This window comes from Mytilus trossulus, chromosome 1 (assembly GCF_036588685.1).
Source record: "Mytilus trossulus isolate FHL-02 chromosome 1, PNRI_Mtr1.1.1.hap1, whole genome shotgun sequence".
NCBI lineage: Eukaryota > Metazoa > Mollusca > Bivalvia > Mytilida > Mytilidae > Mytilus > Mytilus trossulus.
In genome coordinates, this window is record NC_086373.1 from 52,474,359 (window position 1) to 52,546,447 (window position 72,089).

The 72,089-nt window shown below is 32.6% G+C and overlaps 1 protein-coding gene across 1 annotated transcript; it reads right to left on the minus strand.

Annotated features, from left to right (window-relative positions):
• Window positions 1–1,972: 1,972 nt before the first annotated feature.
• LOC134726010 (multiple epidermal growth factor-like domains protein 10) lies at window positions 1,973–54,178 on the minus strand. The gene is made up of 14 exons (XM_063590405.1): window positions 54,077–54,178; window positions 52,715–52,781; window positions 51,285–51,488; window positions 48,880–49,095; window positions 44,819–45,019; window positions 38,396–38,593; window positions 15,675–15,809; window positions 13,432–13,569; window positions 10,350–10,493; window positions 8,434–8,568; window positions 7,284–7,421; window positions 5,663–5,788; window positions 4,602–4,638; window positions 1,973–2,376 (listed from the first exon to the last, which is right to left on the minus strand). The coding sequence occupies exons 2-14, from the start codon at window positions 52,779–52,781 to the stop codon at window positions 2,250–2,252; spliced, it is 1,866 nt and encodes a 621-aa protein (XP_063446475.1). The 5' UTR covers window positions 54,077–54,178; the 3' UTR covers window positions 1,973–2,249.
• Window positions 54,179–72,089: the final 17,911 nt, after the last annotated feature.

Genomic DNA, 72,089 nt, shown 5'->3' on the forward strand with positions numbered 1-72,089 from the left:
TTGGTAGCAGTGATCGTTTTATAAAAAAAAAAATTCAAAAGAAAAAATCGAGACAAAATTACGTTTCGATAACATTTAAAAAAAACACACAAGGGACTCAATACACAAATAAACGAAAAATGAACGACACGACCTGCCAAAAAAAAAACAGAAAAAGGGGGATAGGGGTATTTAGGTGGTACCGTGTTGGTAAACAATAACAGTCTTGAAAATTCCAACAAAAGAATATAACATTTTGCATGTTGTTATTTCTTCGTTTGTTCATATTAGTTATGTATTTGAAATAATATCGACTGCAGTGAACGTGATATGGTTCAACAAGAACCTGTCTTCATATGCTATTCTTTTTATTCTCATTACCCCTGTTAAAAAATAAAACACGAAAAGAAACAAGAAACTAATAGGAGAGGACTACATTTTGAATATAATATATATAAAACTTGCCCTTATTAGCTGGATAGATTCTGAATACACATTTGATTTTAATCCGAAGTTTGAAACAACACAATCCCTTATAACGACATCTCTTTCTTCTTTTTTGCATAAAGAATTTACTTTAATCACTTTATCCATTTTGAAATACAAAACACATGTAAAGGTATTCACGGAAACTATGAGCGAAAACTATGAATAGTCCTTGCGCATGCAAAAATCATGCATGATTCGCATACCAGTGTCTTATTCTTCATGTAGCAATACATGTTATTTACCTTTAGCTGTACTTTCTTTTTGTCTATTTTTTTAAGTTGAGCTACTGTTAATAGGGGCCAACATGTAGGATATAGTTTAATGTAAAGAAGCTCATTCACAAAACAATTTTCATACTAGATGAAATTAAATCTTTGCTTGCGTATTTCTTTTTATTTACTTTTTTCGACTTGTTAAACAATGTTTTAAGTAAGATATAAGCCTCTTACAGTCCATTCTGTAAAATATTGAACAAGTCTTCGGCCTGCGGCCTCAGACCTGTCCAATATTTTACAGAATGGACTGTTATCGGCTTATATCCCTTACATAGTAATAAGTAGTGCGATCCTATCCTGATTAATTATGAGAAACCTTTTGACAAATGCCTGTTTATAATTTTTTTAATTATTCAGGAACTAAAGTTCGAACTCCCTCAGACAAAGTTGATCTTACATTTATTTGACTACTATTTTATAAATTAGGTCCTCTCTTGTCATGTAGCTATTAAACAAACTTGCTTCTCGGTTGATTCAGAAAATTGTTTCAAGTGCACACACAATTTTTTTAAATTGTTGTTTTCAATTGCTTTACCATCTCATAACGTGGTTACAATCTTAAAAGATATAAAAAAAAATGTTGCGAGAACGATTTTGCTCATTCAACAAACTGACTCACTGCGAAGAATGCAATGTAGATTAAATGTATATATATCGCATATTGAAAAGTAAATTTGCAATACACAATCGGTTGAATTCTTTGCTGAAATCGTTAAATTTTGAGACGGCTGACAATGAAGTGAATAAGAATATTTTTTATGTAAAAGAGAAAAATAGTAATTTTTTGCGTTATTTAGAGTGTTCGGTTCATCCCCCCTCCAAACATATAAGAAGAGATAAACCTTATATGATTTGTCTTTATAGGGGAACTTTAAGGAAAAAATCATTTTTTTAATTGTAACAAAAAAAGCAAATTCGGTTCAATATACATGTAGAACATTTGTAAAAAGTTAAATTACAAAAATACTGAACTTAGCGGAATATACAATCGGAAAGTCCCGAATCACATTACAAAATCAAATGACAAAACACATAAAAAAAGAATGGACAACAACTGTCATAAACCTGACTTGTTACAGACATTTTTAAATTTAGAAAATGGTGGATTAAACATGGTTTTATAGCGCTAAACCTCGCACTTTGTACGACAGTCTCATAGAATTTCGTTATATTTACAATGATGCGTTAACTTAAACAGACCTTATAAATAAATGCATGGAATACTCGTTTTTCAGAATTATTTATTAAAACATGATTAACTGTGAATGCATTGCTCACAGTTTAACATATTAAGTTTGGACAATTTTTCAAATGCTGCTGAACAAATTAAGAATCACATTACTCTGACGATTTTTATACAGTCGCTCAAACTATATACCCCTTATTTGCTTATAATCATGCCTCAAAAACTAGAAGAAAATCAAAGCGATTTTAAGCTCATACAAATAAAATCTCATAATTGTCGTACATAATTTTTTCTTTAAAAAATAAGCACATTTTTTTTATCTATTGATTGGTATAAGCATTATTAATTTGATCATAATCGCTTGACATAATAACTGTTTGTTTCGCCAAATCCTGATATGTGGCTATACTTTCCATTCTCATGATGTCATCATAATGCTGTTCGTTACTACAAAATATAGAAGACACATTGATTGTACATTGTTAAAGTAGGGGAATGAAAGAGACCACAGGGAGAGTCAAACTCATAAATCCAAAATAAACTGACAACGCCAAAGCTAAAAATGAAAAAGACAAACAGACAAACAATAGTACACATGACACAACATAGAAAATAGAGAATAAGCAATTCGAACCCCAACAAAAACTAGGGGTGATCTCAGGTGTTCTGGAAGGGTAAACAGATACTGCTCCACATGTGGCACCCGTCGTGTTACTCATTATATAAAAAATCTGGTAAATAGTCTAATTTGGTAGGCCACATTCATGAAAGGGAAGGGGATTGCACTTACGAATTAAGGAACATATACGAGGTCATCTGTGGAATAGTTATTCCATAACGGTCAACCATCTCGTGATGGCGTCCGTAAAATTTACAAAGGGATGATTTCAAATTTACCATTTCGAACTTGTGGTTTAATAGCTTCCTTGCAACCCTTTATCAAGAAAATCATGATAGGAAATACAAGCACTGGAATATCGTATCAATTGGGAGATATATAAACCATATGCAGGTGCTGTTGGAATGTTGCTTCCTGGAAATGAAATGTTCACAATAGGAAAATTGAAATCATCTCTTTTACCGACCCTCATTGTCAATTTCTTGATATAAGTCAAGATATGAGGTCGACGTAACTGTATCTGTTGTATTCTTTATGTCTAGTTCGATGGGATAAATGCGTTCAACACAGTCAACAAATTTTGAATTACTAAGTGAAAGAACATCATCTTTGTTGAAAAAACACGTCCTCCGAACGTAACAAATATGTTATTAATCAAGAAATCAAGCATCTTGGTAATGTCAGTTTCAGATGGTTTTTTATTTGAATCAGAGTCATTCTTTACAATGTAGGTTTTATCTCTCCCTAAGACAAGATACTTGTATCTACGGTGGCCCATTTCTTTTTTATGAAACAAAGCAAAAAGTAAAATCACAAAAAATACTGAACTGAGAGTAAAATCAATTTGGAAAGTTCATAATCACATGGCAAAATCAAATAACAAAACGCATCAAACACGAATGGACAAGAACTGTCATATTCCTTACTTGGTGCAGACATTTTCAAATGTAAAAAATGGTTGATTAAACCTGGTTCCTTAGCGCTAACCCTCTCACTTTAATGACAGTCTCATCAAATTCCGTTATATTTAAATTGATGCGTTAAATATATAGACACAATAAATAAAAAAAGTCAAAATATGGGTACATCAGTCATCATCGTATAACAATTTTAAAAGGAACATTTTAACAGAACACAAAAACATCTACTATCTACGAACACATTCAATGATTTGAGTGTCTGACGTCAGATTTTTTTTTATACGTCACATAAATTTGGCGTTCAATGTGCATACAAATAATTTTAAAATTTACATTGGCAATGTTAGCATACTGGGTTTAATATCAAAAGTATGTAAGAATAAAATTCAGAAATAGACCGAGATTTAAACTAGTCAAAAAGTGTTATATAAAATTTATAAGAGTCCAAAAATAGTTAATTCCACTACGCGATTGAATGATTTTGACGTTTGTGGTTCAACGTATATAGTAATTCATAATAGAAAAATATCATACAGACGGGATCTTTTAAAGTACAGGGTCACGTTATAAGAACAAAAGAAATACAAAAAGTCGCATATACAAAACACACCACCAAAAAATTAAAGCCAATACAAACACATTGAGGAGATGTATAAGTACCGAGCCACGTCAAACGGATATCACATAAAACCATTCAACAGTAAAAGTAATATTAATAATAGAACAAAGACAAATGAAAGAACAATAAAATACGTTGTTAAGATGATAAGCAACATCAGTACGCAGAATCTATACATCAAGACCATCGTGTATTTTTTTAGAAGTTGATACGGAATATTTATCAACAAGGTCTTGGTAACTTCCGATGAACTTTTTTTTAGAAAAAGGACGATCAAGACGTTCATTGACATACCCCTGGTTCATCAACTTTGTACTCAGACACTGATGACGTTTTACAAAGTCTGAGTAGGAGCTGCAAGCCAACAATACCAACTCTTTCAATTTGTCTTTTAGCTTGGAATGTGGAATACTTGTGAAAAGCTTTGTGTAGATGTTTTTTTTTTCTTTTTTGATGGGAATGCGTACATGGGTTTACGATGCTGACAATTCCAAAGTTGATTGGATTTACTTACCTATTTGAGTGTGAATTGTCTAAACCTTTCCTACTTTCTGTAAAATAATTTGTTTTATAGAATTATTGTCACAAAAGAGGAAATTTGAAAAGACATTTAAAAGTGCAAAACATAAACATAATACTAGAAATTTCTACTTATGAGAGCAGTTAGTCTTGTTTTTAATGTTTTTATCTTTACTCTACGTATAACATGTATGACAGCACTTTATAGAATTAAATTGATTGATGAACACTTTTTATGAGGGTGTTTGAACATATGATTTTAAATAATTGTTCATGCATCGACGGACAGTTTATTAAAAAAAAAGATATAAATACTCAACCGCTAGCTGTTATATCTCCCCTATGTTACTGTAACGTAAAAAAACAAGTTGCAAAGGCACTGTATTTAACATATTTAAGGAAATGCTTGGTTATCATCTGTACATGATGAAAAACACGTTTACTCCTGTGACAGTGTTGTTGTACACACATTTGGAAAACTGTATGACGCACAACATATATACTTTAAAAAGTAATCAAAACCTTGTGAAGTCGACTTTGCCTCAGGGAGTTGGAATCGAAGTTTCTTTATAATTTAAAAAAATAGTTAATCAGCAGAGGTATCGATCCAGTGTAAAACAGTTAGCCAACTTGACAGTTGGCAGAGAATGACAGAGAAATTAACAACAATAGCATTTGAACAGCACAACATAAGAACACTATAAAAGAACAATTGAAAAGGACGTAACTCATTAATCGATACAAAACACATAACAGCCATGATATGTAAACAGAAGACACAAAGTACAGATCTGAGAGTATTTACAAATATTGAAAGCTAGTTCAAAGCCACTATCAACTTATTCAAAATTATGTGTCTCAGACAAAAATATCAATCTGTAATACATTTATATTTCTATAAATATGTTGAAAATTCATTGTCATAGTAACCTTTATTTTATAATGTAGATGTCGGATATACCACATCCCTTGCCTATAACAAACATTTTACAAGAATGTTTAATTCTTTATTAAAATATATACTGTATGATGTTATTTTTTATAAAGTTTAGTTACCTTTCTTTTTCAATATTTGTCTTCTTGCAAGAACGACCGTCACGATGATTAGTAGGATACCTAGCATGCTTGCAAATCCGCCAATGAAAAAGCTAGATTTGATCAAAGTTGATGATTCTGCTGAAACTTGTGAAATGTAAATACGAATCAATATATATCGCAATTTATTAATTCAAATAAATAAGTACATTGTGTATGTAGTTATTGTTTAGAAAGACAGAGATGGCATTTCTGCCATTGACAATCAGTTGTTAACTATTTACAATGATTTGTTAAATATTGTAATCACGTGTGCCTGTCGATTAAAGGTGCATTAGCTACCAGATATAAACACATAAAAGATGCTTGCTTTTGTTCAATCATTTATGAAAGTGAAATAGAAAAATAGGAATTCGCTTTTAGAAGCCAAAATTATCTATGAAACATCGTTGATAAATTATTCAGGTACCAGTGAAAAATTAGTCCTTTATGAATTCGTATGCATTGAACGTTGAATTCAACCTCTTATCTAATGATGAGGTGCGCAAGAATTAGGCGTGTTCAGAAAAGAGTATCAACATTAAAATCGATACAAGGGTAAACCATTTAATTGAATGATTCGATCAACATTTTTTTATCACCCAGGTAAAACGATGATTAACAAATTTTCAACCAATGCATGCAAAGATATCAAATTGACCTTGAAAAATTTAATTGCACGAGTTCGCTATCTATGTAGATCTTTACATTTGTATGTATGCTTATAAGGTTAAGTTGCCGTAGGCAGTCATCGGAGGTCACCTGGATGGTTAACTAGATGGCGTTTTTATTTATTTATATTTTCCCCAAAATTAAAAAATCGAGATAAGAATTTTTAAACTTTAAACGGAAACATTTTTAATGCATTTGCAGATATTTGACTATTTAATTCTCATCTTTAAAATTGAATGCCGATTTTTGATCAGATTCTTTTGATTAGATGCATTTACTCTGCAAATAAATTTTGTAATATTGGATCGATTTTATTTCTATTTATTATGATTTGTCGATGTTATGATAAATTATAATTGAAACTTGTGTATCGTTACTTTTGTTGACTAGTATAATGTTGAATGTTTCTAATCTGAAAAAAATAAGCCTCTCAATAGAATGCGACAAAACTACTGAATAAACAAATAAACTGTTCGTCTGAGAACATTTTATTTGCATTTTTTTGCACACACACACACTCTCACATGAGTGTAAAATAACCTATAATTATATACGATAATAGGCATCGTTCAAAGGGATAGTAATTGTACTTGAAGCTAATTTAAGGTAGAACATGCAATACAGGACCCTTTTTGCAATATATCATATAAATGCAAATGATACAATGAATATAAAAACAGATAACTTATATTTCACTATTCAACGAAAATTGGAAATTGAATAAACTCAGATTGCTGCTGTGTGTCTCATTTACATTTCAGTTTGCATACAAATAACATTGGTACATATTGGTATTCTTTTCAATAATAGTTTTTTTTTAAAAATGATTTCAAATTACTCCCAGTAAAAGACAAAGTTTGTTTTCATAATGATCAACAAATTTAGCCGACTACACAAAATACACCTACATTAAACTATTTTTGTGAGTTACCTTGTGTCTCGCACTTCCGACCTCGATAACCGTCATTACAACCGACTCTGCAATTCCCTTCAAATATGTCACATGACTGATTAAAACACGTTTCACAAACGTAGGCACAGTTAAAACCAAAATAGCCATACGCACATTCTGAAAAAGAAGATAAACTAAACACATGCTGTGCAATGAATCAATGATCACATCCATCATCCACAGTTTTTGTTATGCTCGGTATTGTCAAGTCTTTAGGATGGAAATGGAGAATGTATCAAAGAGACAACAACCCGAACAAAGAGCATATAATAGCCTCAGGTCACCAATGGGTCTATAATGGAGCGAGAAAATCCCGCACCAGGAGTCGTGCTTCAGTTGGCTCTTTGTATACTAAATGTATACTAGTTAAGTAATAATGGACGGACTCCGAAATATATAAAAGAAACTGAAATTAAAATTCATACAAGATAAAAAAAAAAAAAAGGCAAGAGGCTCCTGACTTGGGACAGGCGGCAAAATACGGCGGGTTTAAACATGATTTTTGAAATCCCAACCCTCTCCCTATATCTCTAGCAAATATAGAAAACACAAACACACAACAATACTCACAGTGAAAATCAGTTTAAAAGAAGTCCGAGTCCGATTGTCAGAATAGGTAACAAAAGAAACTAAAGCAAATGACAATGATATATAAGTAAACAAAGGACTACTAGCAGTTCATGACATACAAGCTCCATACCTCAATCAAACCGATAACAAGATTATGTATTCATCATATGAATATCAAGCACAATCCCTACCGTTTGGTGTATAGTAATATACGATTGTAAACTATATGAGAAAAACATAATGAGTTTCATGCCACCACATGGTTTTAGAATAAATGTGTCCATTTCCGATGCAAATAACTGAATCTGTCGTATCAATTTTACATGTCTGAAGGGATTTATATGCGTTCAACGTAGCAAATATAAGGTGAATGGACATAATCTACTAACCAGAACGTGACGTTAGAGCTGTTTCACAATATAACCGTTAATTATAAGGATTTAATGAGTTTAACATGTCTATTGCAGGCGAAAACACACATACGGTATACCAGATGATACATTGTTATAAGCCAGGTATCTTTAAAGAAAATTTTAAACTTCAAATGTTTTTTTTTTACCTTGATTACATGAGTCACCTTCCCATCCCTTTTTGCAGCCATCATCTGAACATTCACCAGTGAATATGCTGCATGGTATTTTAAGACAGTTACACATCTTATTACAATTAGTTCCAAAATGCCAATCATTACACACTACAAAAAAGTCCTTACAAAATAAAACAACCTATATATGAAACAAACTGTTGTTTTGTATATTACATGCACAATATAATTTATAATTGTCTGTTCAAAGATATTTGAATATGTAATACTTAATATAAAGAAAGCCCACTCTTACTACCACATTTTGATTAAGAAATAATTGATGCCAGCTATACTTTATTGTAGTTTTAACATGGGTAGGCATTATATTCGTGATTATTTTTGCCAGAGCGATAGCGAGGGCTAAAATAACACGAATATAATGCCTACCCATGTTAAAACTACAATAAAGTATAGCTGGCATCAATTATTTCGATTCTGATTAGGACAATTACGGTAATATCTATGTTCGCTGTGTATACAGTTTACGGTATTTGTGTAGGCTCTTCCATCAACCTTCCTGTCGATTTTTATCCAACTAGTTCATACCAGTTTAATTTGGCAAAGTTGTATACATTTCTAAAATTCAAAATTGAAACAGATATCAATAAATTAATTTATTAACTAAAACAATATTTGTGTCACAATATAACAGAAAAGTTATATTTCAACAGTCTTTTCCTTTGAGGTCAATTTCTGACACGCACATTTTGAAGTCAGTCGTCAATGGCGGTGGACGCACAAGGAGAATCGGGTAGGTCTTTATTTACTAAATTAATCGTAAATATTCCGCCGGTTAATATTGTAGCATTGGTAAATATGTTCATATCTGATAGAGGATTTCTTGATAAAGTTGTGCTGACATTCGAGACTTGGCAGGAGGGGCCCTTTGACAGAAATCCATTTATACTTGCGGTGGCTACACCTTTTAAAGTTGATCAAAGGGCACGCCTTTGTGCATCTGACGATTTCAAATGCTGTATTTATACATGAGATTAAAATTAATACTGGGTGACAATCTTGTTGCATTTGTAAAATGGATTGGAAACCTTGGTGGTATATTGGTAATTACGCCTATTTGTTTTTATAGGAGAATAGGGTTCGATTCCCTGCTAGGGTCAATCCATTTTATCAGAAATATGAAACAATTTTGTCATTTCAGTACAACAGTAACCTATTCTTTATTTTATATTTTATCGTCGGAACATATGTTTCAATGAAATTAATATACAATGACATGCCTTTTTAACAGGAGAGATGAAACGTGTTTTTAGGGGGAGGGGTTTTGAAGTTAGAACAGCCAACATGGACGTTGCTGTATCTAGGTCAACTATTTTCAATTACGAATTGTAACACATTGTTGTCATTGTTAAAGTATTAGTAACAAAATGTGTATCATGATTTTAGTGTTTGAAAGTGTTTTAATTTAAGGAAATACATTAAATGCATACCATTTTGACGATATTCATTTTCTGCCGTAGTCAATATACGCATGTGCAAACTAATTTTATTGGATAATAAAGTATGGTTTCTTTACAAAGCTTAAGAAGCACGTCATATTAGAATACAACATTAAGGAGTGTGTTATGGTTGCCAAAGTAACAATTATCCATCAGAGTTCAAATGACGTGAATAAAATAAATATAAATTACTGTTAATGTTTCAACATGAGGACATTATACCGTATAGGTAAAGCGATGAACGCACCGACAAGACAAATGTGAAACAGTTCAAACGCAAAAACTACGGGTGGACATATGTACAATTAATATGTGAAATGATAAACATGATCATTATGACTAGCACAACTGCATTTTTCTATTTTGAACACTCACATTGTTCAGTTGTTATGTACTTATAATTTATAAACAGAAAAAACTAGTCAAACTTACGTTTATTACAATATTTTCCATACAGGTAGCCAGGTTTACAAACACTGTCAATTTTGCAGACTCCGTTGATATGATTACATTCATCAACTATACAGCCATCACATGTCTCTGTACAATTAATACCAAATTTTCCTTTACTACACTCTGAAATTTCAAGTAAAAATGTAAATGTACAAAGTGACAATTTTTTTTCAGGCAAATACAATACATATGTCTTGTAATCAGTACTAAAGTAAGAGCGTATTTATATATATAATCCTATTTACATGTATCTGAAGCAGCAGAGGTTTTACCAAGTTCTGCTCTATTTGATCAAAAGTCAACATTATTCTACAAAAATTCAATCATCAGACAACTATACAATGTAATAGTGTAGCCGGAAATTATAACTGCATTAGTTGGGGTTACCAAACATAAAGAATTACGCAGATAATTGCATAATATCATACAAAACATGTCGGAAAACATTTACAGATACTTTGAACTAATTGAGTTTTCGCGAGTAAAAACTAACTGTAATATAAACCGTGGGGAATAAGAAAACTATCTGCTAAAATAATTTGTCAAAAGGGAAAAGTCTTATCCAGATAAAGTATGGCCACAGTGGGGGCTTACTCTTATCTTAGCAACAGATGCATAAATATGCACGGCAGGTGGATGCCTGACTCTACAAAGTAGATGCCACTGATGAACATGTGAAGGTTTAAAAGGCATAAGGTCTGTTTACTTCCCCTTTCTGTGATTTGTTACCATATACGGCAGGTTGTTAGCAAATTTGAAATTGCCTTTGCGTTATTTGTGTTTCTGTCACTTTTACGATGAAGGTGTATGCAGAAAAGGGTATCAATTTGTGTGTTTGTCGTCTACAAAAAATACCTAAAATCGATCTTTTTACCAGAGCTGAAACTCGCTTATTAAAACTAAAACGATCAATAAACTTCTTTATTCAAACTAACTCACTGCAGTAAATTCAGTACTGTTCAGAAAATTTGCTTGCTGTTATTTCAGAATTTTGCTAAGACAATACAGAACTTAGTGGATATATATATTTATCGCTATTTTGCGCATTTTTCTTTTGATCTTTTTTTGTGATAATTTTCATATCATGATTCTCGCCTGAGATGGAAAAATTATCGCTAGAAACTAAGCAGGCACGTGCATTGCTAACGAAATTGACATTGAAATTAACAACGTTGTCATAGGTAAAATAGCGATAAACAGATTATCATTGGTCATCTCAACTCGATTGCTCTTCTCACTTTCGCTGCACCAGCTCAAGCGAGAAAATCAATCTCGTTGAGATGATCAACGATAATCTATAAATACAGGCAAATAAACTCTTCATAGATATTTAAATATTACTTGATTATTTTCACTTGACTGGGCTGAGTTTAACCAGTTCGCTCATAATAGACCAGTTCATCTATAGACTGGTAGTTGGGATAAATCCATCAATAATGTGGCCAGTTGTTCCGGTTACAAGTATGTGTAAACACTATATATGTATTCACAGAATAAATAAAAAGACACAGTCGTTGAATTGCGTGTTAAGCAAAGATTTCAAAAAATGTAACGCTTTTAACGTTTTCGAATTTGTGAATATGAAAGTGCATTTGTCGTTATTCTACATGTTATTTAACGCTTTTAAATAAAAAAAAATCTTCTTTATATTCCGAATGTGTTTTTTAAAGGGGAAGGGCTGTATGAGATAAGTTGCAAATATAATTGATCATAGTGCCCAACATTATTTTTTATGAATCACGTTAAAATAAATCTCACAATCATAAAAGGATTTAATTCTGTATTTTCGACAGACTCGCGTTTCGTCTTCAAATGACTCATCAGTGACACTCGAATCCTAAACAGTTGAAAAAGCCAAATAAAGTACGAAGTTGAGGAGCATTGATGACCGAGATTCCCAACATAGCATCTACTGAGCAGTCTGAACATTGATAAAACTGATCATTATCGACTAAAAATTGCCTAAACAGTACTAAATAATGAATAAATTTGAAAATTGACTAAAAACCACAATATTTTTTTTTTATTATTTTAGGTCACCATGGCTAGGAATGCTCAAACCCTGAACATGCTAAAATATGAATGCCAGCCAATAAATAGTTCGTTTTTGATCAATTTTACCTAAAGGGGATGTAACATTAATTTCTGAATATTCTATCAATTTATAATGTCGAGGAAACGCACTGAATACTGTGTTGATAATATCAAGGGGAGAACAAACAAAGATATTAAATAAGTGCCAAAGAATTAAACAAGCAGGCAAATAATTCCGTGCGTCCGTTTCGCTTTTCTGAGTTAACATTCACGAAATCTTAATACCCATACAAATAATATGTCATCTTAAGGGCAAACGATACAGTTAAAGGGGAGGTAATGACGTTGCTAACGTAAAATGTTATTTTCGCGACGTCAAACTGTGAAATATCGGGAAAAGATGCAGTTTTCGACTGATTTTGATCGTTCAAACTGATTTAATTTGAAAACGAGTTCATGGACCCCTATTTTTCAAAACGGCAATATGTTTGGTTTTGCAGGAAGATTATGTCACCTAAATTTTATAAAACTGTAAATAGAGGATTTTTTATAATTTTGATAAACATGCAGCAAAAAATGACGTTTTACCCTCAATTCATAAACATTCGATAAATATGAGTTATTTCTAAGTAAAAACATGCATATTTTTAACATACAGAAATTAACGATTATTTAACAAAAAACAATTTGTGTTTATCTTTTATAACAAAAAAGTTGTGTCATTCATTCGAAAAAGAAATTACGGCCACAAATCTGAATTTTGAGAAAATATACAAAATTCCGACCTCATGTTTCTCAAAAAGTAGCACATGAAGGTATATTTTTTATTACTTATTTAATTTAATCAGGTAAAAAATAGCCGATATCAAAATTTTCATGAACTTGTAAATATAGGATCAAAACTGTATCGTATGTCCTTAACATCAAGGACTATGAACTAAACTGCTTGACACGGCGGTGCATGATCGTATTTAGAAATGCTCCTGCCCATTGAAAGCATTTTCGAAAAGTAAAACAAATATTCAACCTTCTGTGCAATTCAATCCTTCCCATCCTGTCAGGCATCCTGATTTACAATGTCCCGTCACATGATCACATGGTGGTGAGATACAGTTTACTGAGCAGTCACGCTGACACTGATCACCGAATTTGCCTACTTCACATGCTGTTAGATAAGATAAAAAGTTTAAACAAAAATTATTTCCTTGATATTGTCACTGTGTAAATGCCACATTGTAAATAAATTATTTGTTTTGTAAATATCGATTCTTTACAAATTCAAATCCAAGAAAAAACTACGTACACTAATGCATAATTGACGTTGTAGATCTGTGATTCATATGAAACAAGAATGTGTCCATAGTACACGGATGCCCTACTCACGATCTAATTTGCCATGTTCAGTGGACCGTGACATTAGGGTAAAAACTTTGATTTGGAATTTAAATTAGAAAGATCATATCATAGGGAACGTGCATATGTGTACTAAGTTTCAAGTAGATGTGACTTTACCTGTATCAAAAACTACCTTGACCAAATCTTTAACCTGAACTTCGCACTTTAATTTTCTATGTTCAGGGGACCGTGAAATTGGGGTCAAAACTATATTTTGGATCATTATAGATATACATTGAAATTAGAAAGATCATGTCATGGGGAACATGTGTACGAAGTTTCAAGTTGATTGAACTTCAACTTCATCAAAAACTACCTTGACCAAAAAACTGATGTGGGACTAATGAACGGACGATCTAACGAATGGACGAACGGAGACACAGACTATCGTAGGTGGGGCATAATACTACGTTTTGAAACTTATTCCTTTATCATATCAATCTTGAATTAACACAATTAAAAACATTCTCACACTATTGTAAATTTAAAAACTGGGAAACATTAAAAACATTGGAAATGTATAAATTATACTTACAATATGCTACAGCGTACCTTAATTTTGCTTTAATGTTCGAGTGTCTATTGTCAAACTTATACAAAAAAGATATTCTTACAAAAGATTTGAAATTCAAATTCATCGATTAAGGTAAAACAAATGAGTATTTAAAACGCGAGGCAGAGTTACACTAAATCATTAACTAAAATATAACAGCCAGCGGGCAGTGACGACAAAACAGTGAGTATTCTGATTGTGTCGAGATATTTTGTTCCAATACGACTTTCCATCGTTTGCCTGATCTACATTTGTACATGTGGTTAAGGGAAAACGGTACTTTTACATTTCCCAACTTAAGGTTGACATTTTGTGTACCCAAGGCATGGGAAGAAAGTCAACTTATAAGCGCTGTGATTGGATTTGAGGGTACAACATAGTTGTTTTATTTATCTATGAATAACTGCAGTGTGTATATTTTCAACAACAAAAATTAAACCTATTGAAATTTTTCTAAAGAATTATTCGAAAAGAAATATTCATAAATTTGGTTTAAAATAACATAAACAGGCTCCGTTAAAAATTTGTCATGATACTGTTTGGCTTCAATTTTTAAAAAAAATAATAAAGTACTGACACCACATATAACTGTTTAAACCAGTTTTTTTTTATTATAAATAGGGGTAAAGTTGGGAAATGTTAGTACTGTCGCTATGGCAGAATCAATAGAACCGTTTTCAGTTAAGATATCGCTGAATACCACATTTTTATCACTCCTGGACGTCGACAGAAGCGAATCTCGTTGATTCGTGTTTACTGAGGTTTCCGAATAACTTCACGCATGTAAAACCTTTAAAAGTGATTCTTTTCTTTTGAGTAAAGCCAAACAATTTGAAACAGTTAACAATGATTAAGCATTTATCATACGTCTTGAAATTGACCGAAAAAAGAAAATTATTTGAGATTTTAAACAAAGGCACCAATTAATGATCAATATTATTTTACGAATCACTTTCTTTAAGAATGATCATTTGATCAATTGTGTGGTTGTGAACGAGGCATATGCAAGTACAGACCTACTGGTGATCATTGGATGATGAAATGTTAATTCTCAGTAATTTATTATTTCTTTTTTGTTCACGCATCGTTATAAATATAACGGAATTTTGTGAGATTGTCGTACAAGTGAGAGGTTTAGCGCTATAAAACCAGGTTCAATCAACCATTTTGTACATTTGAAAATGCATGTATCAACATTTTCTCATCATGGATTGCCAATAAATATATACTTCATTGGCATGCCTTGTATAAAAAGGTACTTAAATATCTAGTTTATTCACTTTTCATTATTTAGAAATTAGTTGAAATAGAGAAACTGTTACCTGTATCACATTTTGCACCAAGCCAACCACTTGAGCAACCAAACACACAGTTTCCGGTTATTAAATCACAAGGTCCCATACAGTTTTCGGAACATGTCAAACGACAGCTGTCTCCATATTTCCGATAAGGACATCCTGCAAGTAATTATAATAGATTATATCCTGAAATTTTCTATATTTGCCCTTGTATCATCCCGAGACTCCCATACCTGCCCAATGCTTTAGACGAGAGCCGATATGGGTCGAGGAATGATACCAAGGCAATATGGAACTGAATGACATGTTATAATATATTTATCACATGTTTAAGTTCAACGGAATAGAGAAAAAAGTTAAATGAAACATAATATGTAAAATCTCTTAAGATTTTTTTACCAAAAAAGTATTATCTTCATCCACCGCGATGAAACAATCAACGTCATTGTTCGCCATTGTCGTGAAGGACGCAATGACGTTACATCAGTTGATGAATTTGGATGACGTCATGTCAACAGGCGTCGGCTGACTTTATACACGAACGTTTTGGAAAGGAGGAAACTAAGATGGCAATTTCTTTGAATTCACATGTACATTCTGGTAAAAAGAAACGTACAAAACCTTTGAATAGACTTATTAAGAAGGGATATAATTACGATACTGTTGTCAAGTCATTAAAGATTGCATATTTTGGCGTTAATATTGAGTCACTGATAAGGTCTTTGCGTCGGAACTAAACACATTTATTCTAAAAACAGTTGTTGGCATGACACGGGTTATGTTCTTCTCATATATGTTATGATGGTATGATACTAAACCCCTAACGGGAAGGATTGTGCCTGATGTTCATATGATGAAATCATAATCTTTCAGTCAGTTTAATTGAAGTCTGGAGCTGGCATGTCAGTTAACTGCTAGTAGTCTGTTGTTATTTATGTATTATTGTCATTTTGTTTATTTTCTTTGGTTACATCTTCTGACATCAGACTCGGACTTCTCTTGAACTGAATTTTAATGTGCGTATTGTTATGCGTTTACTTTTCTACATTGGTTAGAGGTATAGGGGGAGGGTTGAGATCTCACAAACATGTTTAACCCGCCGCATTTTTGCGCCTGTCCCAAGTCAGGAGCCTCTGGCCTTTGTTAGTCTTGTATTATTTTAATTTTAGTTTCTTGTGTACAATTTGGAAATTAGTATGGCGTTCATTATCACTGAACTAGTATATATTTGTGTAGGGGCCAGCTGAAGGACGCCTCCGGTTGCGGGAATTTCTCGCTACATTGAAGACCTGTTGGTGACCTTCTGCTGTTGTTTTTTATTTGGTCGGGTTGTTGTCTCTTTGACGCATTCCCCATTTCCATTCTCAATTTTATTTTTTACAGAGTTTGTCTTTAGTGCCGTGTGGAGGCAGTAGGGTGCCTCCCCGTGCTTCAGGTTTATGCTCTTATAATATACTAGATTATGGAGTGTGTGTCCGAGCGAGAACTGCTCTAGTTCATTACTTTAGGAATATTTATCAAAAAGTAGTATTTCAATATTCAGCCCCATTCTACTATTTAGTCAGTCATCAGTCCTACCCTGATATACATTATCTTTTTCGGGTAATTTATACTGATGGCGTTTGACATTTTCAGCCGAACACATTTATCAATTTTATATAACTTAAATTATTATATGCTGGTTCATATTCTGGACGCCAATCTTTGCTCCTTTATTATGTAATTCACTAACAAAACAATTATGAAACTTAAAAATGGAAAAATACTAAACTTGTTCAAAGGGTATCTACACGTCTCAATCTTCAAAATCGGTTATCTAAAAATACTACCATCGCTAACATTTTTAACAATAAAAATCGTGGTTACCCTTCTATCGATAAGTGTCATGCCAAAAAATGACTTACATGTCCCCGTCTTTCCACCAACAATACGGTAAGGTCCACTTTTAATGGTCGCACATTTTCTTTAAATTTTGAAACTGATATAACTTGAAAAACAAACAGTATTATTTATTGACTCACATGAAACAAACCGGGGTGTGGTATTCAGTACGTAGGAGAAACTGGACGATATTTATCTAAACGCACTCAAGAACATCTGTATCGTTTTAAAAGACCAAATAAATTAAAAAGTATCATTTACCAACACCTTAAGAAGCACAACCATCCTTTTAAATATTTAGCAGTTCAACCTTTAGAAGTAGTAAATAAGCAGCCTGGTGAATCGCATTCAAAGTTTGTACGCTCACGGAAAATAATTGAATTAAATTGGATTAAAAAAATACAGACAGTTTACCCTCTCGGTCTAAATGATAATATCATGGGAATTGGTAATATATCTATAACCAATTCCGTTAACATTTTGGATATAGTTTCTAAAACTGTTCGTAAAAACCGTTCTCACGGTCGTAGAACAAATCGCAATCAAAGAAAATTTCGGACCAATCATACCAATATTTCGGACCTAATTTCTATTTCAAAAAACAACGGCAGACATTATCTGTTAACAAAACTCTTTCCGTTACCGGTTAATAAGTTAAATAAAATTTTGGAGGATTGCAACACAATTTCATATAGCAGTCCTAAGTATGAAATTGTTCAAATTATTATGGCATATTGTTATTCCAAATTATTTCCAAAAATTGATCGCCCTGAAGATCATATAAACATTTTATTAAAATTAAGTATGTCAATAAAGGCTTTGATTTTGTGAATATTGCCGGTATATGTAACGACTATTCTGTTAAAGAACAAATTCCTGGATATTTTTACAATACTGAGCTACCTCTTATTTGTTATATTTACAAGAAATCTACCCGGAAATTTGTGTTTAATTATAGTCAATTGTGTAAAGATGTTAATATCAGTGAAATTATACCTACTTCATGTAATTGCAGTAATTCCGAATATATTAATGGACCCATTTCCCATGTTATAACAGGAGATCTGAACATCGTTCAAGACCGATAGTTAAAATCATTCCTCAGTAAAGGACCTAAATATCGTCCCCCGTCTATTCACCCCGTATAACCCCGATACAAATGAATCCGGACGTTGACGCGTTCGAAGCGATAATCAGGACAACATTTGGGATGACAATAACTTTGAATGCCTCTCTAGAACTTATTTGAGTATATATAAATATGTCAATGAGCATGTTAGTATCTTTATTCAATTATACAGTTGTTGTAAGTTTTAGATATTGTATAAAACGTTTGATTAAACTGCTAGATGCAAAACGCACAGACATGGTGCAATTTCATACGGTTTACGATGTAAACAATGCTGAATATCTTTTCGTGCATACACCTTTGAGTATTAATACCTTAAGCAATACTAAATAACTATACATTGAATTACTTCATGCCTTCAAATGTGCCCTAGAACTTAGAATAAACGCAATATCATTCAAAATAAATTTTCTCTGACTGTATTGTTCGTTCCACCAAATGTGTCGCGTTCGTTGTGCGTTTTGAAATAATCACTGTACAGTTCGTTGACAAAAACCGTGACAAACACTTTCTTAATTGTCAAGGTTTTCGAGATGGTGTCGGCGACCCTTTTTCTGTATTTTTTTGTAAATGTTTATCTGTTAACTTAGTCAAAGTAGTTGAACTTAAAATATCTGTCATACAAAGCCAAAATTGAAATATGTAACCCGCGTACATCTGCTTTGAATGTTTCTATTGAAAATTGAGACTTTCAATGTTTTTCCAGATGAAATGAACAGTTAATAAATATATTCCAGAGGAAAGAAAGTTTCAAAAAGTATAGCACAGTCATTAAAACTTTAATGACTTCCTTTTCACAATTTGAGGCTCTTCCAAATGCCGATGTTGGTCCAAATTCGCCTAAACGAAAGCAGACATACATGAAGGAGCTCGTTGAACTTAATTTGCCGAATGCCATAGATGGCATTCCAACTGCTTTAATTTTTTTATTACTTTTTTTTACATGTGGAGCTTTGTAGATGTGGTGTGATGGCCAGTGATACAACTGTCCATCAAAGTTTAAATGAAGTTGGAGTATAAACTATTATAGTCCAATGTACAACATTTAACAATGAGGAAAACCTATACACTACAGTCGCCTAAAATAGGCCGCGATATGAAAAAAAAATATGAAAAAAAACGATAAAACTAACGGTTAATAATTTATATCTTATGAATTATGGAAAGAAGAAAATAAAATGACAGATCTATATAACCAATGTACTACAGGATTCTGACGTTGGACCGACAAAACAAAGTGAGGCAGGTTAAAACATGTGAGCCCCCCAACCTTCTCCTTAACCTAGAACACTGGTGTAACAGCACAACATGATTAAAAAGTTCAGTTGCAATTGGCTAAACTCAAAATGTCGGTACAAGGCACAAAAACCATATACTAGTACATAAAATATCGACAAAGAAGTAATTGTAGTAACTGATAGTTATTTCAAAGCGAATTACAACTAAGAAGTAAATCGTGTATCCAAAGTGTTTTAATCAGTATATCCTACGCTTTTAGGTAAAGACGTAATAAAACGCACGAACTTTTGCAATGCCAAATATGAACAGTATTGAGAGGATGTACGGTATTATGAGTTCTCATAAGTGTGCATAAATTGTAATAATAATGAGTGATGTTTTGATTTATCAGGTAGAGCAAAACTTTCTATATTGTGGCCAATTGTTTTTTTTTATTTATGAAAGAATTTGGTGATGGGTGACTGGGAGATATACTATAAGTTATGATCACTTTGGTCTTTTTCCGATCGTCAGTAAAAACTGACTAAAGTTGGCCACCCATTTAGTTGTGTGGGATGTAACAGTACACAGTCACGTCCTGTCCGAATGGGAATATAAAATCCAATGTCTCGTGTAAAGAGAGTACCACGCTAACTACACAGTACGAACCCCTGCAAAAACTTCAAGAAAGGTCTTTAAATAGCCTGTTGAAAGGCACCATTTGTGTCCTTATAAAATATACATCATTTTATCCAGTGGCAATCCAAACGTCCCTGACGTAATTCCGGAGGGTCTCCTCACAGGACTTACATGTATGTGTTGCTACTTTGTGCTTATCATGAACATGCATGGCATATTTGCAAGTGATCGTTAAGCAACCAACAATCAGCCATTACGTACTCGTGTCATAAACAAATAAAATAGTCCATATATTGTTAAGTACCAACAGTGAAGAAGAAACACAGCAAATGTCTAAGGTTAGGTTTAGTCCATCAGCTGGTAGGGCAAAAATTCAGTTCTGTGTTACACCCCAGGGTACCGCAATTTTTTTGTATAAATATAAAGAGTAATATCTGAAGAATATTTTAAGAGGTGTTAGACTTTTGAAAAAGTGTCCAAAAGGGGTTAAAAGGGGACTTATTTCAGGGTAGATGAAAAATTTTGTTTTGCACACTATTACAGAAAAATGTAAAAATAACCAAGTATTCAGTACTTTTACTTTTTATTAAATGGAACACATCATATCTTATTAAAATGCAGGCTAGTTTTTAATTATTTTTTAAATCGTACAGGACCAAGAAAAAAAGGGGGAGGGTCAATTTCCATAAGTCATGATTTTGAATGAAAAGAAGCATACGTACTAATTTTCTTGATAAAATGTATATTGTTTCACATTGAAACATACAGCATAAAGCATATAAAGGCTGTTGAAGAAAAAAAATGAAAGATAAGAAACAAAAAACACGAGAATCAACGACAAACACAAACGTAAGCAACGTAAGTATTCTGTCACAAATTCATACATCACATTCATGAATCAACTCACATATTAAAACAAACAAAACTGTCAGAGTTTCTAAGTTTCTTTTTTTTTATTTTTTAATTTAACAACCGCATCCCCACATGTTAAGGTCACACAGAAGATCAATCGATAGAATCATCATCAGTTTGGTCACCTGCATATACCGAATTATCATCTTTTCCATCATCTTCGTCGTCATCGTTAGCGATATCAACGATTTGATAATGCTTATATCTACAAGCTTTCGAGCATTAACATGCAGCTATCTGTTCAGGATAAACCTTGTTGAACACATGAACATCTTTTTTTGGCACAACCAGCTTTACACGAACAGCACATCAGAATTACCAAAGCATCTAACGCTGGTGGTTGGTCTAGCAAATTGATACTGATCATAGAGCTCTAAACAATCCAATCATAGTTGTTTGGCAGCAGACCAGTGTTGTGTTTAAGAGCAGATTTCCAAATCTTCGTCTGAAAGTTGGCTTGTTTAATGTGCTTGAACATTGCATCTTTTACATTACAAAACGTTCTGATCTTTATTTATCGATATTTTTAATTTCGTAGCCATATATAGAACACGAAAACCTCTCGAGTGTTTTGACAACTTTTCGCCAACCTCATCCAAGGTTTCACCAAGATGGAATAGACCTTCTGAAAACTCCACATAACGTGTCAAAAAGCCGAATGCTTTGCTTTTTTTCTTTACCAGACAAAACACTTACTGAATCAGAACCTGTATTGGCGCGAAATCCTGGCAGTTTTCTACAAATATTCTCACCAAGTTTGCACACATTGATTGTACATTTAATAATCTGCATTTGGAGGATGTATATGTCAGACTTACAATGTTAGAATTGATATGCAACTGTAAAAATAGTAAGCCAATACTTCCACAACAGTGTCAGAAGGTTTAATAACAATGGAGTCGTAACCTTTGTCAGCTGCATGTTTTTGCATTTTATTAACAAACATTTTTTTTTCGTCTTCTTCCTGTTTGATAATAAGCATAAACCATTTTACGCTATTTCATTTTCAACATATATTTTGTGGCACATACTTCCATGTGATACAAATAAATCAATACATTCAAGTGTAAATCCATAGGATGCTTTACTCTTTTAAAACAAAAGAATTCAACAAAAGCAACTTTGTTTCCCCCAACTAACAAAAATTTCTTCCATTCCCAAGAACACGAGTGTAACTGATGGTTTAGAACTTATCGTAATGATTTGCCCTCCCAAGGACCTGTTGTTCTAATTTCGTTATGAATATTGTCCGATACTATTCAGTGACAAAATCAATGCGGGACCACTTTTTGAAACTAAAAGGATGGTTTTTAAAATGACATTTGCAAAATCGAAAAAAGTGCTTGGTATCCTAGTAATTGTTTGAAAAACTGCCATGTCATCAAATATCCACATGCTTTCCTAAGGAATGAGCCTTTTTCAAAAAGACCACTCAGGACAGGTTTTAATTTTTCATTACATGTGTAAAATCAATGTTTGCAAGAGACATTGGAAGAGGACATTGGAAGAGGACCTAAATCAAACTGGAGAACCTATCGCATAACCAACTATCTTGTCTGGGCTATGACAAGCAGGCGACATTTTTTTCATCTGCTCTCAATGTTTTGTTGTTCTTATCAGCCATTTACTGCTTGCCTTTTATTTCCTTTTTTTTTTAAATGTAAGCAATGATTTTCTTTTGAGTGTTTTGAAGATATCGGTTGACATTTGAATAAGCCGTTCCGTAATGAAAATTTCTGAAGCAAATTTTCCCTTTTCATACGCATTAAGAAGGTCGCACATTAATTCCGAAGAAGCAACAGAACCCGAGAACAAGCCATTTTACTTCTCAGATGTTATAATGGAATGGGCCAGCTCTGCAGTGTCTGAAACAAAACATCTGATTCGTCTCGCTTCATTCGAGTTTTTCTGAGTTTTTTTGGGGCGGATGTTTCAGGGTAAACCATTCCTACCAAGTCTCGACATTTTAATGATATTGAAGCTCTTTCATGTGCATTTAGCAACCAACGTTTATCAGAATCTTTATTTAAACTGAAACCAACAAAGCCATTTTTTTTGTATCTCTAAGAAAACTTAGAGAGTAAAGGGCATACGATACAGTTACAGGGAAGGTAATGACGTTGCTAACGTAATTTGTTATTTTCGCGACGTCAAACTGTGACATATCGGGAAAAGTTGCATTTTTCGACTGATTTTTATCATTCAAACTGATTTAATTTGAAAACGAGTTCATGGACCCCTATTTTACAAAACGGCATTTGGTTTCATTTTGCAGGGAGATTATGTGACCCAAATTGTATATAACTGTAAATAGAGGACTTTTTTTAATCGTGATAAACTTGCAGTAAAAAATTACGTTTTTACCTCAATTCATGAACATTTGATAAATATGAGTCATTTCTGAATAAAAAAAATGCATATTTTTAAAGATATTTATAAAATACAGAAATTACCGATTATTTAACAAAAAACAATTTGTTTTTATCTTTTGTAACAAAAAAGTTATGTCTTTCTTTCGAAAAAGAAATTACGGCCACAAATCTGAATTTCGAGCAAATATACAAAATTTCGACCTCATTTTACGCAAAAAGTAGCACATGGAGGTTTTTTTTTTATTACATATTTGATTTAATCAGGTAAAAAATAGCCTATATGCAAATTTTCATGAACTTGTAAATACAGGATCAAAACTGTATCGTATGCCCTTAATTAACAATATTAAGTCAATCACTTCATAGCTACAACACAAAATGTTATCAAGCACACCTTTATTGAGTTCGATAGAGCGCACCTTTTCTGAACGCTAACAAAATCAACTTAATTTGTATTTTTTTCATAAATATTTCGTTGCACATTCACTTTATAAAATAATTTGTCTCACAAAAACATCATAAATCGACAATTAAATGTTTGTTTTCAGTTGCAAATTGATAAAGCTTATGTGTTAATACATTGTACATGTTGTATACTGAATCAAAGACGGTAATTTGGTCATTTCCGGTATTTCACGAGTATTTGCACGTACATATACTTTATTAAATAATTCATATTTTAGACGATATATAAATACTGCAAATGATTTAAACATTGCATAATGATTAATTCTCAAGTTTAATTAGCTAAAACGGGTAATTGTATAACGAATTTCTTTATGAAAGGTGAAAATATGCCTTAATCTGAACCCAAAAAATCGGATTGTTTGTAATGAAAAAAACATTTGATTTTAAACAAAAAATCTTCCGAGTTACATTTAATATGATAAGTTTTGTATCTCTTTTAGTTGTTTGAACCTATACTTTATTTTTTTTTTAATCGCTTTATATTAAAAAATTTAATTACAAATTACTTAGTCATGATTGCTAAATGAGGGGACCATTGGAAGGGACGTTTTTAATCCTCTTTTGGACACTTTTTTTTTAGTCTAACACCTTGTATTTTATCAACAAGATAATGAAGTTGAATTCTATCCAAAAAAATCGCGGTACCCTGGGGTGTAACACAAACTCCTTAACTAGCGCGCTTTTGAGAACTAGCTGATGGACTAGTTGGTGATTGATGCTTTGCTAACCCATAATTTACCAATGACGCCAAGGGTAACTGGGGAATATAAATATGGTCCCTGTGGTCTTCTGTGAAATAAATCAAAATTTGAATGAAATGCATATGGGTGAGTATAGACTTTAAAGGTGTTTATAATAACCAAAATGACCTGACCAATCATTTAGATTTTTGCACCACAGTAGAAAGACTGTAATGTTCGAGGAATTTAAGCATAATATTTATACCTTAAAAATTAAACAAACACAAAAACATAATTGAAGAAAGCAAACCAGTTAACATTGAGTGTTGTCTCTCCATCTTTATATCTTCACATTAAAGTAACTGTATTACTATTGATAGATATCAGTTACATGTTCCTTGCATACACCTATTCTTGAGCCTTAATCTAACTCTATGGTAATATATGACCCCCTTGGACCCGCCTCTGAGATTCAGGCCAAAAGGCTTAACCTATAACCCATTGATTATTTTTGATTGCTTTCTATATCAAATAGAAGATGCGGTATTGAAACAGCTCTTCGCAAGAGACCAAACGAAACAAAAATGAACAACTATAGGTCACCGTACGGCCTTTAATAATGAACAAAGCCCACACCGCTATTAAGCACAACGAAATAACAAATGTAGTCAGTGCATACGAGAAAACTAACGGCTCAATTTTTGCACAAAAGTGTGAACAAAAAAATATATACAACCACTGAATTAAAGGCTCCCGGCTTTGGACAGGCACATACAGAATATGGCGGGATTAAACATGTTAGCGGACACCCAACCCACCACCTAACCGTACATTGACTGTTGTATGGTAAACACTTTTAAATATGCTATGAAATTAGAAATCGGACGTGTGTATCTGTATGCTTTGTCATAGTTGCATCTGTTGACTTATTGTATTTTCCTACCAATTCACACTTTTGTATACATGAGGATTTTTTTAAATGTAAAAATTTCCTCCAAGTTTTTTCGACAATACAACTGACATTATGGGTTGCTGTCTGCATGTTATGGTGGTAAATTATTATTTTCAAACATGCATATTGGTTATAATCATATCAAAGCATAATCTTATACATGCAAAATTCATTGACAAACGCAATATTTTGTCAACGAAGCGTACAGTATAAAAAGGTGTAATGACAACGAAGCGTACACAACATGAAAATAGAGACATTTTAAAACGTGTATTTTTTTGTTTCTAGAAACAACATAAACACACGATCTTTATAAGTTTGTTAATTTATACTATGAAGTTTTCAAAAATGTATGTTTTAAAAACTATGAGGTACGAGAAACATTAAGTTTTAAATGTTTAAAAATACCAAGCACGTTTTATCATGTACGTGCGTTTTTTGATGTTTGTATAAAAAAATGACACATTTTTGAAAAACCTTTTCGTAACTCATGAGTATTATGGCAAAGAATATATTGGCGCAAAATATACGAAGAATAGATATTGGATTGTCTTTAAAAGTATGAATTCCTTACTGTCTGAACTCAGTGCTATACGGTGTGCTCGACTCGAACGCGTCAACGTCCGGTTTCATCTGTATCGGGGTTATACAGGGTGCTATTATTAATTGGAATGAGTGTCGTAATATCATCCACGACTCACTCCATACTTACTGTATGAAATGGATAAAACGGGAAAAAGCTGACAAAAAATCTTTGGACTCTTTTTTTAATTCAGTAATGAAGATAGTTGTTATACGTATTCAACATTTTAAAGAACATTTTACTATTAACAATAACCACAATAAACCTATTTCTCGTATCAAACATAAACTAAAAGAACTAGCCAAGGAATTAGTTTTTGTCCCGGCCGATAAAGCTGCTAATAATATTATTATTGTTTGACGTAAATTTTACATTGAGGTTCTGAAAAAGGAAATCACCAATTCACCAACATTCCAACTGACTCCATTTTCAGAAAACGAAATCTGTAACAAACATAAACTTTTAGCCACCGCTTTACAGGCAGAGCCAAATACAATTAAAGTCCCAACTATGTATTGGCTTCCGAAGCTACACAAAACCCCTTATAAATATAGATTTATTTCGTCTTCAAGCCATTGTTCAACTACTTAATTGTCTATTCTTCTTACCAGCACACTTGGTACAATTAAAAACCTTATAATAAATTGTTCAAATAAGGCCTTCGAAAATAGTGGAATAAATTACATTTGGAGTGTCAAGAACTCGTTGGAAGTACTTGATAAATTGCATGCTTATATTGGTGATTTTGAATCTGTTCAAAGTTTTGATTTTTCTACCCTGTATACCACATTGCCTCACATTCTCATTAAGAAAAAATTCACACACCTAATTAAATGGGCATTCAAAAAATCAGAATGTGGATATATATGTTCAAACTCTTTTAGGTCATTTTTTAGTAGCAATAAACAAAAAAACTATGTTAATTGGACATGCTTTGATACTATATATGCCCTTGAATTTTTACTAGATAACATTTTTGTTCGCTTTGGGGATTGCGTATATCGTCAGATTATCGGAATTCCAATGGATACTAACTGTGCACCACTTATTGCGGACCTCTTTTTGTATTGTTATGAGTTACAATTTATGACAAAAATAAGCAAAGACCCATCAAAACAACATCTTATAAACAAATTTAATAATACTTTTAGATATTTGGATGATATTTTGGCTCTCAATAATGACGACTTCAGTTGGTATATTAATGAAATTTATCCAGCTGAACTTACTTTAAATAAAGCTAATACTAACAATGACCACTGCCCTTTCCTCGATCTTGATATCTATATCACTAACGGAAAGCTGAATACTAAAATTTATGATAAAAGGGATTATTTTTCATTTCCTATTGTTAATTATCCGTTGTTAGATGTTGACGCTCCCTTGTCACCTTCTTACGGTGTTTATATATCTCAACTTGTACGATTCGGTCGTGTATGTAACAATGTTTTAGATTTTAACGAGAGGAATTTATGTATTACTGATAAATTATTACACCAGGGTTTTCGATATCACAAACTAGTCAAAACATTTACTAAATTTTATCATCGGTATAAAGACATCATTCGTAAATATAGCTCAACATGCAGACTTCTTATACGTTCAGGTATTTCACATCCAATTTTTTATGGAAATATTCTTTATAAAGCACAAAGGTGTCAGTATTCACCTCAGAAACTTACAAAACCTTTGAATAGACTTATTAAGAAGGGATATAGTTACGATACTGTTGTCAAGTCATTAAAGATTGCATATTTTGGCGTTAATATTGAGTCACTGATAAGGTCTTTGCGTCGGAACTAAACACATTTATTCTCAAAACAGTTGTTGGCATGACACAGGTTATGTTCTTCTCATATTTGTTATGATGGTATGATACTAAACCCCTAACGGGAAGGATTGTGCCTGATGTTCATATGATGAAATCATAATCTTTCAGTCAGTTTAATTGAAGTCTGGGGCTGGCATGTCAGTTAGCTGCTAGAAGTCTGTTGTTATTTATGTATTATTGTCATTTTGTTTATTTTCTTTGGTTACATCTTCTGACATCAGACTCGGACTTCTCTTGAACTGAATTTTAATGTGCGTATTGTTATGTGTTTACTTTTCTACATTGGTTAGAGGTATAGGGGGAGTGTTGAGATCTCACAAACATGTTTAATCCGCCGCATTTTTGCCTGTCCCAAGTCAGGAGCCTCTGGCCTTTGTTAGTCTTGTATTATTTTAATTTTAGTTTCTTGTGTATAATTTGGAAATTAGTATGGCGTTCATTATCACTGAACTAGTATATATTTGTTTAGGGGCCAGCTGAAGGACGCCTCCGGGTGCGGGAATTTCTCGCTACATTGAAGACCTGTTGGTGACCTTCTGCTGTTGTTTTTTATTTGGTCGGGTTGTTGTCTCTTTGACACATTCCCCATTTCCATTCTCAATTTTATGTTTTCACAGTAAATAAGAAAAAATGGTGACAATTTATTTAATCACATCTATCCAATCGCATTTCAGATCAAGGATAAGACAGTTACAGTACAATCTGCTTTATATCTTGCCTTTGATTGAAATAAAGGCACCACTTGTGGACCTCGATCTGCTGAAGCACTTAATATGGAACGCCGGAACGGTCTTATAGTGTAAATATTTAATGTGTTCTGTCGCTTTGCCGTTACGTCCTGTTATTTCTTCTTTATGTTATGTGCAAATGCCTTTATATCCTGACACGGCATCTCTGTGTTATGTCAAATTAGTAATTTGTTTGGTCAAACAATTGTATGATATGTCATTGCTAAACTTTGTTCTGTAAAATGTGCATTACATTATGCTGTAACTACTATATATTCTGTGAATACTTCGGAACTTTATGATCAACCACCTTTACATTATCTCATATTTTAACTATGTTGTGTCTATTCTTCTTTTACGTAAGTCAGTAATAATTGCGTCCTGTCTCGAGTGTTATTGTTATGTCAAATGTTCTAAACGTTTTGATGTGATACACCTTTGTTCTATGTAAATCTCATGATATTATAGTCTTTTGGAGTTATGTTGTGTTTATACATATGTATCTCCAGTGAAAACATAATACATCATGGTATAATTCATATGCGTTTTGCTGTACAGCTGATACTCTCTGTGAGCATTCATTACGTCATGTGCAAATGGGTTTTACATTATTTGCAAACAACTAATACGTTTTGTGCAAACCTCGTTTACCTTATGTGCAAACATTGTTCACCCTATGTGCAAACATCGTTTACCTTATGTGCAAACACCTATTACGTTATCAGCAAATACATATTAAGTGATGCATAAAAACTTCATCATTATGTGCAAATACTATTACGTTATGTGCAAATACCGCTTACATTATTTGCAAACACCATGAAAGTTATGTGCAAATGCCTATTACATTATGTCCAAACATCTATTACGTTAGGTGCACACACCTATTACGTTATGTCTAAACACCTATTACGTTATGTGCAAACACCTATTACGTTCTGGTAAACGCTATTTTGACACAGATTAAAACAAAACGCATCAGTGATATATACACTTTGAAAACTATAAGTTTTAGCTTTCTAAAAAGCTCTGAACTACTTCGCTGTATTCTTTTTCCGACGTAGTCGGTATAGTTTCTGTTTGTGCCCTTTGAACTTAAGGACGTTTAACTATGGCAACAGAATACGCATGCTCGAAAATCCTTTCTGTGATTGGACAAAATGATCTCATGCTGGATGATTTGGTTGTGTTTGAAAACACGTCTCGTTATTTATATCGTGATGGAAAGCAAGTTAAAAACTATAAATATTTGAACTAGATCTTACAAAGATTTATATTATTATTAGAATAATTGTTTCTCCAATAGCTCTTAACATCCATGACAGCTGTTTATTCGGGATAATTATAATTTTTTTAATGTAAACTTTGTTGTACGAACGTACATGACTTTTAGAACGCACCTACGCATGTGAGATTTCCGCGGGGTTTTTGGTGAATGTAAACACAAAGATACGAGGACCAAGAATACTGAACACAAATAATTTTTTTAGGTGTCATCACAATATTCTTATATATTATTGACCTAGTATAACCAGACTTAGTATAGAATTTCTTGTAGTTACATTCAGATGGAGATTTAATTAAAGAGGTCCCGCATCATTAAGTCATTGTGCTTCTGAAGGTTATCGAAATGATAGTTTTAAACATATACTCAAATTTAAATAGGTCGGATATCTTTTTAAAGATAGTTCTTAATCAAGGTAATGTCGCGGCAACCTAGCGTGGTTTTGAATAGTCAACGAAACAAAAAACGCAGTGCCATAAAAACACACAGAACAAGCGCACAACTTAGTCGATTGTCGGTGCATATATTGTGCTATATATATAGAGAGATACTTTTTAAACTACGATTTGATTTATCTATATGTTACTGATTGTTCGGATTATTTTTATCATTCTATGATATTGATAAATGTTGCCCTCAACCCGGAACAGATTGAATGTTTTATTTTTACTCGCAAATTTTAAATTAAGTGCAACACTTGCAAGTTTAAACGAGTAAAACTTGGGTGCGTAATTGCACGAGCATTTTTTGTTTGCGTTTCTATCTTATCGCATTAAAGAGTCTTCTTTAAAATTTACGGACGAAGAATGTTTCGGATGATGCTCCCAATGTTTCTTTGAAACGATACGAATATATAACTGTAAAAACTAAGAAAAAACTTAAACGTGTCAGAAAATACACTAGATCGGGTAACATGTTGAATTACTTGAGAGAACTTTAAGACAAATTCGCTAGACATTAGTTCCGTGCATAGTGGCAAAATACACAATTTAAATGTTTGAAACAAAACTTATTATCTATACAATATTAGCACTGTAATATAATTCATGACTATTCCAAAAAGTACGGTTGCAAACTTATCTTCAGCGCAACGAGATATTTATGTATGTGTCTTTCGACATAGAGGTAGATGGAGTAGAAAGTTTGCCGGATATTTCATGTACTATCACTTTATATTATCGGTTCAGTATACATGTAAGTCACGCAATTGGTTTTGAATGTTACTAAACCGACATTTGTTTCAAACACGGATATATAATTTTTATTCAAAAATAATATTTCGAAACTTCGTGAAAGGGACATTAGGACGCAGCCGGGGGCTTTTTCAAGTAGACAAGTTTTTTTTCGCGGGAACGAAATAATACAATCTGTGGTAGATTTTTTTAAATATTGCGGAAAACATTTGAACGACACTAAGTAACTGTATTTACATATTGTTTTCGGGGCCTTTTATTGTTGACTATGTGGTATGGGCTTTGTTCATTGTTGAAGGCCGTTCGTTGACTTAAAATTGTAAATTTCTGTGTCATTTTGGTCTCTTGTGGAGAGTAGTCTCATTGGCAGTCATACTACGTCTTCTTTTTTTTATCGTCTTATTTTCCGTTCACATTTTCCGTAAAGAAATGAGGGTGCATTTTGTTTTTTACATGTAGTTTTTTTTTGCTTCGAATAACAGGGCAGAACTCGGGAGTATAGATCGTGAGACAATATCTTTTAAATCGTTCCTAATATCAATAGTCTTTATCAACTTTTTTTTCTTCTTGAAAGGTGCTTATTTGACAGTTACGTACCTGTCATGTTATTCTTGTGAAAACTATTTGTTTGGTACTTTCAAAGACTGCATAAATATTCCATTTGAAGTATAAGGCCACCATACCGACAATTATCGAGAACAACTAAAGCCGTTATTTGGGTCCCGCAGAAGATGTGGTATTATTGCCAATGAGACAATTAACTCTCCACAAGAGACCAAAATAACACAGACATTAATAATAATAGGTGACCGTACGGCCTTCAACAATGAGTAAAGCCCATGCCGCATAGTTAGCTATAAGAGGCCCCGCAATGACAATGTAAAACAATTCAAACTGGAAAACTAAGAGCTGTATTTTATTTAAAATGAACGAAATACAAATATGTAACACACAAACAACCGACAAACACTGAATTACGAGCTCCTGACTACATGGACTAGGGACAGGCACATACATACATAGTGTGGCGGGGTTTAACATGCTAGCAGGATCCAAACCCTCCCCTAACCAGACAGGTACATTAACTTTACTTATTCTAGAAGTATTTTTGTAGCGTCTAAACCATGAAAAACGTCCGATTTTAGCGATAACGTATATTACGCTTATAGACATGAACATCGCTCGTAACGTCTACATATTGCAGATAAGCAATGCAAGTAAAGGCGTATTAATGATTGATATTTCAATTTTCAATTTCCATGTGTAATATATGCATAATAAAACGATCATGAATTAATTACATTTGATCTGAAATGTAATACACACAGTTAATTTTCCGGCATTTGATGGCTTAATATCCTCAGAAGAGAACAGTCTATAAATATTTATCTCATGTAAGCCAATAGTTGTTGCTGAATTTCAGCCACATCATGAAGCAAACAAACATAATTTACATGTGAAAAGTAATTATTTCAAGATAGCGTGTATGTCGATAGCTGCGAAAACGTAGCTCTTAAGGTCCTTTTGATGATTTTTAATATTTGCGGACCATAGATGGCAAAAAGGACAATAGAGCTACGTTTTCGCAGCTAGTATGTCGACAAAAACTAAAAGGTCCGCCCTGTTATTCGAAGCAAAAAAAAGCTACATGTAAAAAAAAAAATGCAACCTCATTTCTTTACGGAAAACGGAACGGAAAATAAGTTGCTATAAGAAAAAAGAAGACGTGGTATGATTGCCAATGAGACAAATCTCCACAAGAGACCAAAATGACGCAGAAATTAACAACTTTATGTCAACGTAAAGCCTTCAACAATGAGCAAAGCCCATACCGCATAGTCAACAATAAAAGGCCCCGAAAAGAATATGCAAAACAATTCAAACGAGAGCACTAACGGCCTTATTTATGTAATGTTCTTTTCCAACTGCACCAAGCGGGGCATTTCATAGGTCGCCATATCTTGCATCCATAATCATAACATATAGTTTTTGAGGCGCCAAATTACATTTATTTATTCTAGACTTTTGACAAGGTCAACACATAATATATACGTCTTTTCAGATTATATTGTCTGAGGACGAAGATATTTTAACATAAATAAAGAGAAACATAAATAAAGTAAACAAATCTTTAATATTTATACACACGTACAGAAAAAGTGTGTTACCGCATGCGGAAGAATATCTCAAGAACGTTTGCGATATCACATGCAGAGTTATCTGTCTTTGCTTCCTCTTTCGTGGGACATTGAATGTTTTGCTGGAAAATATGAATGCCCACTCAAATGCAATGTATTACAAAAATCAAAATATTACAGAAGAGTGTCCACCATGCACTTGCACAGCACTATGACTAATATAGTACAATAGAATGATATACAAATGGATGAAAATAATATATACATGTAACTGTAATTTACATATATTAAAATACTGTATAACAAAAAAAAAACAGACTTTACTGATTTTTATGACTTCTACGATGAGGTTGAATTTATCATCCACGCGCAGAAAAAACTATCTATCTGTACTTTAACGTCACTTTCAGGTAAAGAGATGTGATTTGGTTTTCTGGGACAAGTGCTTGTGACTGTCCACAAGAACTTGCGGTTATCAGATGTTCAATACTTCAGTGCTTTGATTCATATATTTAACATTAAGATGTTCTCAACTAGTAACAACACATAACAAGGGTTTTATATTTCTTACAAATGTCTTATTGTCATTTTATTATCTTGATTCACTTTGAGAGCTCGAATCGTATCAATGACATACTGCACATTTTAAGATTCTTGAAAACTGGGAGTTACCTGGCAATTGTTGCATGGTGCTTTAAACGGATGAACAACAGGGTTCCAAAATTCCAAGAATACAAAACATGACAAGTGAACTCTCTTAATTTATACTCAGTAGCAGGAAAATTACAGAAGAACTTCAGACTGTAATGATAACTGGAAGTCCATTCTTAAGTAAAACAAAGGTCTTCACAAAATTTCTTTCCAGATACTAGCTTTTGATCACAAACAAGCGTCTGTCCAAGTTTGGTACAAAACCCAAAAGAGTATAAGAAAGTTATTAAAATTCTATATATTATTTTTTATAACTTAATAAGTTGGATCAGCTGTTTATTTCCCTGGATAATCAGTGGAGTGTAACAGGGTAAATCAAGAGAAGCTTGGACTCTTGGTGAAACCAAGATTAGATGAATAAATGTTATTATGTTCTTAAAAAAAAAAAAAAAAAAGTTATTAAAATTCTAAAAAAATTAACCACAGAGTGAATGTGTTGCTTGACAGTGTAAATGTATAATTTCCTGGCAGAAAAATCTAAGTTTATTTATAAGTAAAATACGGAAAAAAATAAATTTTATTTTTACAAATTTTAATTCAGGATACATTTACATGTATCTTATGATCATAAACAAGCTTCTGTCCAAGTTTGGAAGAAATCCAGTATACATTTATGAAGTTTAAGAACGTTTTTACAATTTCTAAAGCTTTAACCACAAAGTGAATATTTGTGGACGCCGCCGCCGACGACGATGACGACACCGACGACGACGGAATCTAGGATCGCTATGTCTCGCTTTTTCGACTTAAGTCAAAGGCTCGAAAAAAATGGCAATATTTTACAGAAACTGTCAAAACATATTTTAGAATGATAACATTGAAATCCAATAGAATATATTTGTATGAAACTTTATATTTTTTTAAATAAGATTTGTCAGAATAATGATGTGCAGCAAATTCATTTTATGAACATTTGGCTTAATTGTGTATTCAGCTATGTTGATCGAACCATTCCCGCTTATAACTAAACGCATCAAAGCTTACCGTTTATACCGTATATCCCGTAATATTCATTGAATTTAAGACTCTCCGTTCGGAAAATAAGTTTATGTTTCTAATTTATACGACGATATTCGTTGAAATATTGAACAAATATATAAATCCATATCAACTACTGTGAAATAATGTATTGATTATAAATGTACTTTGTCGGTAAACGTGAAATTTATTTGTACGAGCTTTAGAAACAGGACGAAAAGCGAGACCATTAGGGGATCTATTGTTATTTATTTCCATGTCATTTGGTATTTCGTGGAGAATTGTCTAATTGGCATTCACACCACATCCTTTTTAAAAGATAGTTAGTATTTTCTGAAATTCAAAGGAAAAATTAGGTTATGATGACCATTTTAGCAACGAAATTATCTATTTATTCTTATAGACAACAAAAGAAACGATATGTTCATCACTTATAAAAAAAATAATAGAAGAAAACAATAACAATTTACTAAATTATGTATTTTTTTGTATCGTTCTTGATGACACGATTCGAAAAGTTACCGGACGAAATACGGATAAATGAAAGTCACTATTTGGAGTTTCAAGTTGCGGAATTTAATTTTGAGTATGGCCAGTGAAGGTTAAACAAGGCTGATAACTCTTTCTTTCAGATTAATATATGTATGCGTCATTTTTGTGGATTACAGGATAAGGCAGTTTTTAATATGACACACACAAATGCAGCTTTTTGTTACACCTGTCTGATCGAAAATCGGATCATTTTTTTTTCAACATCCCTGTGAGTGTTTAAAAAAATTGTCAGATAAGAGGGGCGGGACACCTGAAGTGTGGAGCAAAATATTTTCCCATAAAACTAAATACATAGTATTTATATAGCCTTTTTACACCATTCAATATAATTATTTCATAACGCACAACTTTTAATGTGGTTTGCATAACGCACACTTTTAATGTGGAGCAAAATAATTTCCCATAAAACTAAATACATAGTATGTATATAGCCTTTTTACACCATTCAATATAATTATTTCATAACGCACAACTTTTAATGTGGTTTGCATAACGCACACTTTTAATGTGGAGCAAAATAATTTCCCATAAAACTAAATACATAGTATGTATAGAGCCTTTTTACACCATTCAATATAATTATGAAAATCCACAGTTTGTTAAAAAGGTCAAAATTTTAATTTTCTTCATTTTCAAAATGCATATCATTGAGGCGTTTTATTTAAATCTGTGTCAAAAAAGCGATTACCAGAACATAACGTAATAGATGTTTGGACATAATGTAAAAGGCATTTGCACATAACTCACATGGTGTTTGCACATAATGTAAGCGGTATTTGCAGATAACGTAATAGGTGTTGCACATAACGTAATAGGTGTTTGGACATAAAGTATTAGGTGTTTGCACATAACGTAATAGATGTTTGGACATAATGTAATAGACATTTGCACATAACTTACATGGTGTTTGCACATAATTTAAGCGGTATTTACACATAACGTAATAGGTGTTTGCACATAACGTAATAGGTGTTTGGACATACAGTAATAGATGTTTGGACATAATGTAATAGGCATTTGCACATAACTTACATGGTGTTTGCACATAATTTAAGCGGTATTTGCACATAACGTAATAGGTGCTTGCACATAAAGTAATAGGTGTTTGCACATAACGTAATAGGTGTTTGGACATACTGTAATAGGCATTTGCACATAACTCACATGGTGTTTGCACATAATGTAAGCGGTATTTGCACATAACGTAATAGGTGTTTGCATATAACGTAATAGGTGTTTGGACATAAAGTAATAGGTGTTTGCACATAACGTAATAGATGTTTGGACATAATGTAATAGGCATTTGCACTTAACTCACATGGTGTTTGCACATAATGTAAGCGGTATTTGCACATAACGTAATAGGTGTTGCACATAACGTAATAGGTGTTTGGACATAAAGTAATAGGTGTTTGCACATAACGTAATAGATGTTTGGACATAATGTAATAGACATTTGCACATAACTTACATGGTGTTTGCACATAATGTAATAGGTGTTTGCATATAACGTAATAGGTGTTTACATATAACGTGATAGATGTTTGGACATAATGTAATAGGTATTTGCAAATAACTTACATGGTGTTTGCACATAAGGTAAACAATGTTTGCACATAACGTAAACGAGGTTTGCACAAAACGTATTAGTTGTTTGCACATAATGTAAAAACCATTTGCACATGACGTAATGAATGCTCACAGAGAGTCCTTACTCTACGGCAAAACGCATATGAATTATACCATAATGTATTATGTTTTTCACTAGAGATACATCTGAATAAACACAACATAACGCCAAAAGACTATAATATCATGAGATTTACATAGAACAAAGGTGTATCACGACAAAACGTTTAGAACATTTGACATAACAATAACACTTGAGACAGGACGCAATTATTAACTGACCTACGTAAAAGAAGAATAGACACAACACAGATAAAATATGAGAGAATGTAAAGGTGGTTGATCATAGAGTTCCGAAGTATTCACAGAATATATAGTAGTTACAGCATAATGTAATGCATATTTTACACAACAAAGTTTAGCAATGACATATCATACATTTGTTTGACCAAACAAATTACTAATTTGACATAACACAGAGATGCCGTGTCAGGACATAAAGGCATCTGCACATAACATAAAGAATAAATGACAGGACGTAAAGGCAAAGCGACATAACACATTAAATATTTACACTATAAGACAGTTCCGGCGTTCCATACTTAACAATAATTCTCGTTTTGTGAGATCAAATAATGTGCAGTTTTTTTTCTGTTGTTCTCCATTTCCCTAGTATACATTCTCTATATTCGTCGACCTATTTTGTTTTGTCTTCCTCAATACCCTTGATATATAATACTTTAATAATTGCTCTAAAAGTAAAACGGTATCATTTTGTTTACCCTAAACATACGCGGGAACCTCTAATTTTTCTGTAATTTACTAGTTACAAATATCGGTTTGAGTTCGAAAATTATCATACTTACCACCAATTTCAATTTCACATATATCGATCTTTGAATTCCCATATAAAATAGGCGGTAAATAAATGATATATTTGCAAACTGCAAAAACTTCAGTGTCACTATTATAATATTCTGCATCGTATAACACTATACCATCAGCCCAGGAATCAGTAGTATTAGAACAATACACTCTGTGAATGCCGATCGGAGGATTCTTGTCTGTAAATTAAAAAAAATCTATGTATAGCAAATGAATAAACCAGTACAATATAGTAATACACAAATAAAAACGTCAATAGATATCAATACATCTAGAAAAGTTGGCTATATAAACCTATATATACAACTCGTCTAAACATCAACCCAACAATGTTAGATCTGTAAATTTGCTTTCGCAAATTTTTGATTCTTCCCTCGCCGGGATTCGAACCCATGCTACTGTGATATCGTGACACCAAATCGCCTGCACTGCAGCCGTCCCGCTAGACCACACGACCACCTGGGCTCTCAAACAAAGAGCTTTCGCTGGCCATGTGTTACCTTTCCACGTCAGTTTTAATTTAGCGGCGTACTACAGTACATGATATGTAAGGCATGAAGATGTTATTGTTACAGATCAGCTAAATTATCTATAGTAAAGGATCCTACAAATTAATGTAAGATACAGTCACAGAAAATAATTATATTCATAAGTACGTCTGAGTCAGTGACAACACTACAACAGATGTATCCATCGGATCGCCATCAATGATGGTGATACATGGCTTTGTACATAATATATATATACAACTCGTCTAAACATCAACCCAACAATGTTGGATCTGTAAATTTGCTTTCGCAAATGTTTGGTTCTTCCCTCGCCGGGATTCGAACCCATGCTACTGTGATATCGTGACACCAAATCGCCTGCACTGCAGCCGCCCCGCTAGACCACAGGACCACCTGGGCTCTCAAAAAAAGAGCTTTCGCTGGCCATGTGTTATCTTTCCACGTCAGTTTTAATCTAGCGGCGTACTACAGTACATGATATATAAGGCATGAAGATGTTATAGTTACAGATCAGCTAAATTATCTATAGTAAAGGATCCTACAAATTAATGTGAGATACAGTCACAGAAAATAATTATATTCATAAGTACGTCTGAGTCAGTGACAACCCTACAACAGATGTATCCATCGGATCGCCATCAATGATGGTGATACATGGCTGTGTACATAATGTATATAGATATAGGAAGATGTGGTGTGAGTGCCAATAAGACAACTCTCCATCCAAATAACAATTTAAAAATTAAACCATTATAGGTTAAAGTACGGCCTTCAACGGGTATATACATGTTTAAACATCAACCCAACAATGTTAGATCTGTAAATTTGCTTTCGCAATTTTTTGTTTCTTCCCTCGCCGGGATTCGAACCCATGCTACTGTGATATCGTGACACCAAATCGCCTGCAGTGCAGCCGTCCCGCTAGACCACACGACCACCTGGGCTCTCAAAAAAGAGCTTTCGCTGGCCATGTGTTACCTTTCCACGTTTGTTTTAATCTAGCGGCGTACTACAGTACATGATATATAAGGCATGAAGATGTTATTGTTACAGATCAGCTAAATTATCTATAGTAAAGGATCCTACAAATTAATGTAAGATACAGTCACAGAAAATAATTATAAACATAAGTACGTCTGAGTCAGTGACAACCCTACAACAGATGTATCCATCGGATCGCCATCAATGATGGTGATACATGGCTGTGTACATAATGTATATACAACTCGTCTAAACATCAACCCAACAATGTTAGATCTGTAAATTTGCTTTCGCAATTTTTTGTTTCTTCCCTCGCCGGGATTCGAACCCATGCTACTGTGATATCGTGACACCAAATCGCCTGCACTGCAGCCGTCCTGCTAGACCACACGACCACCTGGGCTTTAAAAAAAGAGCTTTCGCTGGCCATGTGTTACGTTTCCGCGTCAGTTTTAATCTAGCGGCGTACTACAGTACATGATATATAAGGCATGAAGATGTTATTGTTACAGATCAGCTAAATTATCTATAGTAAAGGATCCTACAAATTAATGTAAGATACAGTCACAGAAAATAATTATAAACATAAGTACGTCTAATTCAGTGACAACCCTACAACAGATGTATCCATCGGATCGCCATCAATGATGGTGATACATGGCTGTGTACATAATGTCTATACAACTCGTCTAAACAACAACCCAACAATGTTAGATCTGTAAATTTGCTTTCGCATATATATATATATATATATATTACGCATTTAAATAAAAATTATGAAGCGAATTTTCATTTAAACATTGTATAATCAGTTTGTAGTTTAGATGTTAAGTATTGTATTTTTTTTTCGTACATATTCTGGTCTATGAGAAAACAACATTTATCTACTCGCTTAAGTTGGTACATCTCGTTGATTAATTTTGATTAGTGAAGGCATCCCACAGCTTTACATAATGATTTCGCATAGTAGTTTGTTACTTTTTATTTACGCTTTTTTGTTATATGGATTAATTATCAAAAAAAAATTAAGTAATGGTTATCGTTCAAACAATAGCTTCTAATATATATAAACCTCGCCGTTAAGCAACACCTGATAATTTTCCAAAATTGTGTTTTTACTGAATTCATAACTAATCGAAACATCGATACAATGAACTGAATATGTGTTTTATAAAATATAATATATAGAATGTTAATTGATAGCTTTGACTTTTTTCGTGATTGATTTTTTCACTATTTTATTTTGGGACCATGGTTGTAAAAGGGTAAAAAATACAAGGTTAAGTTTGAAGTTTTTGAAAATAATTGCTTTTCATTGTACACGAACATCTGTACAAACCTCGAGATTGACAAATTGTAAACACATTAAAGTACAATTTTGGTCAGTAACGGGTATATCCTCCACACTTCGGGAAAAGTTCTTCCACACGTCGTCAATACGTTGAACTAGGCAACGTAACGTTCTAAAAGGAATTATTTACCATTCCTCAATCAGGGCTGCTCGTAATTTCTGTTAATTCGTACTAGCTGGAACCATGTTGTTGATTTTTCTACCAATAACATCCCAGACATGTTCAATGGGATGCATATCTTGTGACATGGGTGACCAAGGAATAGTGTCAGTTTCCTTCTGACGTTAATAATATAAAACAATGCGTGCTCTGTGTAACCTAGCATTATCGTCAATGAATATTGGTCTAGTTGCAAGATTGTGATAGTGAAACTTATGCACAACGATATCCCGTATAAAAGTATCGCGATATTTTTTACCCATTTAGAACATAAAGGTCCGTTTTACAGTCCAATAAAAAAACGTCAACAACATGTCAAACCCCTACCACCAAACGGTGTAGATCCAAAAGTGTGCTATTTCCTGTATGCTGTATTATGAGAACACAATACGTGCATGCGCTCATCAATATAATGTAAGTTAAATCTTTTCTCGTCAGACCAATGGACTTGGCACAACTGTCTCAAAGTCTAATTAAAGTGACCAAGTGACCACTGATGTCGAACTTGACGATACGCACGAGTCAGCGTTGGTCATTTGACTGGTTTACGAGTACGTAAATTTGCACAACTTAGTCTGCAGTGAAACGTAATATTTCATTGCACGAAACTTGTATGTAGCTTTAAAAAACCTGTTTTTAAAGTACCTAGGAATAAAGTTTATACCTTTTATACCTCTATTCTTACTTGTCGATTAACAAAAGATAAACGAAATATATGGAAGGAAAGTAGTATCAAATCTAATTTTAAAACATAAAATAGAAGAAAAAACCTTTAGGTGCTGCCTAACTTTTGGCGAGGTGTATATAAATATATACCCTTTTAATGCAAAGTCAACATACAATTTCGTTAAACTGTGTTTTTTTATATATATAATATAGATGCAGGGCTCATGAGATATCGTTGAGTGCACCTTCTAGTTCACAAAATGTTGAGTTAAGGTAGATGAGGTGTGTAAATTTTCATCCATAGAATCTTTTAATAATTTGCCAAAAATGTAGCTCATATCCTGCTTGTTTAAAAACATTAATAAAAAGAATGGGTAATCGGACTTATTTTCACACTAAAGGTTGTGCAAAATTGTCAAGATTTTGTATAGATTATGCACGAAAAACCCAATTACCGCCATAAAATGCAAATCACACCATAGAATTTTGAGATAGAATATGAGAAGATAGCTCCAGTATTATGCTTTCAGAAAAGAAAAAGAAAAAATGGGGTCACCGGACTCGTTTTCTTGCTACATGTAAAATTGGGTAAATTCCTAACACATTCTGTTGTAAAAGTAACACTATCTGAATTATCTCCCCTTGCATTTGAGTTGCCTCCCTTTATTTGACTAAGTTTTAAAAGAAATGAATCAAACAAAAGATTTTTGTTTTGTTTGTTAAATTCAATCATAAATATGATCAAACATGACATTTTTTATATTATAATAAAATTTCTTCCACATGAATTACCTACTACTAAAAAAAATTGCACATTTCATCAAAGACCTTGTTTTCTAGTATTTCAAAATCCAAGATGGAGGAAAACACCCTGTCTACCTTAACTGCTATGCACAAAGCAGCACATGCTCGATAATTTAACCTCTTATGTTTATCAAAAACAACTGTTGTGTCTTTTGAATAAAATTTCATAATCGCATATAATTTTGAGTATGAAATAAATTAACTGTTTGAGACGTTGGCTGATAGTTGTAATGTCTTTCAAAAAACAAATTTGCCAGTCCTTAAGGTACTATAGATATTATTTATAGAAACAAAACTGTTTCTATTTCAGAATTATAAGCTGGTCGACACAAAATTATATTCAAAAACCGATGATACATGTTTTTATTCTATCAACATAAAGAGGAGCTGTTAATGCCGTGTCTGTTTTAAATATTGGTTGCAAATTTATATATCAGCCATAATTCTTGTCAAGAGATGTCTATAAAAAAAAACTCATAAGAAGAGGGACTCAAAGTAAATTTCAATAGAATTTAGACCGCAGCAGATACTTATAAACTAGTCACATCAGCGGAGACATCATTGATTTATCCCGACACATTTGTTGGATTTTGTTTATATTATACAAACAAAGCAAAAACTACAACAAAGACTGCTTTCTACATTTAAATTATTATGATAAAAAAACACCATCTTTGATACTAACATGTATATACATATATTTATATATATAAGGCGTGTATGTACATAATTTACATGATTTTACTCACCTCCAAAAACAAGATATACACCAGTTATTACAATTAACGACCCATTTCCAATTTGCATATACGAACTCGAAATTGTTGATGACATACTGATGCAGGAAGTAGTGCTTCCGTCGGTTAATGCACTTGCGGATAAACTGAGACCATACCGGAATTGTATTGCAGTTCTCTTGTAAACCGTATTATCTGAGATAGAAATCAAAATAAGTCTCTATACTTAATAATTAAACAGATGAATGTCTTCCAGTACATAATTTTGATAATTTTGTCTTCTGAATTTTAATACTTTTTCTTATTTGTTGCTAAACATTGTTTATTTTCTGAAACACTTGTTATCTTTAGTATGTTTAACCGTGGAATATTTCTTTTAAAAATGCATATAACAATATCACCTAAAATATACAATAAAATTTTACAAATATTGTAAATAAAGACCCGAAAAGTTAAACTATTATGAATCTTTAAAACTAGGTTCAAACTGTTCAAAAGCATTGTAAAGGAATATGTGTCTTCAGATGGCCCTATACGATATGGTTGTTTTTGTGTATTTTTCATAATTCGTGTACAGAATACTCAACACGTTTTTTTCCTCAATATTAACGGCGATGTCTTAAGTTTTGTTTTTCGATTATAGCAATAAAATGACGAATCCTATTATTCTTGAAAATATTTCACATACATGACATAACAATGCTGTCGATATTGATAGCATACGAATTCTAAAAAAAAATTATGTAGCTTATACTGTATGTAAAATTTCTCAAGTTATATGTAATTATTCCCTATACAGTGGTGTTTAATGTTTCAGTAAAAGTGTCTTCTTGTACATGCTCTTTTAACAAACGATTGAATTTCGAATATGTGTAACTGTTGATGCTTACAGGTGTAAAATATAAAAATCTCTCGAAATTAACAAGTGTTTAGAGAACACATTGTATGTTGCAATTGTAACACCATTAAGTATAACATCTAATAAAATACTACATAAAAAATGGAATAATTACTTTTTATACGAATAAATTTGAGTGCCTCATTGGTTGAGTAATTGAACAGGGACAATAAGATATAAAGAAATAATAGTCGCTTTGAAACAAACCCAGCCTATTGCAATTATACATCATTGCTTTAATTTGAATTTCGAAGACTGAAGTTACATTGTGTATTTTTTTTAAATTTGTTATACCTACATAATGTACAATATCTCCCGCCTAGTCCAGGTACACATCCCTTTGTACAAACAGCTGTTTTGGGATCACACACTCCGTGAACACACCTCTGTATATCACAACCCCAAACACAAGAGCCATTTTGAGGAAAGCAGTGACGGTCAATACATCCATCTGGACAAATTTTAGCACAGTTAGTTCCCCATGTACCTTTCCAACACCCTTCAAAATAAACAGATATAATGATGATTTAGAAAGGAAACCTAATTTAAATGAAATGTGTCTTTGAAGCGAAATGAAGCATCTTACTACAAATAAGATGTTACCTTTCAAATAGAACATTTATATTTATTATGATAAGAAACCGTTATTGCAATGTATTGTCCTCAGTTGTGTTTAATCTAAATTGTTGGTTGGTTTATGTTGCATAGTAGTCATGTATACTAAATGAGGCAGACAATTTGTATGTGTATGTTGAACATGTTATGATGATTTAGAAAGGAAACCTAATTTAAATGAAATGTGTCTTTGAAGCGAAATGAAGCATCTTACTACAAATAAGATGTTACCTTTCAAATAGAACATTTATATTTATTATGATAAGAAACCGTTATTGCAATGTATTGTCCTCAGTTGTGTTTAATCTAAATTGTTGGTTGGTTTATGTTGCATAGTAGTCATGTATACTAAATGAGGCAGACAATTTGTATGTGTATGTTGAACATGTTATAATTGAATTTTCTATCTTCTATATCAATTGATCACTGGTGGTGAACTGTCTCTTCTGCGATCATACTGCATATTTTTATTTTTATATTCGATGTAAGTTAATGATATTGTAGGTTAAATCTAAATGGGTCATTGCAGCATGCGTTCTGCTTTGTTTTTGTTGTCTCCTACATTGTAATGCTACTGAAAATGCTTTTAACTTGTTTAATTAAAACTTTTGGACAATTGTTTTTTGTCTGACTATGTGTCCGGAATGAATGAATCCGGACAGACAGACAGTCTGTCCGGATTCATTCATTCCTTTATTAATTTACTGCCGATGTGTTTCACGATAAGTGACAATTATGTCATGTATTAAGACCGAAAACTATTCAATCATTTGTATTGTAGAAAGAGGAGTGTTAATTATGTACTGTCATGGGGAATAAGGTGATTTTTGATTGCGTCAGAAATGTTATCTTCCAACAAGAAACCAATATATTCTTCAGAATATTAACAGTAAGCAGGTTTATGTAAGTTCTTCTGACTTAAACCCTTCTAAGATATTTACAAGTCTTCCTCAATCAACATGTTAAATCGATTATTTCATTCCAAATAACAAGCATTCAAGATATAAAACTATAACCAGTTTTGGCAGAATATTTTTCATAATGTATATTAATTTCCCTAATCTAAATAATTTAATTTGTTATCGTACACAACTGCTGTTTTGCTTGCAGTTGTATTTTTCTCCCATTTTTTTGTACTATAAAAATTATACGAACTGTTACAAACAACAAATTGTTTTTTTTTCAATACAAACTTGCTAACTTTTCAATGCTGAATAACAAATACAAAACTAGCACGCATGTAAAGACTATGACATTTTCTATAAGAAAAAAAGGAACGACGGAGAATCCTTAACTGGGGTGTTTGTTTGCTCATTTTAGCGTCAATCATCAGATTTAATGTCGTCAAATTGTCGAATGAAAGTGTGTATCAATATATTGAAGAAAAACATCCGTGTATTGTGTATGGTGCCAAAAAAAGTTGTTCTATTATATAAGTGTCAATACAAGAACAAAACGACTGGTATAACAAAGAAACGATTGCTTAAATGAGTACGCCACACACACACCCGATACGTAACAAAAAAATATGACGTTTTCAATATCGCATCCGTCTCAACCCGAGACACCAATATAATCCCAAGAGCTAAGCTCGAAGGAGGATATTGGTTGAGAGTTGATATTGTGTGTGATATTGAAAAAGCCATATCATATACACTTTATTATATACATATACCTCAAGAAGATGTGTTTTATGTAACATGACGTCATACAGATAAAATGTTTGAAATGACTTATACAGATTAAAGGTTTGACATGACGTCACACAGATTAAAGGTGTGATAAAGTTTTTGCAACCGTGCTGCTATCGATATCACCACGGGTGGCTGATACATCACGCTTGCCAATGATTGTATTACACATACAATTTATCTGTATATGCTACTTAGTATATACTAATTTGTTTTAACTGCTCGGTACGTAGCAGTATCGGTCAAAGTAAAAAAAACCCAGGTCAACCTACAAACATACCGTGATATTTCTAAGTCTGCGCTGAGTTGTTTACTCTTTCAGAACCAATGCATTCATAGTTTAACAAAAAAGTCATCTGTGCACGTGTTTATATTTTTTTATCAAAAAGTATTATGACGATATTCGATAAAAATAATTTATTCCGTGACTGTTGATCGAATACAATGAATGCAAATGAAGAAAAGAAAAGAAAATAACACTTTACAAGTTTGAATGCTTCCAACGAGTGTTTCTGGATTCAGATTAATCAGGAACGATCAAAATAAAACATTTAAAGTCATACATGTATATCTATAAATACCAAACCATGTCAAGACTTCGGTTATCAATCGTTAATAGAAATATCGAATCCGTCGAAATTTTACAAATGTTTTATATTGAATCTATTCTATACCAATTTCAAAAAGTATCAACGTTGCCTATCGCGCTGAATTGATATTAAAGTGGAACAAGATTGATTGGTTGATTGATTTGATTAGTGTTTAATTGGACTTTCAGTGCTAGTGTGCTATATCGGGGCTTGCAGTTTGTACTATAATCTACTATAATAGTTCCATAGCAGTAAACTTCTTTAAATTGTTTGACATTTGTGCACACATTAATGTTCATATTCTCCGTAGTTTCATTGTTATTATAATAATATATTTACATTTAAGCAAATTATATAATATTTTATTATCGGTTGTTTATCAAACAACAAATATTTTCGTTGCTTTTATAAAATTATATATATATAATTAGTTTTTTTAACGTATTAAATATGATCATGTAATGTACAGACTTCACGGGAAGAATTCGAAAACAGCCAAACATTATTTTGGTATTTTCGTACGCTTTGACTGATAATGCCATGCTCTATACTCATTTTAACATGAGTAGGCATTATATTTGACCATATTTTACGCCTCATTGTAAATAGTCGAAACATATGATGTCTACCCATGTTTAAATGAGCATATTAATTTGCGTTTTTTCATTAAGTTAAGTCTGCCAATTGATATTTTATCGTGCGTTTTTCTATGTTGGAATGTTATGCTTTTGTTTTAGAAAAAGAGAGAAGGTTTGGATCCATTAAAACGTTATTCCCGCTGCAAATGTTTGCACCTGTCCTAAGTCAGGAATCTATTGTACAGTAGTTGTCGTTTTTTTATGTAATATAAACGTGTTTCTCGTTTCTCGTTTTTTTATATAGACTAGACCTTTGGTTTTCCCGTTTGAATGGTGTTACATTAGTAAGTTTGAAGCCCTTTATAGCTTGTTGTTCAGTGTGAGCCTGTGCTCCGTGTTGAAGGCCGTACATTGACCTATAATGGTTTACTTTTTTTTAAATTGTTATTTGGATGGAGCGTTGTCTTATTGACACTTACACCACATCTTCCTATATCTATAGAGCTTGACATGAAGGAATTATTTTTTAATCATTGCATATGCATACGCAAATAGTATGACGCGCTTCTCGTTGCAGTGTTAAACCTTTGATAAATGTTCATTATAGCTACATTGTCTTGAATAACTTTGTATTTTGATTAACGTCCTTCAATATAAAATCCGCAACTATTCATATTAATTTCCCATTCACATTTGTAACGAATTAGTTTCATAATTTTAAGAATCAACAATTCTATAAGTACGTCAAGCTCTAAAAACTACACAAAAATATTCCTTACACTTATGCACAAACACAAATAATGGAAATTTCTTCACAAGGAATGTCGATACACAATCATGGACTCTCATATAAATTATAGTCTGTAATACACTTAAATACATTACCATATATTGCTAAGTAACACAACTCTATATAACATGTCGCATCTGATCTTCTGTTGACGAAATACAGATTTTTAGCCAACATATTACAAGTTATGTTCTGAGTAATATCAGGATACCCAGGTTTTCCTTTGTCTGTGTAGCACAGACCGCTATCGCTACTTTGATCTGCAGTTCCATTTCCGAGATACAAACTAAACTCATCCATTCGATGCGCAACTGCAAATCAGAATATTAATACTCAATTAAAAACGATCTGGGAAGTTTTTGAAATAACATTTGTTTTTGGCACCATGATATGTTATCAATCAGAAATAGAGGAAAAATTGTTAGGATATTTTTAATAGAGAAGTCTATCAAAATTACCAAACCGGTCTGTGTATGAATTACTTTTCTTTTATACAAATTTATAGGTCAGGTTTTTGATTACTACAAAATACAACATATATCAAAATGTGAATGTGAAAATCCTATGTGTGTTAATTACAAATTCTAAATTAGACAAGTATTAACTATTTTGATCTGAGCGTCACTGATGAGTCTTATGTAGACGAAACGCGCGTCTGGCGTATGAAATTATAATCCTGGTACTTTTGATAACTATTTATTCTGTATTATCTTTTTGACCGAATTTTCTGAATGAGACATGTATACATGACCAGATGCAATATGATTAAATGAACATTTTTTTAAGTATAGTTGATCATTGGTTAATGATCATGTTCATAGTGTATTATATCATCATATAAGCTAAGCGTCTTAGGCCCTGTTTATACAAAACGCCATGTACAGTAACCATTTTTACAATTAGTTGAATGTAATGGACACTGGTTTCACATTAAATTGGTTCACATCTCTACACCTTGTTTAATTACCTGTACATAAGATTTGTTCACACTTGTAAACTGTATGTCGTTTAAATCTTTATAACGTAGAACCGAATTCGAATTTTTCGGACAACTTTGCATTTGGCAAAGCGAGGTGGTAATGTTTTTTTGTTTTTTTTTTATTCATTTCTTAGTGTATTTTAACGGATGTGAGATACTAGAAAAAAAATACAATTTATCTCACATTTTTTTTAGTAATGGATTTATAAGTGAATTGTTCTTTGAGTATAGGTCAGTGGCAAATATTTTTGTGTACATCCAATCGATTCGGTTAGACCTTTTTAAAGGAATTATGTGTTCGGCAATGATGATGCTTTGAGTCTTGATAAGGGGTTAATAAAGCTTCGTAAAGTCGTCCATATTACAAAGCCTAGACAAATATTTCTGTAAAGAAATTTATTATTTATTGTTATAAATATCAATTTCATTCAAAAAACGTTTCTTCCTTAAGTATACATGTTAAAAATAATGATCTTAATTCCCAGTGTTGTGTAAACTTAACCTACACAAGGCCCACATTGACTACAGACTGCATGTAGACAAAACATTATTTACACTACATGTAAACATTAAGTTTTATCAAAGGGAACGTAATTGTGTTTATTTTACGTGTGAGTTACACTAACATAATCCCGAATTTTGGTTTGAACACAGCATAACGTTTGTACGTATGTATACCCCGTCTTTCACATGTTTACGTTTAAGCCTTGCTGCTAAAGGTTGATCCGGAAAAGCGTTTCCGCCTCCCAAACTGTTTTACATGCTACCGTATGTAATGTGGTAATATTATTATCATCTGATAACATTACCAGGATAGAGTAATATGTCACTGAACGACAATATCTTTGTTCACTAATGATAAAATATTAGTTTTCATAATCATGATAAACAATGAACTTGATTATTTAACAAAAATGCCAGATGAATTTAATTTATAGTATGAAAAAATAAAAATAACAGTAGAATACCGCTGTTCGAAATTCATAAACCGATTGTGAAAAAAACAAATCCGGGTTACAAACTAAACTGAGGGAAACACTTCAGATATAAGAAGAGAACCGAGACACAATAGAAACACATCATTTTACCTGCAAAGTGGATAGGGATTAATATAAGTTGCAAAACTTGTTTCCCAATCCACTATAAATAAATATGTTTAAACTAAAAGATAACACACATACAAATCAACTATGAGCCTTATTTTTTTTTTTTTTTTTATTAATGTTCAGACATTTATTGTCAAGTTATCTATACATTCGCACAAGAAGCTTCGAAACTGGGGGTGGTAGTAAACAAAGGAAGACTTAAAATAAACAACATAACTTAGCATGATTTGAGGAAAACTAGCTCTCTGTGTATAGGATTCCCGCTCTAAAAAAAGTACTGACATTGAACATATTTGTATGTTGTAATTTATTTAACTAGTAGTAATATTAAATTATATACAATATGTGTTCTCTAAAAGTGATACGATTTTTGCTTTACATTATAAATTTATTTGAGCGATCTATAATTACGTACAATTTTCCCTGTAGTATATCAGAATGTTTGTCATAAAGGCAACTGCTGGTAGCTGAAGGCCCCACCATGAGTATGTTTGTCCTGTAGCTGTAACAGAACATCCGCCACTCCATTTATTATTTGCAGGTTCTTCTATTGCAAGGTTTGCTGGATAATTTGGATAGTTAGAACTTTGTAACGCCAATCCCTGTGGTGCAAGATTTACTGTAAAAATAAATGGTACATATATGTTACAATACATTATGTTTCTTACGTTATTTCAGTATATTTAAATGGTTCACATTTAGCTGATCATTCCAATTTTCAATTATCATCTCTGAAACAATAGCAATGTTTACGATAAGTTTAAAGAGACGATGGCCTTTCTTTGTTTAGTAGCCTGTTGTATGACTGGTTTGTGTAAAGTCATCTCGTGTGTTAGTGGCAGTCATATCTTTCTGTCCATGACATCAGATGTCCAACTTTAACAACCGACGTGTCCTTTTTCTCTCTTTTTTTCAAATAATGTTATATGCATAACAGGATAGCACGTCCTTACTTTTACGTTGAAGTTGTAAACCGAGCTTGTTTTTTTTTTAGATATCATCAATGTAAACTTATAAAAAATATTTTGAATAAACTTACCCAATCTGTAATTATATCTTTGAATTATACTTTCATCGGTATAAACGTTGACATTATTTTATAATTAAGTGAACATCAAACTAAAAATAACATTATACACTTTAAAAGTACATCAACGGTTTTTCAAACCGTCGATAATTGTATTGTTGCATTGCAGAAGGTTGCGTGTTTGTTTTGATATATGAGTGTTAGACACGAGCTTTCTTAAAGTTTCACAACTGTCCAAGGTTTAGGGAGAGGTGGCGACATCAAACATGTTGAACCTGTCACATTCTGTCAATGTCCTATCCCAAATCTATGTCATTTAGGCTCTGGTGGAGAGTTGTATCATTAGCACATCTTCTTACTTTTATATTAGATTATTTGGACGTTACTATAGAAATCGGGATTACTGTTGAAAATTTAAAAACAAATCATATAAATTTAAGTTTTAAATGCATATGGCACCTATTATATGATATACGTCAGGTATTTTAAGTGCATATGGGACATCAAAGACTCTAGTACATATGGTTCTTATAATTACATTTGCCACTTACATGATATACGTAAAAAACATGCATTATACTTATGAAACTCATTTGGTGCTAAGTATAAACGGTACTAAATTTGCAAATGTCAAATTAAATGCCACTAAATATACATGTAAATCTCATATTTGCAATCGAACTAAAATAAGTAATTTGTTGTAACGAATTAAATTCATTTCAATTCAAGAAGATATGTACATGTATGTATTACCATGCATCTGATAGTTACATTCTAATGTAGAATGATGCATATTTTGTGATATTATTAAAACTTACTCTGTGTTGCTACAGTCAAAACTAAGGTCCCGATTATAATTGAAAATAGTACTACCTTTAACCACATCTGAAATAAAATTTTACTTATTTTCATAATCATTATAATTGTAAAAATAAGTTGTTAATAGCTAGCACTTATGTTTTTAATTTTACAAAAGCTAATGTTTCGTGTGAAAATAACTTTTACTTGGTATTATTGATCAAAGTATTCTAACACTAGTTTAGCAGAAAATTCCATGGGATTTCAACTATATGCCAACCTTTCCGCCAAGCTTCATAAATGTGACCTACCGAATTAGACTATTTACCGAATTTGTAATTTCATAAGCAACACGACGGGTGCCACATGTGGAGAAGGATCTGCTTACCCTTCCGCAGCAAATGATATCATTTCTAGTTTTTTGTTGGGGTCCGTGTTGTTTATCCTTTAGTTTTCTATGTTGCGTCATGTGTACTATTGTTTGTCTGTTTGTTCTTTTTATTTTTAGCCATGGCGTTGTCAGTTTATTTTCGATTTATGAGTTTGAATGTCCCTTTGGTATCTTTCGTCCCTCTTTCATGATCTTATCAATGTAAAATGAGGATCAATAATAGGGTACATGTACGTCTATTTTCGAAGTGCATTCATATCAAGTTTTAGAATTTTTACATAACTGTTTTTTTTTGATAAAAAAAAATAAAATTTGCTTTATATGTTTACAATTATCGGGGTCTTCTGCAATATTGTTATTTTTAGATATTTGTTAGCAGGAACAAATTTGTTTAATTTGTTCTCAATTAAAAACAGATCGAGACCGAAATACAATTCATGCGTAAAAGAATGTCATTTAAACAAAGAAAATTATGTCATCAATCGTATTATTAGATTTTTTTTCAATTCTAGCCAATATTTTCTTAACTAAAAGACAATTTTTGTTTTTCTTTGGGTTCGGTATTTTGTTATTCTACTTCTTATTCTATACATACGTATGATGATTGTATAAACGTTTCATCAAAATTTATTTGTTATTCGACCATATCTAAGCTTTGAATGCGAATTAAACTTGAGAATATAAATATTAGATTAACAAAATCTTTCGTAATCTGATATTTCATGATATTTTCAACGAAATCTTTCATTAACTGACATTTGCTGAAAACATGTAATGGGCTTAACCCTATTTATTTTGGGGCCCTTTATAATTTGCTGCTCAGTGCGAGCGACGGCTCTGCGTTGAAAGTAATACTTTAACCTATACTCGTTTACCTGTTACAGATAGTGAATTCAATGGAGAGCTTTCACATTGGCACTCATACTACATCTTCTTATAAACAGTTAAAATGACATATTTGTTTCAATACAATAAGGAAGATGTTATTTACCTTTACAATTACCCGAATAAATGCATCCAAAACAACATGAAATCATTGTTTACTGTTTACCAGGAAGTACAAGACATACCGTGTGTGTAAACACCCGTTTTACATTTCGTAAGTATATTAAGATAGAGCAGTCAGGCATACAAACTTCAAATTGATGCATTCAAACATTATAGATTTTAAATTTAAGGTAAAGTGGTAATGCATTATTCACAAAACTGAATGTAATTTTTTTGTTGATCAACACAGCAAACGATCCGTATAATTCACGTATGAAATGTTTAAATAGATAAAACATGTTACCTCGTCATGCATACGAAAATACATGATGCCGTTGGTTACGCAATCGACATACGAAATCCTTTTATATCGGACTAAATAACATAAAATACCTTATCCAAAAAAAAGTGGAACGACATTATTCTGATGTCAGCTTGAATTCACTCTAATGAAATCAATCACAGTTGAAAACCAAAATGGACTTCTTGACTGCCGTTGCAAACCCGTGTCATGAACTTTTGAAATACGGAGGCAAAAAATCCAGTCAATGGTACTGTTCTGGCCTTTCTTGTACGGGTTTTTGTATTGGCAACTGTCAGGCAATTAAAAGATAAGCAACCATTCTTTCTAACTGAGCTGTACATTTAGACTAAACAAATTAAATGATATCACTTGTTAAGTTGATGGCAGTTATAAAAAAAATAAATAAAAAAAATCAACGTTTTTGTCGCTATTTTGGAATCGGAAATCACTCTTTTTCTTCATTTATGTGTTGATTTATCGAACTTTAGGGACTGTAATTTATGTTTCATCAAAAGTTGCGTTGGATTATACCTATTTCACAGCTTTCAATGATTTACGAAATGTAGCCAATTTGGTATACCGGCTTTTACAAAATGAGCGGTTGCCATCTTAAAAAAAAAGAAAATTTATTGCGGCCAGCAGCTGATGTTTTCAATTATCATCAAATCAACTTTCATATTAAGTTTCATGCTTGTATCAATATTTACAGAATTGTTTCTATAATGTCTTCCATTATTCTAACGTCACTGATAATATAAAAAATTGTGATATAACTTCCAATGAGAAAACTCTTTTAAAGATACCAAATGATACAGAAATTAACAAATACAGATCACCGTACATCCCTCAAAAATGAGCAAGACCTATATCGCATAGTCTGGTATTAATAAAAAGCCCGGAAATGACAAATGTAATACAAGAAGTCTTTCATAAACGAAACGTCTGACGTGCATAGTTTTCAGCTTTGTACCTTCGGGAAAAAATGTATTGTCATAATTATAATTTAGGTAAAATTTATTAGTACTACATTAAACGCAGTTGTATGAATACATTCATTTCAATCTCGTTTCGAACAACAAAAGCCAGGCAATATATCTAAATCGGCCTTTATAGTAGTGAAGCTATTAACCCCACAGATGATTTGGTTATCAAAATATGGTCTTCGTTCGACCGGCAGTTAAACCGTTACCAAAATGGGTCTTTTGTATGGCTGTGCTGGATGTACAAGTACGCAGACACGTCTGGTCAGAAAAGGGAAGGAAGTTAAAACCAATGCCTCGTGTAGGATACTTACGTTAAAAACCCATGTAAAAACTCTTTGAGGGATTCGTAGGTGAACTGTTACAAGGCAAAGCTTCTGTCCCTATCTTACATAACCTCTGCGTCATTTTCCCGTTGCAGTCAAAATATTCAAGACCTTCATTCCAGACGGCCTCTATGTCAGGACATGACTTTTGTATTCATTGTTGTTATTATGAACATGCATGACATATTTACCAGTGGAAGTTAAGAAATAAACAATAAATCAATGATTCTTTCGTATTTAATGATTTCGCCATCAATTCTGAATTTTTATAAAATGTGCTATTTAAAAAAATTACTATACAGAATGAAACACATTTTTGCATGTGTTTGATTCAATGACCTAGTCAGCGCTTCAAGAATGACATATGATTTGTTACAAAAAAAATGTTTTTTTCGTGGTTTTTTTATTTGACGTTTCCTACTCCTTATTTTGATTTTTTTTGTTTGTATTTGTTACGTTTTCTGTTTTAAGTGAGATTGACTTAATCTGTTAAGTGTTTACTATCGAGCTGATCCACTCGTACATTGTAATATCGGTAGCTGAACTTCATAGTATATTCAATACAGTAACGATAAAATTATTTACATATGCGTCGATTTCAATCAGAGTGTGTAAGGATATAATTGTTAGTTAGTTTCTTGTAGGTTTTCCTCTCTGTAGTGCTCATAAATTCGTATACGGTTGGGTCGCTGACTATTATAAAAATAATCCTATTGTATGTGTCTAATGATTTCTAACAAGTGTTTTTAACGCCTGTCTGTTGTTGAAAACCTCGAAATCGACGTATATTTTGGTCTATGTTGGTCATTTCTCTCGTCATTGCTACTTAGTCATTGACGTTAATCACAAATTTACAATATATACCAATATATTATACATGTAACTAAGTACAATGTGTAAGTTTATGTTTCCTCTTATATATGAGTGTGAATTAACATTGCTATAAGACGTGTAACGGTACTTTTCTATCCCAAATTTATGTTTTTAGTTTTGATGTTATATTTGTTATTCTCATCTTTTGTCTAATGCTCAGTTCGTTTATGTGTGTGTTAAATTTTAATGCTGTGTTTCTGTTGTGTCGTTGTTCTTTTAGTTTGTAACCCGGATTTGTTTTCTTCTATCGATTTATGAGTTTTAAACAGCGGTATACTACAGTTTCTTTTATTTATGGAAGATACAAGTGCAAAATATGCAAAACAATTTCAATCACTTTTCAAAAATAAGAATTGACGTATTGTTCTGCTTGTTCAAGTTGTCAAAATATTTTTCACATGTGTTCCATCATGTCGGAAGGACGAGTTTATTAAAAAAAAATGAATACTAGTAAACAGAATATTTTCACATCTAGAAACTGACCCCACCCCTCAGTTCAACAAAGAGATCACAACAAACCTGAAAAACATGTGTGAACAGGGGCATATTGATGAAGACACATTTAAATACCTAAAACCTGAAAGCCCGGGCGTTTCTATCTTCTGCCTAAAATTCATAAAGTCAATAATCCCGGTAGACCAATTGTTTCCGCCAATGACCACCCTACAGAGAAAATATCAGAATTTATTGACTTTCATCTGAGACCACATGTAGAAAATTTACCATCCTATATACAAGACACAACACACTATCTTAAGAAAATGGAACCTCTGAACCCTCTCCCACCTGAAACGATCCTTGTTTCGCTTGATGTTAACTCCCTCTATACTAACATCCCCCATGACGATGGTATTGAAGCCTGTAGGGAAGTCTGGAACTCTCGTAACACCTTACATCCACCAACTGAATGTCTCATCCAGCTTCTAACTTTGGTATTGAAATGCAATAACTTCGTATTTAACGGCGAACACTTCATCCAAGTTAATGGAACAGCAATGGGAACAAAGATGGCCCCGTCTTATGCCAATATTTTTATGGGGAAATTAGAACAAAGAATTCTCAATGCATCTCTTCATCGACCCCTCTCTTGGTTTCGATTTATCGACGATATTGACATGAAGTGGGACAATACTGAACAAGAACTAAATCTGTTCATTCATCATGCCAACAATGCCCATCCCTCAATAAAATTCACATATGAAATATCTGACTCTAATATCACATTTCTTGACACTACAACGCAATTGAGGGATGGAACCATATTAACATATCTGTATTGCAAGCCCACAGACAAACATCAATATCTATCTCCTTTGAGTTGTCATCCCAAACACTGCACCAAGAGCATTCCCTACAGCCAGGCCATACGAATAAAAAGGATTTGCTCCACCAACGATATTGCAAAAAAACGTCTACAAGAACTTCGCGGTCACCTTAAACATCGGGGCTACAAAAGAAAAGACATTGATAAAGGTTTTTCTCGTGCTAACAACATCAGCCGAGATGAGCTTTTACAATATAAAAAAAACAAGGTCAACAAGAGGGTGCCTTTTGTGTTGAATTACCATCCAAAATTTGACAACTTATCTCACCTAATCCGCGAAAATTGGAAAGAGATCGAAAAACATTCAAAACTATCCAAGATCTTTCCCGAGCCACCTGTACTGGCATTCCGTAGGCCCAAAAGCCTTAAAGACTTGCTGGTGAGAGCTGATTTATCCTCTCAAGCAGGCTCATCATCTATGGGATCTTGCAAGGGTTGCGGAAACAAACGATGTCTGACTTGCAAACAAATACTGGATACCCAGACTTTTAACAGTCACTCCACTGGCACAGAATACACCGTATTTTGCAATGTTAATTGCAAGACTTCAAATGTTGTGTATCTCGTACAGTGTAAATGTGGTAAACAGTATGTTGGCGAGTCAGAACAGCCGTTTCACAAACGAATGAACGGCCATCGTAGCGACTACCAATGCAAGCCAGACCTCCCTCTCAGTCGACATTTGAGATCCCCTGGCCACACTAAGGCAGATCTCAATCGACTGACCATTAAAATCATTGACCACAACTCTGCTTGGTCTAAGGAGGATAGACTCGCTCGGGAAAGATTTTGGATACGAAAATTAACAACTTTGGCACCAAATGGGATAAATGAAAAGATGTAGTTCCGACTCTGTGTAGTGCTTCACATTCAGGTTATATTACTTATTATTACAGTCTCTTGTTTCTTTTTCTTAACCTTTTTCATTTGTTAAATACATTTGTTGAAGATACCAATTTAAATTGCTTAATTTTTTTAGGGATGTATAAGTACCTAGCCACGTTCTTCTAGTTATACTTAGTAAACAAATATTATTACATTTTTACGACCGTTTGTTCACGATGTTTAAATATTCAGACTCTGTTGTAGCTACTTTTCTCTCAATTTTAAATATTTAGATCGTTCAGTGTTGTCTATTTGGTTTTTTTACAGACGTTATCATGCGTATACATGTTATACCATCATAATTGTCGTTCCCGATACAGTTTTAGAATTGTGCTAGTTCAAATCGCACATTATTATTTGTATTTAAAGCATATATATGAGCTCTCTGTTGTAATAAACCATATAACCTATGTCGTGTTAACATTTTTTTAGAATGGTGCAAGCGTCCTCACTGATGTTTGGTTTGACTTTTTTATTGTATAAATTTAAAGATTTAGTAAAAGTTTAATCTAACAAGACTCAAAGATGATTCATTTCACATCAGAATCTGACTGACGAAGGATATCTGTTATCCGAAATATTTATAAATAATTACATTTATAGTTACCTTTTTTTGTATTTGGAGTTGTTGTGTACACTTTTTTAGGCGTTTATATATATGTGAACATTTTTTTTTCTTTCTGTGACGTATTAAATTTATATTCAGATCCATTTTGTTACATCTTGTGATCAATTTTATTTGGCAATCGTCAATGGCAGTCAGCAGGGTTAAAGAACATCAGTTGTTCGACCTGTTAGTCAAATGCGTTTTGTTTAAATATACTTTTTCATGTTTTTAGTCTTTTGGAAATTGTTGTTTGTGCTAATTTTAGATCCTTCTACAATGAAATTTGTTTGACATGCACACGTATAAAAATTGCGGTTTTTATCCAACGCAATCATAGGTTTGAACGTAGTTTTCAATTTAGAGGTTTGAACGTAGATTTCAGTTTAGACTCGTATATATATATATATATATATATATATACAATTCGTCTAAACATCAACCCAACAATGTTAGACCTGTAAATTTGCTTTCGCAAATTTTTGGTTCTTCCCTCGCCGGGATTCGAACCCATGCTACTGTGATATCGTGACACCAAATCGCCTGCACTGCAGCCGTCCCGCTAGACCACACGACCACCTGGGCTCTCAAAAAAAGAGCTTTCGGTGGCCATATGTTACCTTTCCACGTCAGTTTTAATCTAGCGGCGTACTACAGTACATGATATATAAGGCATGAAGATGTTATTGTTACAGATCAGCTAAATTATCTATAGTAAAGGATCCTACAAATTAATGTAAGATACAGTCACAGAAAATAATTATATTCATAAGTACGTCTGAGTCAGTGACAACCCTACAACAGATGTATCCATCGGATCGCCATCAATGATGGTGATACATGGCTGTGTACATAATGTATATACAATTCGTCTAAACATCAACCCAACAATGTTAGACCTGTAAATTTGCTTTCGCAAATTTTTGGTTCTTCCCTCGCCGGGATTCGAACCCATGCTACTGTGATATCGTGACACCAAATCGCCTGCACTGCAGCCGTCCCGCTAGACCACACGACCACCTGGGCTCTCAAAAAAAGAGCTTTCGGTGGCCATATGTTACCTTTCCACGTCAGTTTTAATCTAGCGGCGTACTACAGTACATGATATATAAGGCATGAAGATATAACATCTTCATGCCTTATATATCATGTACTGTAGTACGCCGCTAGATTAAAACTGACGTGGAAAGGTAACATATGGCCACCATATATCATGTACTGTAGTACGCCGCTAGATTAAAACTGACGTGGAAAGGTAACATATGGCCACCGAAAGCTCTTTTTTTGAGAGCCCAGGTGGTCGTGTGGTCTAGCGGGACGGCTGCAGTGCAGGCGATTTGGTGTCACGATATCACAGTAGCATGGGTTCGAATCCCGGCGAGGGAAGAACCAAAAATTTGCGAAAGCAAATTTACAGGTCTAACATTGTTGGGTTGATGTTTAGACGAATTGTATATACATTATGTACACAGCCATGTATCACCATCATTGATGGCGATCCGATGGATACATCTGTTGTAGGTATATATATATATATATATATAGATGTATCAGTCTAAAGATTTGCACAACAGTACTGATATAAGGTGTAATTAAACGAAAATGTTGTTATTAAATCGTGTTGACAAATATTTCGGCTCAACAAATGGCCTTCTTTTAGTGTCAGCACACACAATGGACCAGAGTGATGCCGTATTTTTTTTAATGTCCACTACGAAACGGGTCAAATCTCCTTCAGTATCTGGTTTTAAAATTATGAAAAAAATATCAGTGTACAGCTTAATAAATGCTTTGATGAAAAAAAAAATGAAAAAAAAAGATTATCAGACTCAATAAATATCTTCAAATGGGCTCGTACACATGTCGAAATACCAAATGATTGTGACAACTAGGACAAATCATTTTTCTATTTAGATATACAGTGTACGCGCTTTACTTAGTGTCAGGCTTTATTTTTGACAAATTTTGTTTTAACTTCTTAATTTTGTAAACATTTGTTTTTCGTTCCGTGTTTCATTACTTTGGTCGATTTCCCTTGTATCATCTTACTTTTTTATTATTTTTTTTATTTTGAGGCACATATATGAATAATAAATATCAATAAATTTCGACAAACTACACCAGTACTAGTTTTAAAATAGATCTGTCTTATTAGGTAGTAAATAATCAGCAGAGTGAACACCTGTTTGAAATAGCTGAATCTATATTTACTCATCCAAGCTGTTCTAGACGTTAAATTTAGCCATAAAATAGTAAAAAATTCTGTTATTTTGTAAATGTTTCTTTGAAAATGGAACTACCCCTCGCTACCAATGAACGACATTGTAGATGTAACCGTGCTGACGATGTTTGTTGAAAAAAAACCACAGAAAACGACGGTGTGACATACAATAATGTGTTCCTACTTTCCTCTTTCGAATATAAAACGCGCATCTAGCATAAACAATTTCGATCCTGGTATCTATAATAGTTATTTCACATAACAACGGAAAAAAGGTATAAACAATTGAAAAAAAGTTAAATTTTGTTCGTATCAAAAGAAGTTATTGAAACACTTGTCAATTAATATAGAACGTTATTCGGTAAACAGACCTTTCATTGTATATTCATATGGTACTCATAACATACATGAAATATTTTGTAAATGCATAACATACATTGTAGGTGATAAATATATTGTTTAGTTCATTTTTGGTGTAGGAAACAAAATGATCCTGCTAAATATTCAGTATTTTCTTTCCATGCGGTCAAATTATAATGTATGTATTAATCAGTCATTGACAAAAACTATACATATCAGTTTTATACTTATGTTTTCATATGGATAGAAATAATACAATACATACATTTTTGGGTTGGCTGTTTTATTCTTTTGCTCTACAAAATCAATTTTATATTTACTATGATTCGGTATGGATTTATGAGTGTTTTTGTTACATGAGAAAACTCTTAACGTTATATGTTTTACAACAACCATTAGAATATAACTATGACACCTCGCGATATGCGACATTTAGTTCAACAAAGTTTCGTTTTGTTTTATAGAAAAAAGGCTTGCTTATATTGAAATAGATAACTGGTGATATTAAAAAAGATTTTTTTTTAAATGTTTCAACAATCAAATTGATGAATGCGTGATCAGAATAAAACAAAAAACAGAGGTACATAAAACAGAACCATAACCAAAATATACTGTAACTTTAATGAAAGTTTTAAATAAGTTAAATTGAATTTTGAAAAATGAAACAAAAATTGGATTTTGAAAAATGACACAAAAGAGACTTAAAAAAACTATTAAACATGAGAAGACAGCAGAACAAAAATAAACGATCGACAAACAAACTTTTAAAGTAAAAAAATCCTTTTCAACAAAACTCTGATTGATCATCACTCACCCTATTAAAAATCAGAGACCCGGGAATTCCAGAAGGTTAGTAGATCATCAATCACTAGTAAACTTTACCGGTATTACTCCTTATAATATCATTTGGTGAGTTGTAACATTTGAGAAGGCATTATAAAGTTACAAATTGATAAATAGATAACTTACGCTATTGATAAAAATAATAACTTGTGCAGATAAGTATAGTAACTACAATTCGAAATGAAGAGCATGCTACTACATTTCCTATTTAATTGTAAAGAGTGTACTGCGCGTTTTGTATTTCAAATTAAATTATTGATATTGTTAAATAAGCACGCCAATTTATTTTTGGTTTTAACATCATAAAAATCTTGTGTTGGTCTTTAAAATTAGTTCAAACTATGATCATAACATGTATTTATGCACTTTTTAGTGCATTTAAATAATTTATATTCAAATACACGAAGTTTTACTTATAGTGCTTACCGTGTGCCATACAAAGTCGTCTTCTAATAATAATACTCATTATACCGACGGCAAAAATAGCACCCAACAAAAACGCCCCAACAAAGATACCAACTTGAATAGACAGGGAATCAGTACTAGATGAATCGGTGGAAACTAAAACATTAAATACTGATTACTAGACAAAAACAGATTTTTATTAAATGCATACGTTAGAAGCACTTTTTCTGGATTCAACTTATTCAGGAACGCTAAAATCGAATACTTGAAAAATTATTACTGATATAAATCAAAACAGAAACAGTTTAATGGCTAAATATGACCATAACAATACATAGGAATAATAAATAAAAAACATTGCCTAAAATACATAAACGGACAATGACATTTACGTCTGGACAAACAACCACTTTAACGGCAGCAAGTTCAATATTGTATCTAAAAATCTCGAGGAAGATTATACACTTGTATTCATATTTAATCAATTAGCCTCGGTGTAGCTTTCTGACTCCATATCCATTTTTGAAACAATATATGTCAATTCTGTTTTTGTTTTTTTTTAATTTAAAAACTTAATTATAATGCATAACAGTACATTATGAATACCTGACATTGAGCACTTGCGGCCACGGTAGCCATCGATACAACCGGTTCTGCAAGTTCCCTGAACTATATCACAGGAATTATTAAAGCATGTCTTACAAAAGTCTTTACAGCTGTTTCCAAAATAACCTTTAGAACATTCTGAAAAGATGCATATACAGATGAGCGAAATACAAACAATGTATACGAGTTGCTTTACATAGTCATGTTATCATCCACTGGTCAATATTTCAAGACTTCATACATGAAATGAAGGAGAATAATAAAAGTGATCAGCGGAAGTAAATAAATCTTGTAAGTAGTACATTAACTTCATCTGTATTAAAATGCTATCACAAAACGATATCGTGGTCATTGCTGTTTATCTCAATTTAACCCATTTCCGTGACGTCATCAGATTCATTTACCGTGATTTCGTTTTCTATAATGGACGCTTCCAAAATTTGTCGCTGAAATGGACTCACCAAATTGTATTCATTTTTTTTTTTTTTTTTGTGTGCTTAATTTCCTTAGATTTGAAATGGTTAATTTCCTGATTTCTGTTCATCAATGGAACATATTTATAAACTTACCTTTAACTTTTTTTATTTAATTAGCCTTCACTCGGAATCGAGCCCCTATTTGAATTTTGTTAAGTATGACTTGATTTAAACACATCGATGCAACCTTTTGGGTTGAAATTTAAATGTATATTTTATATACATGTATATTTATATCGATGAACATCAATTTTTAATATGATTCACAAAGTACAATGGACACTTATTTTAATTTGAATGTCGAAACAAAGCTATGCATTATTATTATTAAGATTTATCGTGTATTTACGATTGTATATACTGTAAAAAGTAAAGTAGCAAAAATACGGAACTCAAAGGAAAATTATAAAAGAAAGTCATTATCAAATTGCAAAATCAAAACCTCAAATACACCAAACTAAAGCAAAACAACTGTCACATTTCTGTATTGGAATAGGCATTTCCTCGTGAAGACAATTGTGGCTTAAACATAGTATTATAGCTAGCTAAACGTCCCACTTGTTGCGTAGAATGATATATTATTGAAAATACCTGGGAGCAAAACAAACAGACATAAAAAGGCAAAATTGTCAAAAGTTGGGGTAAAGTAGTCATTATTGTGTTATAATCTTTATCACTATATACAATTAACATTGTCAACAAAGAAACACAAGATAGCATAGTTATACTTTAGAGACAGAGAACATGAGCAAATGGAAAGACAATAATACACAAAATAATACCATAGAACAATGACATATATAAGGGCGGGATGTATAAATACCGATCAACGCAAAAGGTATATTAAAAAAATGGACTGAACAGTACATGCAGTAAAGGTTTAAAATAAACAAAAACAACTAAAATCACAGTAACACATAATTTGGAAGAAAAAGACGTCTTGTATTATTTCTGTAATTGATAGGAAACCATTCTTAACAAAGACTTGGTATCTTCCAATTAACTTTTTTATATTTGACATAACCCTGATTCATCAACTTTCTGGTTAGATGTTGGTGACGTTTTATAAAGTCTAAGTAGCAGCTGCAAGCTCTTGGATACCAAATGAGTTTGGAAATGTGTATTCCATATGCAGGTGTTGTCGCTATATTTGTTATATGTTCTGGTACTAATATGACTGTTAAAGTCAAATTCGAGTGTAAACACAGCTGCAAATATTCTGAATAACAGACCTTTTAAGCTTAAGTTAAAACTGAAAAGTATTTCGATGTGTTGACATTCAGAAAATTTAGAATGTTAAACCAATACAATGTGGGAGAAGGTCGTATATCCCAAAAAAAAACTGGACCTGCCTGTTATGTGAACATGGTGATATTGGTGATGAATACCATAATCTCCTCCAGTGCCTTTTTTTGAAAACAGAAGGAAATGAATAAAAATATGTTATTTTCTTAAATTTAGGGAATCTGTCTAAACAATCTAAGCTTAGAAATTTGTGTAAGTGTATTAGAGTTATAATAAATGAAGTGGATTCTATCAATTAACCTTCTCCCTTCTTCAAAATTTTAAGGTCATTACTTTATTATTGTTTGTTCGAGGAACAACAACACATTTATTGTAAAGAAATGATATATATTTCACAGCTTCTCTGTCTTTCAAAACAGAATTTGATCATTCACACAGTTTATCAACTTATGAATTCGACATTTTATCAGAGACCTGATTATTTTGACACATTTTGACTATTTGTGCAGTTGAAATCTTGTCGTTTAGCCCATGCTCAGTCGTAGTCCCCAACGGAAACCATAACTACTGCGAATTTATTGTTCCAATTGATGTGTGGGGGTGTTATTAACTTAGGACCATGAGATATACTCTTGTTGAAAATGTTTCTGGAAATTATGTTTAAATTCCCAGTAAAATCATGGCTAGAAAGGCATATAACATAAAGCGATTAGGATTATTCACATAATAGAGGGACTTTGTGTATTCTTCTATATCAAGCGCTGCATTGCATGCTTGTGGTAAAGAGTTATACATACAATCCTTTTTTTTATTTTGAGATTTCAGTAATTGTGATCTTTATTTTATTTTTGATATTAACATTATTTTTGCTAATTTGCAATATTTCAATTTCTTTGACTATGTCATTACTGGATAACAACCTCACAGTATCACAGTTATTTAATTTGTTATTGGACTATTTATAAATGAAATAAATTATTAAAATGATACGCCAACGAAACCAACCTTTTGTACAATTGTAGCTTTCCCATCCTATATTGCAACCTCCATTACATTCACCTGTCATGTGATTACATTGTTGATTAATGCAATTTGCAGAACAAACCCTACTGCATGCACGTCCGAAGTATCCACCAGCACACACTGTAAAATCAATATAGATAAGTCTATCCTAGAAATGTTAATGTCTAATGCAATGACTAAGAGGATACTGAATACACAATAATCGAATCTTAAAACTGCTTTCAAAGTTCTATTTTCCCTAAAACAACTTATGTTAGATTTTGTTCTTTCTGAACATTTATCGACATTGATTTTATACATTATAGACCAGATATTAGATTACATTAGATAGTTAGATGAATACACATTTTTTGTTTGTTTGTGTGATTATCAATTTATTCAAGAATTAATGCTGATGGCATTTTAATACAGGTTTTATCATCATCATAAGTTGTACTCATTTTTTGTTGGTGTTGTTGTTGCAAACTTAATTTTAGTAAATCAACTTCAATGATGTGCGGCATCTGAAGAGTGTTAATGAATATAAGATCGTCCGTTCTTAAAATTCAATTACACAAGATAACGTTCACAAATACAATCGAAACACCAATGTCGCTAAAATCTTACCACAACCCGGTCAGATGTATTGTGTCCAAATATTATTACTAGTTACAAGAGATAAAAACTGCAAGTAAAGTTTACTTTTGTGGTCATATTGCTCCTATAGCGTCTTCAACTACTAATATAGTGTTGGCTTCAAATATGGAACGCCATGACTGTCTTCTGATGTTGATTGTTTAATATGTTCGGTGCTTTATCCATTATATTCAGTAGTATATATATTATGTTCAGTAGTATGTATATTATGTTCAGTAGATATCCCATTATGTTCAGTAGTTATTACATTATGTTCAGTAGTTATTACATTATGTTCAGTAGTTATTACATTATGTTCAGTAGTTTTGACATTATATTCGGTGCTTTGGTTATTATGTTCAGTAGTTTCATTAATATTTGCAGTGGTATCTAAATTATGTTCGGTACTTATGACTTTCTATTCAGTACATTTTTCATTATGTTCAGTACTTTTGACATTATGTTCAGAACTTTTGACATTATGTTCAGTAGATTCAATATTATTTGCAGTATATTATGTAATACCTTCAGTAGTCCCGGTTTCTTTATATTCAGTAGATTATTCATTATGTTCAGTAAAAGCATCGGTATTATATTCGGTTCGTTCAACTTTATGTTCAGTGGTTGTATCATTATGATGATGTAGTAAAAGTCGGGAAGTCAATAACGGAAATTGTCGGAAAAAAACGAACGCGGATATTTTTGGCGGACGTTTTATTCATGAATATCTTTACGTGATTGAATGAAAATGGAAGAAATAAAAAAAGTTTTAAATCGGTGTGGTTTACGTTCCCAAGTTGGCATTTTCCACCAAGAAAAAATAACTCCTGACTTAATTTGTAAGTTGTCGCTACAATATTTCGCATATTTAGGTATGAACGACAGGAGAAAAATAATGGAATGAAGAAAAGCTTGTGTACATTTCAGCAGTAATATTTTGACTTAGAATTATAACAAGTTTTTCATTCCCAAAGAAGCACTGGAATCCTTGCTTGAAATCGATTTAAGATCACTTAACTGTTATGGAAATTAGTGAGATGTTTAGTGTATCGGAGAGTACAATTTATCGGAATATGAAAATGTATAATTTGAGTAAACTTGAATTTTCTAACATTTCTGACGAGGATTTAGATGCTGTTATTGCAAAACAGGTAGTGGAATTTCCTTGCTGTGGAGTGATTCTTCTAAAGCAGATATTCGCCCAACAAAACATTAAGGTTTATTCCAAAACCCCAGTCCTAAATTGAATATTTTTAAACACTAGTATGTTCCTGGTCCCTTTCCCGGCTTGACGATGCGGTCATCCCGCCGATGTTCAGTACTTCAGTAATTTGATGAAAGTTCGTTATTACGTTCTTACTTGTGTTGTACTTTTACATCACAATCTCATGTTAGGGTTGAGATCCCGCTAACATGTCTATCAGCGTCGTATATTCTGTATATATGATAATGTGTCTGTCTTCAACCAGGAGCCTGTAATTCATTGGTTGTCGTTTGTTGGTGTGTTACATATTTGTTTTTCATTACTAATACGGCATTAGTTAAATCGTTTTAATTGTTTTATAGCTGAATTGCAGTATGGGCTGTGTTCATTGTTGAAGGCCGTAAGGTGACCTATAGTTGTTAATTTCTGTGTCATTTTGATCACTCAGTGTGAAGAGTTGTCTCATTGGCAATCATACGCAGAAATCTTTGTTTTTACATTGACCATTTCAGTGGTATATGGCCGTGTTTTAGGCGACACGTACATACAGGTCATGCATACATTAACTATTTGAAAGAAATCAAATCGTTAACTACTAATGGGTGCCGTAGGTGGTTTACCGGAATTTTCTTAGCATGTTAGAGATAGGGTGTTTATTCATAGAACAGACAAGGAAAGTGTCAAATATTTCATGTATATTTACATAGAGAGCCTTACCTCGGCAGCTTTGCCAAAACAAACCTTCTTTTTTTCTGATAGGTGCCTACGGACTTTGTGTTTCGAACTGTATTTTTATTCTAATTCAAGCTCCATGTGATACAGGAAAATAGTATCTTGGAGCAAGGCTATTTCCTTCTTTTTGGGTTTGGGGGGGGGGGGGGGGGGGAGACTCCTAGCAAACAACATGTTTATAATGGCATTGTAGATTTTCTGATTAAATAAATGATAAAGTTGCCGATCCGGTACATAAATAGATCGGTTAAAAAGCATTTTTTTAAATTTTAGTTGGAATGGGAAAGCTTAATACTAGGGTTAGAAATTGCGAGCACAAAAGGGGGGGGGTTCCACAGGGTACTTTTTTATCTTATGAATTCTACATTTGAAAGGTTAATATACTACATGTATTAGGTAATTAAAAGAGAGAAAAAAACAAATGTGAAACAAATTGTGAATGGTCTTTCTTCCATGCCTAGAACTTGCTTCCATTGAAATTTTGCAAACATCCTAGAACAAATCACATGAATGATTAATTTTGACCATTTGGTATAATATATATTCAAATATGATGTAACGTGTTCCGAAATCTATGCAATTTGGGAAACCGCCTAATCCGAACTTTCCGCATCTTAATTATGTTGTAATATGACCCACACACAGGCGGCAAACAGAGGTCTACCCGGGGGTTAACTTCACTATTAAAATACAAGGGGGAGGAGCACTTTAAATTTTAACCCCCTACTTGAAATTATTCAGGTCATGTGAAATTATAGATGACAACTCATCCAAAGCAACGAAAATTCTGACCTAGAATTATCAAAAAAAGATCAGGGGCGGATCCAGCCATTTTAAAAAGGGGGTCCTAACCAAGGTCAAAAAAGGAGAGGGGGTTCCAACTACATGTCCCCATTCAAATGCATTGATAGTCCAACAATCACATAAGTCAATCAGTTTTTGATTAATGAAGCGATCTTGCTTCTTTCAGAACACATTTTAAGCATACTATGGCTAATAATATCTGTACCAGATCTTTATTTGATTTTAATATATTGATAATGTCAATAATTCCAACTAAATCAATGTTGATCGTATCAGATATCGTGATTTTCAGATCTATTTTAAATGTCTGTAATTATCATATCCACATCGTCAAGCCTGGAAATGGATCAGGAACATACTAGTGCTTAAAAATATTCAATTTAGGACTGGGGTTTTGGAACAAACCTTAATGTTTTGTTGGGCGAATATCTGCTTTAGAAGAATCACTCCATAGCAAGGAAATTCCACTACCTGTTTTGCAATAACAGCATCTAAATCCTTGTCAGAAATGTTAGAAAATTCAAGTTTACTCAAATTATACATTTTCATATTCTGATATATTGTACTCTCCGATACACCAAATATCTCACGAATTTCCATAACAGTTAAATCGATTTCAAGCAGGGATTTCAGTGCTTCTTTAGGGAATGAAAAACTGGTTATAATTCTTAGTCCTAATAATGCTGCTGAAATGTACACAAGCTTTTCTTCATTCCATTATTTTTCTCCTGTCGTTCATACTTAAATAAGCGAAATATTTTAGCGACAACTTACAAATTAAGTCAGGAGTTATTTTTTCCTGGTGGAAAACGCCAACTTGGGAACGTAAACCACACCGATTTAAAACGCCATGACTGTCTTCTGATGTTGATTGTTTAATATGTTCGGTGCTTGATGCAATATGTTCAGTAGTATGTATATTATGTTCAGTAGATTATCTATTATGTTCAGTAGATTTCCTATTATGTTCAGTAGTAATTACATTATGTTCAGTAGTTATTACATTATATTCGGTGCTTTGGTGATTATGTTCAGTAGTTTCATTATTATATGCAGTGGTATTTAAATTATGTTCGGTACTTCTGACGTTATATTCAGTACATTTTACATTATGTTCAGTACTTTCGACATTATGTTCAGTACTTTCGACATTATGTTCAGTAGATTCAATATTATTTACAGTACATTATGTAATACCTTCAGTAGTCCCGGTTTCTTTATATTCAGTAGATTATTCATTATGTTCAGTAAAAGCATCGGTGTTATATTCGGTTCGTGCACCATTATATTCAGTGGTTGTATCATTATGATGATGTAGTAAAAGTCGGAAAGCCAAAAACGAACACGGATATTTTTGACGGACGTTTTATTCATGAACACCTTTACACCGCGCTGAAGTACGTCCATTATTCATAGTTCATTATTCAAAATTTAATAATGAATAATGAAATAGTTCACTATTCACTATTCGATGTTTAAAAAATGAATAATGAACTAGTTTATGTTTCATCATTCAACTTGAAGCGGAAAATAGTGAAATAAAAAAATGAATAAAAAAAAATGACTGTGACACTATAGCTATATCCCGTATTTCTAAATTCGTCTTTCTGGTATTATCCAACAAATATTCAAATTAAAATAAAAAAAATAGATAAAAACACTCTTTTAATTAACATATTTATCTAGTTTCTAGTTTCAGAGGATAAACTAGCGGATTTTCGTAACTATTTTGATCAGAAATTCCTTGCTTAATTGTAAGGATGACCTGAATACCAAAACATATTTTTTTCAAAATTGAAATACTCTACGTGGTTTTTCTTTTCTAATTTTCACTGGACCTTTGCTATTCTTCGTCCTTTGATAAATTATAGATAAAACAAATCGATTGTGCCGCAATGACAATTAGAGGGGTTACGGAGGACCTAAATGCCAAAATACGCGTGCAAATAAAGAAATAGCCAATTTTGAATTAACCCGAATAATGTCAGTCGTTATATTCCGCTGATATCCGTTTAATCTTAGATTGCTACATTTCTACCTCGATAGGCAAAAGGCTGCTAGAGGGCGCAGAATTATTTGAGTTAATTTTGAATAATGAAATAGATATTTTGAACGCTTATTAGAGGAGTAACGAAGGATTTAAATATCGAAATACGCGTGAACATTGAGGAAAAGCCAGGCGCGGAT

Excerpts from the sequence above, each read along its gene's own strand:
- LOC134726010 (XM_063590405.1), bottom strand. The coding sequence starts at position 52,781 with ATGTGGTTAAAGGTAGTACTATTTTCAATTATAATCGGGACCTTAGTT. Across the intron at positions 51,489-52,714 it reads TTTGACTGTAGCAACACAGA|TAAATCTTGCACCACAGGGA; the intron begins GTAAGTTTTAAT and ends TTATTTTTACAG. Across the intron at positions 10,494-13,431 it reads AGGATTGAATTGCACAGAAG|AGTGTAGTAAAGGAAAATTT; the intron begins GTTGAATATTTG and ends TTGAAATTTCAG.